We start from the raw sequence: 72089 nt of genomic DNA, 5'->3' as shown, positions 1-72089 counted from the left end.
AAATACCAGAAACCGGAGTACCTGGAGAAAACCCAGACACACACGGGGAGAACATTCAAACTCCACACAGAGATGCCCAAGCGGAGAATCGAACCCAAGTCTTCCCGATCTCCTGACTGTGTAGCCAACATGCTATCCACTCCCTCCGCTGTGCAGCCCATTTTAAGTAATATATTTTTTGAAAAGCCTTGTCTACATTTATACTATGTGGACATTTATTTTGATGGTAAATCATGCTGGGCCTGTCAGAATTTAAAAAGTTAACGTGCAAATTTTGTAGCAAAACCTACATGTACTTTATACATAACACACTTTCGTAGAACTGGCATCAGTGTGCAACAAACATCAAACTAAAAGACTGACTGAAGAGTAAAGATGAGTTTCAAAACATTATCCAATGCGGTTGCAAGTAATAAACATCCCTAATTAAGCCATGAGGGGGATAAAACAACTTTGAACATTAGCTGTTTTTACCATAAAAGTCTGTGCTGTCCACCATAAAGGCATTTGAGCAGTCAGCGAGACTGCTCACAAAGTCTGCCAGTAACTCCCTTTGGGTACCGACTATGTAGCTTCTCGCCAAATGATTGTGATTGGCCGATGCTGCTCAACAAAAGCAGTGCCCAGTATCTCACGAAAGTCAGTACATCCCTCACATTCAGGCAACTCTTTTTATTGCAGTGTATCGGTTTGATCTTCTAAGTAAATTGAACCTGAATGCAGAGACGGAAATGAAGTTTGTTCACGACTGGTTTCAGGCACATGAAAGATTTAAAAATACAGGAGGAGCAATAACAAAAAATACACCAGAGTGCAAAAAACTGAGTGTAAATAGGACAAGAATCTAACTAAAGTGAATCAGGAATGGCAAGAATCAACGTTAAAAAAAAAAGAAAATATTATTACCGTGTAATATACAGGAGGAAGCCTACATGGAAGCCACGGGACGCATGGAAGCAAAAGCACATCATGGGCAAGTCGGTGTGTCTAACCCGAGGGGGAGCAATAATCCTGTTACTTCCTACCTTTGCCGAGGACTTTCAGAACTGGTCTAATTGGTAGGTGGGAGGTGTGCTCGTCATTCTACCCTGTACCGAAAGTCAGGCAGCCTATAGGGGAAACAACATAAACCAGTAGAAGGGAAATAAATAAACAAAACTATGAAATTAGACATTATTATTATACTATAGCAGTTAAACATGGTGTAAAGCTTCTCTAGCAGTATATGCTATTCACTGGAAATGACTTGGTGGACAAGTGGTTAGTGCGCAGGCCTCACAGCTGGGACACCCGAGTTCAATTCCATCCTCGGCCATCTCTGTGTGGAGTTTGCATGTTCTCCCCGTGCATGCGTGGCTTTTCTCCGGGTTAATTGGCGGCACCAAATTGTCCATAGGTATGAATGTGAGTGTGAATGGTTGTTTGTCTATATGTGCCCTGTGATTGGCTGGCGACCAGTCCAGAGTGTGACTCTCACCCCAAGACAGCTGGGATAGGCTCCAGCATGCCCCCAACCCTAATGAGGATAAGCGGTATAGAAAATGAATGAATGGATGTTTTGTGAGGCAGCACATCCGTCAATATGATTTGAAAACGTTATTGATAGTTGAATCAAAAGTCGAATATTTGACTATTGATATTAATCAACCGCTACAGGTGCATCAAGGCAAAAACAAGCAGACTGAGAAACAGCTTCTTCCCAAGAGCCATCACCACCCTGAACTCAGACATACAACGTACCCGGTCATTAGCATAATGCAAATGTGCAATATTTCCATCACTGCCTCTGTTAACTACCTCAATCATATTTATTATTTAACAACCCAATACAATACACTCATATGTGACTTTACTCATCTGTATACACCAGTCATTATTTGCACTATGACCCATTTATCATTGCACTAAAATTAATATATCTGCAATATGTCTGCTCCTGCATATGCTCCTGTGAAATACTATGTGTATATTTTGGATATCTTGTATATATCTTGTATATATCTTGTTTAATTGTCTTTTTTTTTTACTTGACTACTGCACTGAAAGGAGAAGCTCTCCAATCTCGTTGTACATCTTGTATAATGACAATAAAGGCCATTCCAATACTGATATTAATTACCATTTATGCACTGTCTAGTAGATGCCACCTGATTGGTCTGCATGCCAGTTAGTTATTTTTCTTTTTCTAACTGTAAAGTACACATCATTTTTAAAAAGAAAAGATGTCTTCAAAGCAACCCGCACAACATCTTCAGTCAGCTTTCTCCGAATGGCAGCATGTTATGCAAGACTTCTGCCGAGTGTACGTTTGCTCATTCACAATTCATACACACCCTCACCCCAAACAACTTCTCAGTCCTTGAAAACAAGATAGTAGTTCACCACTTCTCACATAGCTGACGGTTATAATAATAAAGTAGCACTTCTGTATCTGAATGCAGATTTCTTTTGAAACGAAATTGTTAGAAAATAAAACTAAATGACGTCACTGAAAATGTGAGCATTGAAAGGATTAATTCCACAAGTGAGTGCTTTTTTTGAAGCAAATCCCAGTTGACATATGGACAATCGGAACTTCACTTCTTTGTCGTAGACGTGGGGATAAGCCCCACATGTATCGTACATACACTACTTGTATCTCACCTGTGAATGCAACTGGAAGCAATAGACCATGATCTAAGAGCTTTAAGCACAATTTGAATGTATAATACAGATGAAAATAATTGCCAACGACCTAAACGCGCTACCTAGGGGGTGTAATATCTTGCAGAACAGTTGGAAGAGAAATTCACGAGACAAATATTTGCACCGCGGATAACGCTAGAGTGCCAGGGATTTGAGATCAGCAGTTCGCTGAGCACTGCTGTTTTGGAATTCATTTCCCCGGTGGATAAAAGCAGAATTCCGTGGACACAAAGATTATTCGACTGTAACCTCCAGCACAACCACTTACAGCCCTGCATCTCCACAACAAAGCCAATTGTAAAAAATAATAATAATAATAATTCAAGATATTCATGAAGCAAACACAACATCCAAAAACATTTACTTTAAGCTGGAATTCCAGCCTAACTAGTGTTGACAAACAGGAGGGGGGGGGGGGGGGGGGCTTACAAGTCACACAGCATTGCCTCTCTCTTCAAACATGAGAAAGTTGGGATATATTTGAGGAAAAATATTGTTGACAGCACATCTGATCTTTCTTTCTGTTCTCCTTGTAGGGTAGAATTGGCCATAAAATGATGTTCTCTAAATTCCGTGTTTGATATGATCTTAAGTGAATGTGAGTGATGGACTTAGATGCATAACTGATGGCTGGGGAAAAAAATTAAAAATGAAATGCTCAGTTACCCCCACCATCCTTGTTTTTTTTTGCCCTCTATAATGCAAATGCAGCAAATAATTTGCAATGAGCTACCACAGAGATGATTACAGCAGTTGCTACTGAGGACAAAAAAAACAAAACAGCTTGGCTCCAAAGCTATGAGACAGTATAGCAGCATGGCAGATTCGCTGAGCAAAGGAAAAAAGATAAACAGACTTGAAGGGGAATAACATGTAGGTTCTCCAGGGCCACCAACATCAAAAACTTTAAATTACATTAAGAAAAGTTGTGTTTACTGCTGGTCTCTATGTCCTTACCTTATATCGATTTTCTACCAATTTTTGCCCAAATCTCGTTTATCGCCAATAAAAACTGCACACTGTATCCTGTGGTATTAATATTTTGTTTATTCAACCAACTTGGATCACTTGGATGTCACACTTTTTTAGTTTATATGAGTGCTTTTCATTAAAGGTTTCCAGTTCTGTGTCTCTAGTGTCTTTACATATGGTTGAACAATGCTAGTACCAACAACTTGTACAGAAAAAATACATATTACCAGGTTCTGTAGTATTGTCATGACAATGAGGACTTGATAAAACAACTGAGAACGACTGGTTTACATAATACTGCACATTGATTGGCAAACTATAATGAGAATGTTACACAAACTACAGTAAACCTCGGATATATCGGATTCAAAAACCCACTGGTTTTGTCCAATATAAGCAAAATCTGTTATATGCGTATACCGGAAAATGTCCGTTTTATGCATATATCGGATTTATATCTGGGTTCACATTGGGAGTGACCAGGATGGATGGGATCAGGAACAAGTACATCAGAGGGACATTACATGTTAGAGGCCTTGGAGATAAAGTCAGAGAGGCCAGACTGAGATGGTTGGGACATGTCCAGAGGAGAGATAGTGAATATATTGGTAGAAGGATGCAGCCTTTAGAGCTGCCAGGTAGGAGGCGTAGAGGAAGACCAAAGAGGAGGTTTATGGATGTTGTGAAGGAGGACATGAGGGTAGTTGGTTGGATGGAGGAGATTGGTTTGCTGTGCCGTTATTTATGCCATACCTGATAAGTATGAAGACTAGTTTGCGTATTGTTTGCTTTGCCTCAATTACACACTTGCCATGTAATTTGTGGTTGAAGATGGTGTGCATTGACACATAATGACCACGCTATCGCACAACTTATTTACACCTTTTCAAGTAGTATTTACGTTTAGTGCAAAACAATCGTATGCGCAATACATATTGTTCCCTCATTATGTATTGTGACCACCACATCCATAAAGCATTGGCATTATTTAGTCTTCTTGTTGTGTGACGTAACACAAAAGCAGGCATCACCCCAGGCTTCATTAATTCCTCTGTTTGCAAGGGAGCAACAAGATATTGAACTCCAGAGAAGAAAGTCATGCAATAAAGGCAAGTCTATATTTTCTCGCAGAACAAAGTACAATAGAAACAAATACAGACACAGACAAGGTGGAAAGGGAATTGCTGACTAGGAGACATCGTTTTGGGCATAATGATCACTTAACAGAAAATCAGAGAGGCAAAGAAATTACTTGAGAATTCCCAACCCCCTGAATTGCTCCAAGAGGTGGCATCTACTTGACAGTGCATAAATGGTAATGATAAATTACCAATTACCAAATGATAAATTAATATCAGTATTAATATCAATAGTCAAATATTTGACTTTTGATTCAACTATCAATGTCGCTGTCAAATCATATTGACGGATGTGCTGCCTCACAAAACATCCATTCATTCATTTTCTATGCCGCTTATCCTCATTAGGGTCAGGGACATGCTGGAGCCTATCCCAGCTGTCTTGGGTGATAGGTGGGGTACACCCTGGACTGGTCGCCAGCCAATCACAGGGCACATATAGACAAACAACCATTCACACTCACATTCATACCTATGGACAATTTGGAGTCACCAATTAACCTAGCATGTTTTTGGAATGTGGGAGCACATGGAAAAAACCCACACATGCACGGGGAGAACATACAAACTCCACACAGTGGGATTCCTGAGGGTGGAATCAAACTCTGGTCTCCTAGCAGCGCTAACCACTCCTGCAGCGTGCAGTCAGTTATCATACAATAAAAACCAAAGTACAACTGTCTTTTACATACAATGAAACAATATAGGGGATGCAAGTATTCTTGACTAAGCCTTTAACAAGGTCTGCTGCATTGGAACTAATCAGTAATCAATGGTTGAAGGCTAGTAGTTGTTCCCATGAGTGAACATGTGTAAACGTGTGGCGAATATTAAGCAGGCCAAAATCAAATAAAAAAGGATAAAGTGTTCTCATCTGCCTTTCCAAACATGAATAAAAGGGGAAAAAAACATGTCATCTCAGAACAACAAGCGTTGGGTTCAAAGGGTAAGACAGGAGAGGCACAACTTATGAGAAAAATATAAGATCATTCAAAAGCATCTAAACCAAGATTCTTATGGAAAAAAAAATAGAATCACCTTTTTCTGACATTTGACTCTACATATAAATGTCAAAGGAGGGTGTGTTTTGTTTGTGTGTGTTTGGGTGCATACATGCAGTATGACAGTTTCATCTGGTGCAGCATGTTAGTGAGCCAACTGATAGATGGCTTGGTGGTTTATAATTATATAGATGCCGTCTGCCTTGGTTAGGTATTGCATGGGAGGGGGTCGCTAATAGTAAATAAAGTAAATATCGCCCGCCCTCTTCTTGTTCCCCAGCATTGGAAGAAACGTATGCCTCATGTAACACACAATAGTTACGTTTGGTGTCAGCCAATGGTAATGATTTGGCAAAGTTTAGCTGCTTTTTTTTTACTGATTGTTGAATACCATAACCATCATAACCACACTTCTGAGATTGCTTTTGTAACTTTGTAACTTTAACTTTCGAGAAACTCTTTTCCAGCGCGTCTAAGTCACGGTTGCATCTCTCCAGGTCTTGTGTGTGTGAGGAAGAAAAGTTTTGTCCTGCCTGAAGGGAATAAGTCGTTTACTATTTCCAGTATTTTAATACATGGCAAATTAAGACAGATACGTATCTGCAGTATGTGTTATCATTTTTAAAAAGTATACACCCTTTAAGACCAAACTTCAAGCACTATTTAAACCAGGGGTCTCAAACTTGTGGCCCGTGGGCCAAATGCGGCCCACGAGACGCTAGTTTGAGGCCCCCACCTTGATACTAAAGTTTAATGTTGAAATGACAGCTTAAAGCTGTGTGCACACCGGACACAATTAACATGATTTTGCCCCGCCCATACTGTTACCCTACCCTGTTACCCCGCCCTGTTTTGCTTTGGATTAGCAATGAAGCTAAAGGCTTATGACACTGGGTACAAATAAATGCAGGAAATGATTTGGAATAAAACGGAAAATACACGTCAAGATAAAGCATCTCATCAAACATGTTGTTAAAGTTACGACGCTGCTCCCAGATGGAACTGAGTACGATGCTAACTTGCTAATTGGGTAAAATTATTAAGTTTCATTAATGTTCATGTTAAAGGTTAAATAACTGTTAATACTGTACATTTGAATCTGAAAAAAATAATTTCTCTACCAACTGTATGTGGTTTCTTACGTTTTTCTTATTTGCTGTTTTATTATTTTACTTATTTATTACTGATTGATTGATTTGTTGTCTTTATTCTTAATTTGTTTATTTTTTTATCTTATTTTGTGTATAGAAAAATAAAAATTAAGATATTTGAGAACAGTGGAATATTTTATCAGATATTTTGTAGGGTATAGCAAAAGCATTAAAGATGTTTTTTATTGATTTTTTTTCCAGTTTTTAATAAATGCGTTTTGGGTTTTTTTTTTTTTGAAAACCTGATGCGGCCCGGCTTCACCCAGAACCTAGCTCCGGTGGCCCCCAGGTAAATTGAGTTTGAGACCCCTGATTTAAACCCATTGAAGTAATTTACCTAAATTTCCAACATATTTTTTGGCCCAGAGGAGCACAGACAAAACAAAAATAACAATACAACCAAAATAATAACATAAAACCTTTCTTCTGGTTGTATATTCACATATCCGTGTTTTTGGACCAGGTCATGTTTTAGTCTACCTGGTGACTTTACAGCCAGTATTTACTCTCACTGTTTGGCACACTGTAGGCAGTGTACTGTTTTTTCCCCCTGAAAACATCTGCCATTCTTTGGCAGAAAACCACTGACGGTTAAATAGCTAAACAATGGACTGGATCTCACTGTTATCCTCTATATGGCTGAAGTTTAGCTTATTTTCTGGATAGTACGGAAACCGCAAGCGGCACTTTTATTGACAGTTGTAACTTATTTTCACATACAAAGTAACCGTGGCAGTGCAGAAGACATAGGTTCAATTGCCAGCCACTGGCGTTCTCCAGTGCCAATCCCAAGCCCCAATAAACATGAGTGGGTCATGTCAACTGAGAACAGCAGAGACTCCCAGTAGTGACACAAATGATACAAACGAAAGTGCCAGCGGCTGTGCTAGGGCAATGCAGTGTCAGCCAAAAATCAAGCGACTGACCCCTTGATGTGCGATGCCAGAAGACATCTTCATTCGCATAGACAAAATACAAAACTACAAAGAATTTCTTCACTCCACACTAAGAGTTTTGAAAGTGTTTCACAGTGAGTCTCTCCTCAGAGAATAGAAGACGGTATGCCTTGAAAAACTGATTTTCTGGAGTGGAACCAGTGGAACTTAAAAAAAAAAATCTCACCCCAGACTCCGTTTACTCACCATAGGAACTAAAATTCAATTGATTTTGCCTTTGACATAACAAATTAGCTTAGCGGGGTTGAAATAGATGTTTTTATTTTCCGAGGCGCAGCAGCTTGAAACAAATCTGCTCGACAGTCACTATGCTTTCACACACCGGACAAATCTGAATTATCGCATGGGACTGAAAACAGCTTTTTATAACAAATGTAAACATCAGATGTAATTATGTATTACACTGTCTACACATTGAGAGGCACTGGCCCAGATAAAATATTACAGATAATATTAATATTATTATTATTTATTATTGTAAAATAAAATAATATTAATACCAGATCAAATATTACATATTATTATTGTATATTGACAGTTTTTGTAAAAACAGTGTTTAAAACAACAAATTAACTTCTTGGTTTGTTAATTTCAAATTGGCAATCGCTTATTCAGAATACAATAATAATATAGTATGTAATATTTTATCTGGTATTGATATTATTGTATTTCGATTAAGCGATTGACAATTTGAAATTGACATAATATTATTATGTTATTACAATACTAATTCCCATTGATTATTAATTATTATTATTATTAATACAATATGTAATATTTTCTCTGGTATTAATATTATTGTATTTTGATAAAGCAATTGCCAATTTGAAATTGATAACAATAATATATTAAATTACAATTAATATAATTATAATTAATACATTGATATACAATAATATTAATACCAGATAAAATATTACATATTATATTATTACATATTTTTATTATTATTGTATTTTGATAAAGCGATTGACAATTTGAAATTAACAATATATTAAATTATAATTAATATAATTATAATAATACATTGATATACAATAATATTAATACCAGATAAAATATTACATATTATATTATTACATATTTTTTATTATTGTATTTTGATAAAGCGATTGCCAATTTGAAATTAATAAACCAAGAAGTTTATTTGCAGTTGTAAACACTAATGTTTTGACTCACTTTTTTGTCTCTATGAGGTAATGCTTTAGGTTTAGGTTAGGCTTAGACTCTCTGACACGAATTGAAAGACAATGTGGAAGTGAAACCAACACAGACAGCACCTTGGTGTTTTGCCATGAGTTATTGCTTCAATTCAGTAGTGCTTATCACCTTCTTTATCAAAGTGCTGGCACTTGCAACTTTCTGTGGCTCCATTTGGTTATTTGGACATGTGATGAAAAGAAAAACAAGATGATGAACTGAATTCAATTCTTGCAGCCACATTATGTCTTTGGCAACAACAATATATCTTCAACAAGGGTAAAAGTAACCTTAAATGTAAATGTACCCTTTTCCTTGTCATTTACAGTCTTCCTTTGCAATATTGCGGTTCAATTATTGCTTAGTTTTTACTGAAAATTTGTATTTCAGAAATAATAAATAGGCTGCACGGCGGATCGCCTGAAGACAGCTGGGATAGGCTCCATCACCCCCACAACCCTTGTGGGGCTAAGCGGTAGAAAATAATGAATGAATGAATAATAGATACGTAGATAACACTACAGCAGTAGTGTTAGAACGCCTTAAAGGTAATGGTTTCATTTTATTTGAACATACATCACATACAATTTCAAATCCACAAGTCCAAAAGCAGTAGGAAGAAACAGAGCCCCCCCATCTGTTTCAAATCTGTTGCAGTACATTAATTCACCCCATGTATTCCATTTGTGATACAGTGAGCGAGTGCATGTGAACGGGGACTTCACATAGACGTGGGGTAAATGGAGAGACCAAAGTATTTCAGGAATCCGACTGATGCACACATAACTATTATAAGCCCACACATGAGTAAAGTGAGTTTTAGAGACTAGTTATCCCTGAAGTATAGTTCACCAGGAAGCTGGTTGTATGAGTCTGTATGGGCTTTAACACCAGCCTAAGTGCCCCCATTTTGCAGCCTGTCCCACCTGTGACCTTTAAATCACTGGAGATACTCACTGAGCCTTTTCTCAGCATGTTGTTATTCCAAAGATGCTTCTATTCTGGATTTTGCACTTCCTCTCATTTTACCCTTAGAGCCCCCAAAGCATGCCAATACTGGTATTAAATGTGATAATGGGGGGGGGGGGGGGGGCTAAAATTGTGTTAAGTCTCGGAGCAGTGGAGCACTTGCGTAGACCTTATGGTTAATGGAGAAGCAATCTCGGTCAGCGTGGTATGAAGAAGCAGTGGGAGGACGACCATCAGAGAAAATAGAGAAAATACCACAGGAAGTCATTACTGGGCAAAATATTCTTCTGTGAAAATGTTATCCAGTCTTCATTTCATCAAAAACATAGGAAAGAATTAACTGAGGAATTTTCCAACTGGTTTCCTCCCACATTCTAAGGCAACTCCAAATTGTCCATAGGTATGAATGTGAGTGTGAATGGTTGTTTGTCTATATGTGCCCTGTGATTGGCTAGCCAGGGTGTACCCCGCCTCTCACCCGAAGACAGCTGGGATAGGCTCCAGCATACCCGCGACCCTAGTGAGTATAAGAGGCATAGAAAATAGAAGGATGGATTTTTGACTGTGACCAATAAGCCAATCAGAAGCTTGCAGTTACCAGAAGCCCTTTGGGTGGGATGGAAGTTACAATATCATCAGCAGGGTGCTGAAAAAGGCCCTTGGTGAAATGGGCAGTGGCTAAAAGGATCCACTACCAAAAAGAACCCAAAAAAAAAAATACTTGAAAGTTTTTTTTTTAACTTCCAAAAGCTCCCTTGTGAGCCAAGCTTTTTTTGTTTATCTCTTAAGTTGAAAAATTGATGTGCTGTATAATGTGCCTCATGTTTGACAGCATCTCTCCTCCTCAGGCATCGCCTGGGGCCACTAATTATGACACATAAAGTGATACATTTGTCCTCCAGCACTGCACAAACCGGCAGTAAATTGAAATTCAAACATTAAAGGTATCAGAGAAAATGCATTCATACATCAGCGCCTCTTATTGATTAACCGAAACACAAACATATTGTTCTGGTAGGTTGCATTACAGTCTTCCCGGTCAGATAAGTGAAATACACGCGAGTCGCTTAATTTCTTGTGTCCAACCTTCGTGGGTTAATCATTAAAATTGAATGAGTGTTTAACCCAAACAAAAATAGGAGAAAATGTTAATGCCTGTCTGAGAAAATTGTATAGTCAAGTGTTTTACAGCCTTAAAAGAAAACTGTGAGCTACTTTGCAGATTTCACTTCCATTGCAGGCTATTTGGGAACCTATTCCCCCCAATAAAGGAAACACTGTACATTAATAAAAGGTGATAATACAGCCATATGACAGAGTGTAATCATGTCGATTCCACTTTTTAGACATTGATATGTCATGTTTTTGTCATTTATTTTTCAACTGACAACCAAACTAAAGGGAATTTATATCACAAAATATAACCCTGCACATCAAAACTCATCTCACAGCGGGATTAAGACATGCTGCTGACAATCCCAAAGGGAGAAATCCTGATGAGGAAGTCTAGCAACAGCTGGCAATACGTGATAACCAGGCATGGGAGCTCAACATTGCAGGCTTTACCAACAAATTGTATATATACGCGTCTCTTTACAGGGACAGAGGAGGTGGGGGGGGAAAAAGCAGTCATCCTGTAGGATCAATATTGAAATAGGGGGATATAATCTTGGATTACGACTGCCTTATTTACAGGGCACAAAAAAAATAAGGCTTTAAGATTAAGGCACGACATACAGAAAAATAAATTGGATAAAGAATAATACAAGGAAAAATTGAATTCATAATAGATTTGTAAAATAACACAACATGTGTCACATGTGTGACATCCTGGAAGACATTGATCACCACCTTTTTTAATGTAATGCTACAGTATTTATGTGGTGAGTATACCTCACCAAATAATATCTAACTTGCTAATAAGATAACTTCAATTATGTATCAACGTAAAATATATTGATTTTTATATTCTACAGTGAGTCTGGGCTGAGCAGAAAAAATCAGCAGAAAGTTTTTTTCCAGTGAATAAGGGAGGCCTCAATGATATTATTCTTTCTGAGGGGAGGCTGACTGTGCCACATTTGGAAAAACCCTGTTATAATACATAATATAAAACAGTATAACCTATTTTTGTAGGGTACCTTTTACATAAATTGGCTGTGCTGTCTGCAATTAAGCAAATGTCCCTCCAGCTACCATACAAGAAATACAGTCTAAAAAAGTATATACAGTACTTTTTTTGTTTCATAAAATGGAACTAGAAACTGTATTTTTTTCATTAGAAGTTAAGATGGAAGGATTATGAATGCATTATGAATGTTTTGCCAGATCTCTAAATCAAAACTATTAGTAAAACATGTTAGTGATAATCAGTGGCTTTAAAAAGAATGCTGTATTTTGGCCACATAGTCAGGAAATCGAAAAGAACTGTTTTCAAATGTCTATTGGGCATCTCTGTGTGGAGTTTGCATGTTCTGCCTGTGCATGCGTGGGTTTTCCCCAGGGTGTACCCCACCTTTTTCCCTAAAGTCAGCTAGGAGAAGGATACCGGCATATCTCCACGACCCTAGTGAGAATAATCGGCATTGTAAATGGATGAATAGATGGATCTTTAAAAAGTCAAGCACAGTCTATGAAGATGTATACATGTGTTTTGAAATGCTGCTTTCAACCGATTTCATGCAATAGTTTTTAATAAATTTTATACATGTCAACGTACTGGCTGTGTCTGCATTTTGCTATGATCACACAAAGCAGAGATCAACCTTTCAGGAAGAAGAAAGCAATCCACAGCTGACTGAGAAAAAAAAAAAAAAAGCTTAGGTGCTCGACTCTGAGATGCCTATACATCGCCTTCTCTGTCCTCATTCTTGCCCTCAATTCCCAAAGCAATCTCAAGTCAGTGGTTCTATTAAAACAACATGGCCTCATGCAAATTGCTACTGTCAAGCCTCTTGGTTTTATTTCTCGTCCTGAGAACAGCTCGATGCTTAAATGGAGACTGCGCCAAGCAAGCAGGCTGTGCAGCATCAGGTGGGATCAATTCTATCAATAAAATCATCTGACAATAATCATTGGCCCCGATCCATGTAAAATGACTAGAAGGTGACACTGAATGGATGAGCACTTAATTGAGGGTGGGTGCAAACAAACCATGTAATTACAACCAAGGGCGACAAATCTACACTCACCTATGTGGCTTTCTTGACTGCAACGCTTCACTTGGGAAAAATAATTATCCTAATTGGCAGGTGGCAGTGTACGCCATTATTTGCTACTGCAGCAAGCAACTGTTAATGACCCGCTGTACACACGGCATGTTAAGTGCTACTCATCCATGGACATGCATCTTAATTGGGGGGGGCAGATTACCTGCAAACTTAACATGTATCTAGGCTGCTTAACGGAAAAACTTTGCAGGGCTAACTAACTCATTTACATTTGCTATGTTGTCATCTCAATACCATTCAAAAAAACTTGCCAGTCACCAGACTAGCATGGACAAGGTTTTTAGCATGCAAAGCAGCCCATCTTTCTCACTATTCTACTCTCAGTATCAATGTTTCCCATACTGTACATTCAATTATCTGCGGCGGCCCACCACTGATTAATTTTGACCTGCACAGATCAATCTGGGTCTACCTTTTAAGAATTCACCTTACCGCCTGTCTGAAATGTCAGAAATGCCGTTCTCTCTGCCACTTGCTTTCTATGATTTGTGATCTGTGCAGATGATATTGCAAACGGCCAAATGGATTAGCTATTCTGGCTAATTGAAAACAGTTTAATTGGCACATATTGTATGCAAGTATATTTGCAGCCATTGTTTATATTCATTATAAATGCATATAAGAAACACCCATAAAAATGACATGCCCTCATGCATCATGGATATTATGCAAATTAGATGCTGACATGATCGGCCCGCCACAAATACATTTGGAATGTCAGACTCTGTGCCATGGAGGACATCAGAACTCATTTCCCGACCTCTGCTCTATATGACAGGAGTGCTTTACTGTTTTTAAGGACATACCGCATAGAACACCTGGTGGAACAGCTCCTGCAGATGTTCCACTTGTCTGCTGTTGCCAATGTGATCTCCTACACTGCGGTCTGCTGGGGAGGCAGCACTTCCAAGGGGGACTGCTTCAGGCTGGAGGAGCTAATAAGCAAGGCTGGTTCTGTGATTGACATGGAGCTGGACTCTGTTTACAGTTGCACAGAAAAGACCTCTGGACAAACTGCTGTGTCCATCATAGATGATGCCAGCCACCCTCTGCAGGCTGTCATCAGCGTGCAGGGAAATTCTCACTGGGGAGGAAGGGAAGATGAAAGATGAGGAAGGGCACAGGGATAATGTGAAATAATCTACATACAGGTACTCCTTTACCTTTTTATGCTGTGATGTGCAATTTTCACTGTCTTGTATACGTAGGCTGTTGCTGTTAAAGGAACCTTAATCTGAAGACACAGCCAGGGGACCAATAAAGTACAATCTAATATGTCAAATCCAATATATGACAGAGGAGCTCTGCTGTTTTTTCAGAATTTACTGCAAAAATGTTAATTAAAAATCTTCCATATTACAGCAATTATGACAGATTAAGAGGTATACAAAATAGATAGTGTAAACACTCTGTATGTACTGTATACCCAGAAATGTGTCTTGTTTGACAGCTGCAGAGAGATGAAATACTGTCATGCAGGAGACCACCCAGTTTCAACCTTGACATGCAAAATACTATTTTAGCTCATTTGATGAGATTATGCATAAGCAAAATTATTACAAACCTGATCTTAACCTTGTTTTTCCCCTACTTGGTTGAACTTTACTTGGGGAAAGTAATTGGTGTGTTTATCCTATAAACTGCACTTTGTGTTTTAAAGGCATTTTCCATTTGGGTTTGATTGTTGGTGAAGTGGCAAAGCAGTTCCTTTTATACACTTTGGGCAGATGAGTTCTCCGTTAAAACATTTGATCAACCTGGTATCTAGTGTTGCCGATTATCATTCTCAGTGCTGGCTAGACAATTAACTTCTCACAAAAAAAATTGTAAATGCACCTAAGAAAAAAACTTACAATGGCTTAACATTCCCCTTTTTTTTTATATAAAGGTTAATGCCCTCTAAGCAGCTTGATGTTTAATGGGGAATAAAAGGGGAAAAGCTCCTCCTTCTGGAAGTTGATGCATCATTGTTTGTTTGTTTTTTTCCCTCTCAAGTCATACAGCCTTAGGAGATATTGATTCTAAGCAACACAACACACGCAGTAATATGCTAACTAATGTGTAAACACCTTGCATGTTCACCTTGAATGCACTTGGTGAAAGCTGTCACCATGTTACTTTCAACGGGCAGAAACTCATGTGGAGAACATAGAAAATATCATGTGGTTCACTGAATGTGCAGAAAAACAGAAAAGCAGCAGGCGACTGATGAGAAACATTTCTTATTCAGACATGAGTGATGGGATACATCTTACAAGAGGTGTGTATAAGTCTAACAGATACAACACCAACAGTTACCATGTCAAGCTTTCACTATCAAGTGAAGGGGGGAAAAGTTTTTACTTGGTGTGTAATGAGCTCTTTCGGATATACTGGCAAGACACATCTTTATTATTTCATAATGTGCAAGTTCATAACAGATTTACAATAAGGATTCTGAACATGTGCGCATGGTAGCTTTAGATAATCACGGTTAGACAAAGAATGGGAGCACATCCTCATTCAAAACCAGGCTGTTCATCTTGGGGTGTCTTCTCAAATGGCTTACAACATCTTCCTCTTCTCAAACTCCTAAAAGACAGAGAGGAAGGAGGATGATGGGAAAGTATGACAGACAGAAGGGAATTATTTATCCGTGTTGATTTCTCACAGCTCTTTTGAGGGAGGAGAAAACAGGCAGTGATAGCATGGGAGACTGTGTTTATTAAAAGAGCTGAACTCACGAGTCTATGGGTTCACAGCCGATTGACACTTAAAACCGCTCGCACTGTCTGATGGATTGGGACATTTTACATAGGTGATAGTGTGATAAATGTGAAGCTACAATTGTTTAGATTATCAGCAAAATCCAACAACGTGACTATAAAATGGGATTTCAAAAAAATGCAACCAAAATATCTATCTTCAATTTGGGACATGTCACACAAACGGCAGGATGATAGAATATGTCCTTCTCCACGAGAAGCTTTGCTTCTATTCCATGGGGAGAATGTAACTTAATGCAAATGCCATTTATCAGGTCTGCAGAACACAGAGGTATACTGGCTGCACATGTTGGCTCATTCCAATGAGGCTGGAAGATACCTAAATGTATACTGCCACCCTGAGGAGACCTGAGGTTCAAGTTTCCGTCAAAGCCATTTTAAATCCGCTTGCCGTTGTGGGAATTGGGAAATGAATTAAGAAAGCTTCTTGTGGGTTAAATGGGGAGTTGTGCTTGATTGCAAAAAGCTGCTTGAACAAGGAGTCAACAGGGTGCAGTCATTAGGGATAAAGCGTTTAAAGAAATAAGAGTAATGACATGGGGGGAAAAAAAAAGGAAGAGTTGGTTGTGTTCCACACAAATGCTGTGATAAGCAAGGAAACACTGCAAAGGTAAGAGCAATGTTTGTGAGATTGTAAAAAGCAGGACTTTGATAGATCGACATCTGACAAGTAACGGAGTCAAAATGAGGGAATGGAGGTTGCCACTCCAAAAGGGAAGCCAGACAATGTCTTTTTTTTATTGAAACAGCAGTGAGAGCAAGAAAACATGTCAGGAAGGAAAGAAATGCAAGACATTTGTTTAGAGAGAGCAAACTGCAGTCGAAGTGCTCACATCCTGTGCATCACTGTTGAGTTAAGACCCAATTCCGATGTGCATTCCAGTACCAGTAAACAAAGTTTAAAAAGGCCGTAATTATTTTTGCATAATAATTAAGTTGTCTGATGAATAGAACTTTTCCTGATTTTCCTACACCAAAAGCGTGACTCATTCCAGCAGCTATCACAGTGAGTGTTGCATATTTGTGTTACATTTGAAACTATGTCACCCACAAACAGCTTGGGAAATAGAAAGAGGAATCGCATAAATTAGCTAATGTGGAAAGGCTATGAAAAAAATAAAAATCTAAATTGCCGCTGCTGGCTGCAAAAATTAAAAATCGCATCTGGGACATGAACGACTTTCATCAGTTGTTGATTAAAGTCATGCACATATTACTCAATTAGAAATGAAATGTGGACACTATGAGGGGGATTTGTCCATTGCCCAAGTTAAACCACTTTAGATTTCGATGTGCACAAATGTAAACACAGGGTGTTCTACTTTTTCACATTACTATTTGTGCAAGTTTAACCCCTCTTTTAGATGTTACTCTTCCATGTTATCTCTGGAGCCAGTTAGAGCATTTTGACCAGGTGTGTCGAAATTTTTTCACCAAGGACTGCATACTGAAAAGTCAGTGTGTGGGGGTTCACTTTGATATTTGTATATGCAGTGATGAAAAACTGTTTGCCCACATACTGATTAGTTTTTGGGGTTTTTTTGCATGCTTGTCACATTTAAATGTTATATTTTTACCATGTGCTGGTAAAAAGAAAACAAGCTCCAGTCCAGCAATGGACCACTGACCGCACTTTGGACACCCCTGGTCAAAATAAAAAATGAAGTTCCACTAAAAACTGTTATTACACTGGTTTGTAATTGTTAAGCATCTATTATTACTTATTGACATATGAGTAGGGTTGGGCATCAATCTTCGATTGAAACCGGTTCAGACATTCCAATTCTCCCGAAACCGTGAATTTTTTAACTTGCAGTGCCCATGTTTGCTAGTTTGGCTGAAATTGTGCGAAAAATGAGGACTGCGGAAAAAAGGATGCACAACTCAAAGACCTCCAATTCACAGTTAACTGCCCCGTATATGATGCGCTACACTGGACTTTTTATGAACGCAGCTTGTCTTAGCGGTAAATACACATCCACACACACACACACACACACACACACACACACACACACACACACACACACACACACACACACACACACACCAAACACACCGGATGCATGAACTCACGCGCAACGGTATCAGTGTGATGCAAGACGATGGTAGCGTTGACCAACCAGTGGTTTCAGCACCACAAAAAGTATTGCACGTACATGGTACCAGTTCCATTCCAGCGGTTTTCCAAGAGACTAACACAGATGTATGAACACGACGGGCAATTAAATGAGCAACCGCATTGCGCGTTTTTCATCATTACACCTAATGATTATGAATTAAACGTAGGAGGAAAAAAGTGTGCGAGTGTATATCAATATTTGCGTGCAGTAGAGCCAGCAGCGATAATGAAAGTATAAGATGACGAATGAGTGTAATACACGCATTCCACATTTTATACATCTTTTTAACACTTCTCTTGAGATGTAGTGAAATAAAGACGCAGTGGCCTTAACTCATCCTGTCAACGTGAATGTATTAAATTCTCCCCATCTTTACGGTACATTAGAAGTTTAATCTCATACTTGCTACTACAACATTTTTTCTGAACTAAACAGCGCCATTTGCTTTCAAGCAAAAAGACTGAATTCCGAGAGAAGTCCTTGGAAAGATATTTGAGGTGCATCTCGTTGCACTTTCCGTGAAGATGATCGGTTGTTGCAGGTGCACTCACCTTGAACATAGTGCTGCCTAGCTGGGCAGGGGACATACTGACTACCACTCCGGCTGACTGCAGCGCTGCAATTTTCTCTTTGGCGCCTCCTTTTCCTCCAGCAATGATGGCACCAGCGTGACCCATTCTTCGCCCGGGAGGAGCAGTTAGCCCCGCGATGAAGGAAACCACAGGCTTGATGTTAGCACCCTGAGAAAAAAAATAGTAAAATCAATAAAAGGGAAAATAAAAAGGAGGTGAAAGAGTGACTATAAAAAGATAATCCTCTCATTTGCAAGTGTGAGGCAGTTAGCAAAGCAACCAAATGGCTAAGTGGTAGGCAGGACAGAAATATAGGCGAAAAGCAAGGAGGTGGGAGGGGGGGTGCATAAATCAGGTCAATTTGTTTTCTGCACCTGCATTTTATTCATTCATTAGAAATTAAACAACCCATGTCCTCCCACTACAGAGTCCTGATGATAAGGGGCTTATCTAAGCAGCCGTCTCTGTCTCAGCCCCGCATTATTAAAACAAAGGGTCAATCAAGCAGTTTAATTGCATGGGTTGGTGGCTGACCAGATAGGGCGCACAGGCGCCTGCCATCTCATATCATCTCATTTCTGAGATGGTAATTAGTCATGCAGCCGCTGATTAGCTCAGTGCCAGTCGACACTACTTGCTCGTTGATGGATGTGCTGTTCAGTTCCAAGGTGAAGAGTGCTAATGTTTCATCTATAGCAATAACATCTTAACTAGGAAAAAGGATTCTGAGGGGGCATGTATACTGTCGGGATTCAAATCATACTTGAGAATGACATACACACACAGCAAATTCAAATAAACAGGCCTTGAAAAGTTAAATGTCTTAAATGTCAACCAAAGCAGTCAGACTCCAGCTTGATCAGTCAAGTTACACAGCTACCACAGTTGAGGTCAAATGTGCTTAAATATATTTAATAATACATATATTTTTAAGTATATTTTATGATGACAAATGAAAATCATTACCGTAAATGCGGCTATTAATGCCTCCAGTCTCCTACCAAAAAAATGGCATTAAGGGCTATAGTATATGTAAGCCCACAGCAGGCGTGGGCAATCTACAGCCCAGGAGATGTTGAACGTCTGGGGAGAGCAACAAATATTACTTACAAATGCTCAAGTAGTATCTATTCTATGGAAGCGCTCAAGAATAAGTGACAAATAGATTTGGTACTAGCCACGAGCTGGTTATAGGTTTCAAGGTAAAAAAATCTGACATGCAGTCATGCGATATGAGACAAAGTGGAGGTCTAGTGTGCCACTATGTGGAAATACTTTGTCAGACCCTGTGCTATTCCTCGCAGTCTGAAATGGGCTTCGGTGTGTTCTCACATTGGCACGCGCTGTGCTGCCAAGTCAGGTATTCATAGCACTGTTGCTAGCTGCCTTGTTTGCACCGAGTTGCGCCGGTACGGCCGCCCTGTTGTCAGTTGACATGTTACTCACATCAAGGATCACCATATGTGGAGATGAGTTTTATAATGTGACAAGTGTGGAGGATAAGTGGTATTAACGGTTTACTCTCCACTGAACAACAGGCAAAACCTGCTTAACATCTCCGTTGCTAACAACACATGACCCAGAAACAGAACTTTGTGAAAAACATAACAGAGTTGGTGGGGGTACGTCACCGTTATTGGTACTACACTGCTGATGGGAATTTCATAATGTCATAAAAACAGGCTACTGTTCACCGCAACCATGCCAAAACATCATCAGCAATCTCAACTGTCCTGCCTGCACATTACCGTCCTTCTAAGTCCATCACATTCACGGTCTAATTGACAATCTTCTGGTAAATCTAGCCAACAAAATAAAAACAGCAACGGCATGTACTGCACAGCGCGTTGTAACGCTGCCTCAGTGTACGTCATTATGTATGTTGTTACCGTTTGTTGTCGCCTGTCACTAAGACTTGCATTACAAAATGAATAAATACAGAATAACTGTGTGTGCAGGCGTGCAGGTTAGAGGGAACATTGCTCATAGACAGTTGGCAATCAGGAAACTGACACTAAACATAACTGCCAGGTCACTACAGTATCCTTGATCATGTAAAAGGCTCTGCCCCTCTTAAAGAGACGGTAATAACTAGGCAGTGTTATTAATGCTCTTATTATGAGATGGGTAGGTTGCTAGTGCTTTGGCTTATTTCATGTACATGTGAAGTGTTAATTTGGTGCAAGTTACATACTCATACCTGAGTATGAGTGATTCTAAAATTAGACTCACTGTGTGGTGTAAGAATGGAACTCGGAACCACCTGTACATATAGAACAAAAGGGGAGTCTTTTGTATGCTGCAGTAGGCATTTCCGATTCTTTAATCATGAAACCTATAGGGTGATTCCCAGGGAGTGGTTATTCAATAAATAAGATTATTACAAAGTGAGGCTAAGAGCAGAAATATGACCTGATGAGGCTGACACGGTTGTATCCGCATTGGAGGCCTGGCATTTACAGTGAAGAAAATAAGTATTTGAACACCCTGCTATTTTGCTATTTCTCCCACTTAGAAATCATGGAGGGGTCTGAAATTTTCATCGTAGGTGCATGTCCACTGTGAGAGAGATAAACTAAAAAGAAAAATCCAGAAATCACAATGCATGATTTTTTAACAATTTATTTGTGTGATACAGCTGCAAATAAGTATTTGAACACCTGTGTATCATCTAGAATTCTGACCCTGAAAGACCTGTTAGTCTGCCCATTAGAAGTCCACCTGCACTCCATGTATCATCCTGAATCAGATGCACCTGTTTGAGGTCGTTAGCTGCATAAAGACACCTGTCCACCCCATACAATCAGTAAGACTTTAACTTGTAACATGGCGAAGACCAAAGAGCTGTCCAAAGACACCAGAGACAAAATTGTACACCTCCACAAGGCTGGAAAGGGCTACGGAGCAATTACCAAGCAGCTTGGTGAAAAAAGGTCCACTGTTGGAGCTATCATTAGAAAATGGAAGAAGCTAAACATGACGGTCAATCTCAATCGGAGTGGAGCCCCATGCAAGATATCACCTCGTGGGGTCTCAATGATTCTAAGAAAGGTGAGGAATCAGCCCAGAACTACACGACAGGACTTGGTCAATGACCTGAAAAGAGCTGGGACCACCGTTTCCAAGGTTACTGTAGGTAATACACTAAGACGTCATGATGTGAAATCATGCATGGCACGAAAGGTTCCCCTGCTTAAACCAGCACATGTCAAGGCCCGTCTTAAGTTTGCATATGACCATTTGGATGATACAGAGGAGTCATGGGAGAAAGTTTTATGGTCAGATGAGACCAAAATAGAACTTTTTGGTCATAATTCCAATAAGCGTGTTTGGAGGAAGAAGAATGAAGAGTACAATCCGAAGAACACCATCCCTACTGTGAAGCATGGGGGTGGTAGCATCATGCTTTGGGGGTGTTTTTCTGCACATGGGACAGGACGAGTGCACTGCATTAAAGAGAGGATGACTGGGGCCGTGTATTGTGAGATTTTGGGGAACAACCTCCTTCCCTCTGTCAGAGCATTGAAGATGGGTCGTGGCTGGGTCTTCCAACACGACAACGACCCGAAGCACACAGCCAGGAAAACCAAGGAGTGGCTCCGTAAGAAGCATATCAAGGTTCTAGCATGGCCCAGCCAGTCTCCAGACCTGAACCCAATCGAAAATCTTTGGAGGGAGCTCAAACTCCGTGTTTCTCAGCGACAGCCCAGAAACCTGACTGATCTAGAGAAGATCTGTGTGGAGGAGTGGGCCAAGATCCCTCCTGCAGTGTGTGCAAACCTGGTGAAAAACTACAGGAAACGTTTGACCTCTGTAATAGCAAACAAAGGCTACTGTACCAAATATTAACATTCATTTTCTCAGGTGTTCAAATACTTATTAGCAGCTGTATCACACAAATAAATTGTTAAAAAATCATGCATTGTGATTTCTGGATTTTTCTTTTTAGTTTATCTCTCTCACAGTGGACATGCACCTACGATGAAAATTTCAGACCCCTCCATGATTTCTAAGTGGGAGAAATAGCAAAATAGCAGGGTGTTCAAATACTTATTTTCTTCACTGTATCTAGCTCAGTCGCATTACTATGCAGTGTTGTTTCCACGGAATTACAAAAAGGTTTATGTAAGCTTGAGGGAGACAAGCTTGGGCTAAAAGTCATGAGGCTGAAATGGGTGGAAATGAAATATCACTAAACCTTCATGGAAGCTTAGGTGCAAGATACTCAAGCAAATTATCATACGCTTATCCCGTGTAAGACCTATTTCCGAATCCAGCAAAACCCCAGCAACGCTTGGCAGACCTTTGATACAAGTGACTTTTAATACCGTATTATGTTGGCAAGCACGGCACAGATTGACACCCAGTGAACCTTGAAATATGCCCTGCATCATAAAGTCTGACAGTGGAACCAAGAGGCAAAAGGTTGTTTTCATGGATTTCACACAATTAGGCATTGATAGATTAAACTGTCTAAGAATAATTTCAATTTCTCATCTTTGTTCACATATTTTGCACAATAGTGCTGAATATTTGTCACGCATTATTACAGACAATTTGATGCATGTGTAGAGCTACTGCAAAAAGAAACTTCAGAAAGATACAATAAGTGATGAGTTAAATTCTCCCCCATAATTAGGATGCTGTAAGTAGGTGTTTGAATTTTTAATACAACGTTGAAAGCGGTTTATTCATGAATGAGTGTGACAAATGTTTGCCAAAATGGTTGCCAACTAAGGGATGGAATTAGGAATGCTTTGAATGCGATCAACTCAACTCGTTTGCACTGTATGACATACATTTCAAGATAAATCACATCAAAACTGCTCCTGTATTTACTGCAAAAAATAAATTTAGCAACAAACCAAATATTGATAGCTGAAAAGGCCAAGTAATGGTAACAATTTTAAATTCGTCTCAGAGGTCCTACCATCGTCTATTGGCAGCGTGTTGGGCAAAATCTAGCCTTGATGTTGAAATGTAGACAGTTTTAAAAGTGCTTTTTGTAAGCACTACTTGGAAAATGCCGTTGTGTGTCCATAGCTTTAATGCTAACGAGTCGTGTTAGTCCACGCCCAGCTCTGTGCCCATAAACAGGCTCAAAGGCTTTCTATATTGCAGTTACAACATCATTAAAAAAAGACATTTTCATAATAGGGGACCTTTAACTTTGGAGCTTTGTGCTGTTCTTAATTATAAAGTACATGATTTCCTGTTCTACACAGTCAACTTTAAATGAAAGCTTATGTTACCTACTCCGCCGCTCTATTGGGCTTTTTCATGCACGTTTCATCTGAACTGTGCCTCCCTGTCAACACTTTGGGTTACTGTTTGTACTTTATTTGCCAAGAGAGCGCAAGAGAGAGGGAGTTATTCTCCTGAGACGCTTGCAGGAGATTTGCATGCATTAGAGCTGCTGCGGGTAAATTAAATTAATTTTTCAGCCTGAGAGCACCAGAAACACACATATACAAACGCAGAAAGAAAACAAAGAAGGAAAAACACAAGCACACAGCAAGGAGCAAACAGAGTGTGGGTCTTGCCTAGATTTTAAAATGTCAATTACGGCTTCTTCCTGCACAAGCTCATCACCTCGCTGCTCTTTTGTCGTCTCAAAAGATGTGCTTGCTCACCAACACTGCACATTTGCAAAACATGCCCCCTGTGTCGTACACACAAACACCCGTCTGTCACTCTCCATCTTGATCATGTTAATCACACACTTTGCAGGCAAAAGACAGCCTGGGGCTGTCACCAGGAAGTAACACATATCACACGGTTCTCTTGACTTTGGCTGTATGTTATTTTTGAAGATCATACCTTCTATCTAGACAATAAAAGTAATATTAAAAAAGTCAAGGAAGAAAAGCAATAGTTGTCAAGAGTGCTCCTTACAGTGTTGTGCTGTTTAAGGTATTCTGCTGCGTTCTCCTCTGCATTGCCTCCAATCTCCCCAATCAGGATGATGCCCTCTGTCTTGGGATCCTGCAGGAACACCTCCAGGCAATCTATGAAGTTTGTACCGTTGAACGGATCCCCGCCAATACCTTTGCAGGAGACAAAGTAAAAGCGTGTTGTGTACCCCATCACTCTCACAGGAGCATCCGCGTGAATATTTGAGGACCACATGGCGGCACAGCCTGAGAATGGAATACAAATCAGGCGAAACTAACTTTATGCATGATACGCTCTGATCATCACAGCAGCGTCAAGCTCTTTCATGCCTCTGCATTGGGGATTCGCAAAAACAATTCCACACAGCCGGAATTGCTTCTAGTGAGCAAACGAAATATTAATAGATGGATTTACTTTGAGCAGGATTTTTGTGTATTCTACATCTCAAGTGTATTCCCTTGCTCTGTCTCATCAGGCAGTGTGCTGATTCCTGCGTTAAATGACTTGACAATGTATTGAGACCTCCTTACCTTTTGGGCGCTTAACAAAAATATATATTCAATTTGGAAAAATGAAAATCATTGTTGAAGGTTGCAGACAGTGCCTCGACAAAGATATTCACTGACAGGTACCTGAGTGAAGCTTGATAAAGCATCATATAATAATACATTTACCAGGGTTTCTCCTGGTGTTCTGGCACAAAATGTATGCTCCAGTCCTTAGGTAAAAACTGCTGACAGCAAACGAGCATCTTGTTGCGTCTTTATAGCGAAATTGAGAGGTAAGTATCCACTCTTCCGTCTGTGAATGACGCTGTAGTGAGCGGTCAGCGAGGTGTCTAGTTCATATCAATGAGCCCAGCGAAGGAAGTTTCAGTTTTTAAATCATAACCAACAGGTAGCTTGTATGTTAGCAGTAGCTCACCAGTTGTCATTAATCACATTCATTTCAATGATTTTAGGTGATTAGCATGTTGGCCACACATGAGATCAGGAAGACCTGGGTTCAAATCTCCGTATGGGCATCTAAAAATATGAGTTACTTGAAATTGTCCATAGGTATGAAAGTGAGCGTGAATGGTTGTCAATATGTGTGCGGGTGTACCCTGCCTCTAGTCCAAAGAGAGCTGGGATAGGCTCCAGCATATCCGCAACACTAGTGAGGATAAGCGGCATAGAATTAGTATTTGTGGACTACTAACGCGAGAAGTATTGCAAATTCTATGCAATACTCTGCAATGCTTTCTCTCTTTGTTTCATGACGGTGTTGACTTTCTTTTGTATTTACTATTTTGCATCCTTATAAGCCTCTATGGGCATCTTCGCGACCAACACAACTTTGAAAAATCCTAAGGGAAACCCTGATTTACAATTTAGTCAACCAGTTGATGTTAAATTCAGCACAATATCAGTTTGCTAATTTCCTCAGTTTTAAGTTGTTTTGCCACTTCAAAACTGTAAGTATGTTGCATCGAGGCATCAGTTGGAATATGACCAACCAACAACAATGGACCAGAATTAAGACCCCCTCTATTTAATTGTCAACATAAAAGAACTACAAAAGTCTGTTGAATATGAAATGGGAAGGAAAAGCAAAAAGGTCTGTATTCTTTACAAGAGGCCACCAAGATTCAAACTTCTATAATTGCTCATGTCAAGTCTTCAAAACAGCAAGATCTGTAATATACATGAATGATCGTGCTATGGTTTGATTAAAACGTTTCCCACACACAGACTCTCTGGATGTAAATTAACTGACAGGAATGGACACATTTAGGAAATCTGATTAATACATGATTTATTTTTTCCATTAATTATGGTTGCGCCTCATTTGTCAATGCAATACACTTTGTCTCCTCTCAACTTCTAAGAAATCACAGACATGAGTTCCACTTCTAAAAGTATTACCACTGAAAGGGTATATGAGCTATAAAAACCTGCAGAAGACTAATATTCACAGGCAAATATCAACTAAATTTATATTCATAGCAATAAAAAAAAATATCTGGCGATTTGAGGGAGTGGGGAAGGGAGCCATGAATAATAATCAAACAGAACCACGTTAACAGCAAAACGGATGACAGTGATATTAAATATAGTACCGATGGTAATCTGCCTTGCAGGTCGGAGTCACACTTTAAGACTCAGCAGCAGCACCACTAATAAACCATGTTAATAAACTCGACAGTATTAAACTCCAGTGCAGTGGTGGCCTTTACGAAGTCAGGCCGGAGTACACCCCATAATTAAAATGTCAAAATGATAATGAACCCACTTTGTTTTTTCTGTTATTTCATTCATTTGATCGCAATTACAGATTTTTGACTTGATGGGGGGGTGATTAGGTCATAAGATTTTGTTTGTATAGGAGTAATAGTCTTGTACATAATATCTGCATTAAGAAGTAAACATTCTAGTCATAATAGTATGGCGTCATTTGAAAATATTAGCTCCACTGACTTAAGTCTGTGACGATAATCAGAGCAAATAGTAAGACACTTTCTGCAGTAGTGAAAGGGGTGAAATGATGGCCCTTGCAAAATTCACAACATCTTACCAACACAGAGGGACTGGCCAAGGCCAACTTGTGTAGTTTGGTGCACTGCCTCATATGTCAGGGTTCCCGATCTAGACACGATGCCTGAAAGAGGAAAGAAACTAATTTAGAGGGGTCACAAAACACCCAGCTCACTGGAAAAGAAAATATTTAATATTACTTTTATGAAAATTACTATAACAAAATATAGGACTGGGCAAACGAACTTTAACAAAAAAAACAATTAAGGTACATTTTGCAATGTTTTATAATTTTGCATGCATGATGCTTTTAACTTTTAACTGTTGGAACTTTTTTCCACAAATTGAATTAAAAACTAACAATTTAAAATAATGACAACAGTTGTAGCTGCTGCTACCACTAATTACTGTATTTACATTGTATTTACATTACATGTAAACTAGATTGTAGAAGATTCGTTTTATGTTTATGCTACTGTAACAGAACAATACTTCCCATGATGCAACCAGAAAGAAGCAAAATAGATGCAACTATCAAATGTTTTGGTAGAAATCTTATAATCTGACAAATTTTAAGTAAATTTGAACGAATGTAGAATTACTACACCTTCTGCTTGTACATCATCACGGCTGCAGCTGATCAATTCTGATGCCCAAAATAACCACATATCACAAGTGATGCTGGGAACACCAAGATAGGTGGGATTGCAAGGTTTATAGTGGGTGTAAACCACTTAATGTGCAGTTCCAATCCTGCCTTGTGCACTGCCACTTCCAGATTACTCCTATTAGCATTCACAGTAGCAACACCACGATTCATTTTACGATTGGCCTTTGGCTGCCCTGTTCTTGCAAAACAACTTTTATCTGAACCAGAAATGTCATCACGTTTTAATCTTGCAAGATCTCATGACACTCATTTTTGTGATTAAATGTAGTCCTCCTTTATTGGAGACAAAATAACAATTTCCAATTAAGAACAATTTATGATTGCCATTTCTGAACATGTCATGCCACACAAAAAACAATACAAAAACAAAACTTACCAATCCTTCCTTTCTTGTGAATGTGGCCAGGCATTATGCCAATCTTGCACTCTCCAGGCTGAAAAACAGTTCAAATCGTTACAGTTTGTACCTGCAACACAAAATGATGTACTGAAAAAAATATTAGGTGATAGTCTAGTAATTATTCCCTTATGCAAACCATTCCTTACAATATGAATGACAAAAAGGAATAAACCATGTTGTGCCTTTAAATATTAGTGTAACCAGGAAATTCATGTGTTTCATTTGATTTACCCACAGTCTTTAAGAGTGCATTTGTGCAGCAGCAAAAACAACAAAATGGGAAGGTGTATGTGTGTTTACGTTAATGACTCCCGGGCAGTTGGGGCCTATGAGGCGAGTGGCGCTCTGGCGCAGGAGCTTGTGCTTCACTTTCACCATGTCCTGCTGAGGGATGCCCTCGGTGATGCAGACCACCAGTGGGATCTCTGCGTCGATGGCCTCAATGATGGCAGCTGCCGCAAAGGGCGGGGGCACATAAATCACGGTGGCATCAGCTCCTGTGCCTTCCTTCGCCTGAGGTAAGGAATAGAATAAGTATCCGTGGTGGATTAAAAATGCCAATTATAAAGTGAGGAAACACTGCCATCTAATGGATCTAAATAATATTGCAAAGTACAATGCTTATCACATTACTTTACATATTGTAAGGACCTGAACAAAGTCCCACTGACCTCCTTGACCGAGTTGAAAACAGGCAGGCCCAGATGAGTCTTGCCCCCCTTGCCGGGGGAAACACCTCCAACTAACTGGGAACCATAGTCCAGAGACTGTTGACTGTGGAATGTCCCCTAGCAGCAGAGATAAGTCAGTATGTTAATGAGTGTAAAATAAAGTGGAAATGACTCAATTATACAGTGTGTGCCTCAAGAAATGTTTACCCTGAGAAACAGAAAATAGAAACACATTATCATCCAACAACTGACACCATAAGGTCATTTGGGGATGACATTACAAAGAAATGCAACCTTTCAATCCGGTTGAAAAGACAACATTTCAGGAAATGTTAGACAGACAGTACGAATTGTCAGGGAGAAGGCATGTGTCACAAACAGCAATGTCTTGTACAAATGCACCGGCCCTGACAGAATGTTTAGCACAGCGGGCAAAAATTGCTACTCTAGAGAGATCCTGCCTTAAACCACACAAGGTCAACATGTTGGTGTGCCTTGCTCGGAATCTGTCAAATTAGGTGGCAAACGATTTGCTTATGGCCTGTTGCTAGTCTGCACTTTTCTTTGCAGACATGTTCTTCTTACTTTGCCAGGAATATTAGTCAATATTCATTATCTATTGAAGTGCAATTTTGGTTACAGAGATGTGATACTCCATGTTATTTATTTGTATTGTTGTCTGTATTTTTTTCATTGGAGTGCCACAGGCACAGGTGTTTATACAGTATACAACAGGGGTTCTGAATTACATTTGTAAGTGAATGTTTCTCAGCAGACATTGTGGGGACCAAGTGAGTTTAGGGGGTGTGGGTATTTTGTAAAAACACTAAACAAAAATTGTTATACTCAACAAAAATAGAAACGCAACACTTTCGATTTTGCTCCCTTTTTTCATGAGGTGAACTTAAACACAAATGGCTCTCAAATATTATTCACCCATCTGTGTTTGTGACCATTCCAGCATGATTATTGCACAGGTGTGCCTTGGTTTGGCCACAATAAAAGGCCACGCAAAACAGTTTAACTGTATTAGCGGTGGTCCGGAGGCTCTAAAAAACAGTATCAGTCAGTAATAGGTGCGACCACCATTCACCTCAAATAGTGTATACACATCTAGAGCATCCCAAACACGCTTGCTATTGTCAAAATGCCATCAATAAAATGCACTTGTTTGCTGTCCATAACATACAGGCCTGCCATAACCATAACAACCACACTGCTATGGGCGACAACTCCTTCCACAACACAGGTGAATCTTACTGTCCTGATGGCATTTTGAATGCACAGAGATACCTTTGTTGTGGCATACATCCACAAGCATCACCATTGGCATGTTTGTGATGTTCTGGTATTTGAGGCAAATGGTAATCACAGCCGATACTGATATTGAGACCCCTCTGAGCGACCTCCTAGACTTCACATTTTGAAGTGGCCTTTTACTGTGACCAACCTAAGGCACACCAGCCATTTAATGCCATCTCAACATCTAGATATGACGCACCTGTGAGAATAGATTATGACTCATGCTCACCAACACCAATTTCGACAGATCAGTAAACATTAATGACAGCGATAGGCAATTTGTGTACATAGAAACAGTTTTGCATGCTTCCATCCCCTGAAAACTGCTCGGCCCACATAAAGTCTGCTAAGAAACATTCTGCTGCTTGGACAGATGTAATTAAGGACCCCTGTTGTATAGCATAAAAACAACAGTGTCTGGGAGGTCCAGTCTCTGGTTCATTAGTATTCCTGCTGTAATTGCAACATGAAGACCAGAGAACACTCCTAACAACTGGTAGCAAAGGTAATTAGATAGGGATGAGAACATTTAAAAAATGACCGAGGCAGTCATTGCACAGTTCAGTTAAAAATCTTAATTAAGAAATGAATATGGCACTTAAAAATATGAGAAGAGCTGCCAAACTGAGTAATTGTTAACTTTTATTTAATCAATTGTGGAATAAGGCGGCAACAAAAAATGAGGACAAAGTGAAGGGCTTTCTGGATGTACTGTATATGTATGGTGAATCCTGTATCTCGGCATTCAATATTCTTAAGAGTATAGGACATTTGATGTTAAAAATATGAGCTCATCAAAAGAAAAGTTGATTTTCAGCTCAACATATCCCAGTGGTCTGTTAATTATCACTGAAGATGCTGATACAATGTAGACAGAGTCCCAGAGGGTCACAGCAGAGAGTGGAAATGAACGACTTCCCAGAACAAATTACAACTAGCTTATTAAGAGGAATTAGACGCTATTAATCAGCAGTTTTAACCACTCATAACATGCCCCTTTTCCCTGCTAGCAGAGCTGGGGTTTTTTTTAATCTTTCCACAAGACATTATTATGGCAAACTTTGGGATAATAGGCTTGAAGAATGGCTTGCTTATTAAGCTAGAAGACATGGCAATGTGCTCTCAATATCAATCACTTCATTCCTCATCCTTTTCTAATTACCTGGAGTGTTCAATGGAATGGCATTTAACCATATTTTATTACATTGAGGGCAAAACAGAGGATGAAAATGTTATGTGGCAAAGACAATGGGGGATATAAATCTGTAAAGTCCATGTTTCTGGATTGACAAACCGAGTTTTTTTTTTTTAATTCTCCTTAACCACACATGGTTCAAAGTGTATCACCCACGTTTTATCCGGGTGCGTTTTATTGATTAAAACAAGGATTGGGGTTAAACAAGGAACAAAAGCTGCTTTTCTCTAAAAACGATTTTATTTTTTTAAATGTTATATATTAATTTTAATTTTAAGAACAAGTTATTAATTATTACTTAATTATTGAAATTGACATTTCAATTTGACTGGTAAGACTGGACTGGTAAGCATGTAGACCATACAGTCAGGAGATTAGGTTCGATCGTCTGGAGTTTGCATGTTCTATCCGTGTGTGGGGGTTTTCTCCGGGTACTCCGGTTTCCTCCCACATTCCAAAACATGCATGTTAGCATGCATGTGACTCCAGTTACCCCAACTCCTATCCCCGCCTGACAAATTTGTGTGTCAGTGTGTCATACCCTTTTGGGGTGGCATCACAGGAAACAAGACAAAAACCCAAAGAAAAGGCAAAACTCACATAGCTGATATTGGCTTGTTTGATTGTTGAGGAGTATTTTTGCTGAAAATGTTGGTTGAACTAAGATATGGAAGAATTTTGAGGGCCACCATGGTCCCACAATATGGAAACAGACAAAACACACTTGTGAAGTTACACTTCTTTACATTCCTTATGCACACATACAACAGTTTTGGTCGCGCATTCCATGTATCTGTGACTCTAGAAAACATCTTGTTTTATCACCTTTGCATCCTATAAGACCAAATGAAACCAACACCTGTGAACAACTTAATGTTCTGTTGCTAGGTTTAAAATCATGACATAACACAATCAAAAATACCAAAAAGCTTAGTTTTACCCGTCCGACACTCTGAGTCTGAGGTTTTGAAAATCTTCACTCTCGCCAATTATAAAAATTTTGCAGTCCTTTGGGAAATGTTGATTATTACGGTACGTGCATACATTCTGGTACATGATTCAAACAGCAAATATAATTTGATGGTTAGAAGATTTCATAACAAACCTGCTTTCCTGTGAAACCTTGACAGATGACCTTGGTGTTCTTGCTGATGTAAAGGTTTGGTCTTGTTCCGGTATAACAATGTCTGACACCACTTTGCTGCACTGAAACAACAGAAATGACAGACGGATGTTAACAGACAACACGTCATCTCATGCAATACAATACTGTGTGCATGTATGTCTGTTTTCCTCATATCTTAACTCTAAACAGGCAGGAAGAAAGTTTACTCTGTGGATTGTTTTCAGAGAAAAGTGGCATGTACGCAGGGTGCCCTTTTGTCATACAGTCTCTTAGACTCTGTGGGTGGAGGCGGGGCCACTACGATACACACAAGTGCAGAAGACTGCAGCCCTGTGAGGTAACTTTACAGAAATTAAATCAGTAGACTGCAATATATTGTCATGTAGTTTGTTTTCACTGTACTTTTCTTAAAAATTGTTAAAATCTCATCTCAGCCACCTTTTGACCCCCCTAGAAAATACCCATAAGCAAAATGGTCAATGGAATAGTATTGTGTATAAACATTACAGGGGATTGAATCAGTGCATTGGCCATGAACAATAGGATCTTAACTCAGGTGCATGTTGACCAGTCATGTATACAACTGAGTAGTTCAAAACTGAACTTTGGCCTCAAGACACTCAATTCATCACCGTGCAAAGTTCAGCTGCACACGCATAGTTGATATTAGTGCACACAAAACCGTAAACAAATTCTGCAAGCAGGCAGCTGATAGTTAGTGACTATAACAGCAATTTAATCGAGTGCAACTCGCTGAAATATGCTACAAATACAAACGACTGGACACGACACAAAGTTTTAAATGGTTGTGCAAGGTCAATAGGCCTGTAAACCATCTGTTAGAAGGTTAAATTGGGCCCTGGGTGAAAGATAGCATAAGACGCTACGCTAACTTGCCTGCTAGCATGCTACCTGTCAAGACGACAGTAGATGCCATTGCTCGCCGAAGCAAAAAAGCATAAACCTGAACTGTTCAGCTAAAACACACACATTGCAACACATCTTACCTGTCACACATTTGTCAATTATTTAAAACGGATGGGATACTTACAAAGCAGCCTGGCAAACAACCTGGTGTGGGACATGGTCGGTCATTCGCCAATGACACTGAAGAGCTAGGACCTCAAGCACGGATAGGAGCTGCCCTCGTAAACCCCCGTCTAAAATTAATATTCGATTGACAGAAACGAGTTATTGTATTTACGCTTTAATATATATTTTCTTTATTTGTTCACGAAAAGGCTGTACCGTGAAAGATACTGTATTTGTTTAAAATGTTTTTCAGGCATAGGGGATGCCTTTCTATAATGTTAAACGACTATGGGTAATGTAGTTTTTTAAAGAGGTAGACCATAATGAGATGAATCGCTAGGGGGTGCAAACACAAAGCGAAATTTGTAAAGCAGCGCTGAAAATTGTAAAGCACAAAAAACACCAGTGTGAAAGATATGTACAGCATTTACTTTTATTGACTTAGAGTAAATTTTCCCCGATTAAAATGAAACGTAACCATTACGCTATTGTTACACTATACTGATAACTGCAATGGATATAAAACGAGACAGTCGTAAAGGCTTTGTGATTAAGACTTATGATACAAAAGAAGCTGCACTCATTTCATGTTGTTTCTTCTAAAAAAACACGTAGAACATCAAGCATAAGATATATTTGTGTGGTTTTTGCTTTTGAGTTTCAAATTAACGAGGTTTCTGAAGCGTGCACAAAGCCCCGCCCTGAAACTGCTATCCAATCAAAAGCCACCAACTCCTTTGATGCTGATTGGTTGCTTGGCGGCGGTCACAGGTCGTCGTCCAGTCTATTCACGATGCCATTTACGCCCTTTCTTAGCTTCTTAGCATTATAGCGGTTCTGTGATTACGTACCGGTGAAGGACCGTGCTGAGAACAAAAAGCGTAGTGACAGATAAACGAAGCGCAGGAACTAGTATCCAAGTGAAAGCCTGCTGCACTTAACAGTGAACACTTCAAGATGGTTTTAGAAACGATTTCGAGGATAATAAAAGTGCAGCTTCCAGCGTACTTGAAGAAACTTCCTCTCCCGGAGACAATCGGTGGCTTTGCAAGCTTAACAGGTGATTTAACACCAACCATGTACTCTTGTGAATGTCTCTTAACTAATGGGGGCGACACTTTTCAACACAAAGCGCCAAACCTTCAGTTCACTTCGCATGCAAACACGTCGGTGACTGTGGCACAGTGGATGTCAGAAAATATGTAAAACGCTCAGAAATTAATATTATCACCTGTAGTCCTGTATTGGCAACTTGAATTAATTAAAAACTTAATGTGCTTCATGCAATTTAAGACCCTGTAGTCTATATAGTTATTTGCGTGTATTAAACAATGTTCAACCAAGCTATGCGGGATGTACAGTATGTGTTACAGCCACTTGTATTAATTTTTACAAATTGCTGTCCAAAAATACAACAAAAGCTGTTGTTTGTGGTTCTGATAAAAACTGGAAGCTCACTCTCAGAGGATTTTATTGGACAGCGACAAATGTGTTGCTAGGCAGAATAGTGTGCCCCAAAAACCCAACGTTCAAGCTAACATAGATTGGTAGTTTTTGGTGATTAAAAAATAAATGTGGTTCAGATAGCTCCAACAAATTGGGAGCCACTTGCTTGCTAGGCACAATTGTGCCCCAAAAGACCAACTCTTGCTAAAGTCACACAGCTGGGACTTTGGCTCTGTTCCAATGTAAATGCTTTCCAATTTGAATTACTACTCTGTAAAAGAATGAGGCCTTTTATGCAATGTCTCTGTACCTTCATGTACCCGCAGTGTCCGAGTGGCTGCGGTTGCTGCCTCTACTAGGCATCTTGGCTTTGCTGGGTTACCTGACCATTCGACCCTTCTTCCCCAAGAAGAAGAAGCAGAGAGACAGCCTGATCAACCTAAAGATTCAGAAGGAGAACCCCAAAGTGGTCAACGAGATAGACATTGAGGATCTGAACAGTGCAAACGTTTGCTACTGTCGCTGTTGGCGTTCCAAAACGGTACGTCTGTTTCTTGCATTCATTTAGTGAGCTTAGCATGTTGCCAGCCAGCCTAATAGGAATCTGTTTCCTCTTTTAGTTTCCTGTTTGTGACAAGTCTCACTTAAAGCACAACGAGCTGACGGGAGACAATGTGGGACCGCTCATACTCAAGAAGAAGATCCTATAATTGACCACTGACCGACCCCCCCCCCCCTCGTATTTGCATTTATTTACACATGCTGGTCAGAAATGTGTCATTGAGTTGTCATCTGAAGTAGTGTGTTGACAAAAGGAACGTTTTGCCGCTTTATGCCCTCACATTTCAGCAACCATTTTTATTATTTCTTTCCAACGGACAATGCTGCAGAAACAAAACTTGCATATACTTAAGAATAGTCAGTATACAGGCTGGCATCCATTTACCATCCACTGAAAATACTTTTGTCGAAATAGCTGGCAACACAAGTCCAAATGGTGCCCTAACATTTCCCTCCAGTGAACCATAGCTCACTCAGACCATGACACTACAACCACCATGAATTGCCTGTTGCAAGACACATGTTGATATGTATTTGTATTTAGACAATAATGGTGGTTTATTGACCCATTTACAGTGGATAAATATATACTGATGTAATATAAAGTGTATTCAACTTTACTTTCTATAATATTGTACTTTGTATGGTTGTCACAAGATTATTTAGGAAAAAATGTCTAGTGGGCACGAGGCCCGGGCCAATAATAATCACACAATAAATGAACTTGATCATCTTGCTAGCCTTAATATATTCCAATTTGCATGCATGGCTGTTTTCCGAGTTTCTCATCTCCACCAGGCAGGAAGATGGTTCACTTTATGCATTGGTTTCAGCACCTTTAACGGGTTTGTTTGACAAACGGCATGGACGGAGTGAGCTATTTTGAGATTATAATGAAAAATGGTTGCTGTGATGTCAGGAGTATACTGACTTCTATGAGATACTGTAAATTGGATTTTAGTCTACACATCATGGGGACCACTTTGAGGGGATAACAGAATTGCAGTGACCTTACATGTGAAGTAAAATATCTGTATAAGCCTATTTTACTATGTGCTACCATTCTATCCTTTCTGCCTTTCATTACTCCCAAATTCTAACTAATGTGAAGCCATCAAGCATTAAGTTATTATGAGAGACTCGCTGCAACATTTCTGATGCCCTCAAGCACCTGTTGATTTGAACTTGCACATTTGAGTTATATCGCCTATACCGTACAAGTCTACATGGCCTTCTACTGAGGTTTTTTAGGGATATCAGCAGGATCTATATTTGCATTTATTCTTATCTTGTATACCGTAAAAATGACTGTAAATACTGTAGTTCTCGCAGGAGTATGTCAGCAATATTTTTACATAAAAGCTTAATACAATCGAAAGTGAATGTTTATCATGTGTTCTAAATAATGGTTTGAATGATTCCCCCGCCCCCCTAAAGTATATCAGCTAAGACACAATCATGTTTCGAGCTAAATGCTAACAAGTGAATATGTCATGTTTGAGGTTAAAAGTGTCCACATGTACAATAAAGAAACAACTAAAAAACAAAACCAAAGTGATTTTTTGTTATTTTTTAATTTCAAGAATCTTTGGTAAAAAAAAACTAATTGTCACTGCACTCTAAATACTGCACACAGTTTGCATTAGCTCATTTAAACACATGACATCTCAAGTTACACTGTATACTTATTGTATGTAATAAATTACTTATAAGAAAACAACTGGGCTACTAAACAGAAAAGTGTGAGGAGTTGAGCAGCAATTTCTAAAAAAAACAAAATGTGGCTTATATACTTTTTCCTGAGTTATTGTATGTACATTTTGATTAAAAAAAATACAGTGTCAAACATATGCGCCTGAATATTTCTAACCAATGAAGTCCAAATTCATCTTTTTGCCTTATTTAAATATAACACAATAAATTAATAAAAACGTAAACCACAGCCATGACACTACAATGAACATATCTAGAACTTGAAACTACCTCTGGTGTGCCATTCGCACGCTCAGATGTGGGTCATTTGGTTGTTGGAGGCCTGGGGGTTACCCAGTGGCTATAAATACACACTCATTCACACATCACATACGTGGACAGGACAAAGCAGGCCACTCAGTGGCTAAAGGACAACTTGCATATAGTGTGTCAGACAGGTCTCCCTACAGCAGAGGGGTTCAAAGTTTTTCCACATACATAATTGAAGGATCCATGGGTCACTTTATGATATTACACCTTAATCCTTTTCTGTCATGCCCCCTTCTGAATTAAAATATAACTCAGAACCTGATATTTATATGTCTATCTATACAAACCACTGCTTTTCTGTTTTACTAGTATTAGTGTCATACCTTGTAATGTGGGGTTCATCTTTATGATATGCTGGGGGCCGCAAATGGACCGCCAGGTCAGACTTTGGATGTCTCTGCCTTACAGAGTCTAAGTAGATAAAAAAAGATGAACATTATGTTCACTTTACTTGGGGGAAAACTAAATCCATAAATAGATTGTTGTTTTGATGATATCAGTGGCGAAAACATATGTTCCAATGCAAAATGCATACAGACTGCTGATGTCAGAGTGTGCTTTCATAGGTGACCGGCGTTTCGTTGTCCTCATCGCTTCCAGCCGCAGTGCCTGGAGGAGATTCAGAGGGGACATAGACAAGTGATATTTTGTGCTGTGCTTTTTCCAGCTGTTGTGTCCCTCAAAGTGTGCTCCGCCGACCACTAAATACTGTACAGGTGTATGGGTACCACTTCCTTTTCCTGTCCTTTTTGAACAAGTGGTCCTCGGGTTACAGCGTTTTGGTGATTCGTGTTTTTGAACACACTCCCGTAAATCCATTAAAACTTTTTCATTTTACCATTTAATTTAAATATTATATTTAATCTATTTATTACTGTATTGTATGCCCATCAAGTGTTTTTGCACAGCATGAGTGACATCAGAGTTGATTTAGGTATCATTCAGGTACCATTCACTGACATCACAGTCCAGAAGCAGACCTCGGATGTAACCAAATGACCACTTGTGCCATTTACCGGTTTGGTTTATCATCACTGATATCCTTATGAAATGGTTTATGTACATGAAAAGAAGGAGGCCATATCGTTGTACTTTTCCTGGCCTGGCTTTTAGACTCTTGCTCTACTTTTGGGACATACATATGTGAGCATGATTGTTAGGCAAGTGAGTACTTTGACAATATGATTATGTTTATGCATACTTTCCAACTCAATTGTTAAATTGAGTTGTATTGGCAAACAATTCAACTCAACCCAGTTCCCACCCAATAGCCCGGGGTGTCCAAAGTACCGCCCAGGGCCATTTTCACAACTTTATTGGCGCTCACCATATTTAACATTAAATTAATTGAGCTGTATTATTTGATATTTCAAAAATGCGCTTTGTCACTGATAACACAAAGCTCAGATGTGCATGTTTTGTTCAGATAGCTTAGTATGTATTAATGTACACCTGATTGTTTTTAACATCTTGCCCTCACCCACCCCCAATCCTTCATTTTTTTGAAGAAGATCTGTAGAAAAATTTTGGACACCCCTGCCCTATTATAGTTTCATTGGAATAAATGTTGCCAAATCATTCAAAGAGTAGACCCTGTTAGATATTTGGATTCCTCGAGTTTTTATCCATTGTATGCACACACACCATACTGTAAACACATTGCTGTAGCAGTAGAGGGAGGGTGAAGGAGCTAGTAACTCACTACTCGGACACAGCAACGAGGCAAAGCTGGTTGAATCTGACCAGCGTTTAAATGGATAACACACGTCCACACTTTATACCTACCTAAAAAAAAAGCTGATAAATTCGGTTTGACTCGCTCACCACAGGCTGAGTTCTTTGGCTTTTGCAGTAGACAAGGCCCGCACAGACCTATGATAAGGGCTCCTACTGGCGCCGTGAGGAGGATGGAAAGCACGGCCACAGTCAGCACATCCATGCCGTACTTCTGCAGCTGTCCGTCCTCCTTTGTCCTGGCTGTGTCGAGAGCTGTCGAGCCAATGGCTGCCTGGTGATGGGGAAAGTATACCTTTAACGTTCCGGAATGCAACAACCATACCAATATTTTTACCTTTTTTTTTAAGAGTAAGAATACCTGCACTGTGGCTTTGGGCATCCAGGCCAGAGCAATGAAAACCTTCTCTCTTACGTTAAAGCCGGCAAACAACACACACACGTAGGTGAAAAGGAGTCGAACCAGCAGAGCAATAAGGAGAGAGGCTATACCCAGACCTGCGCAATACAAACACAACATATACTGTATGCACAACATTGTAACGCTCATATTTTTCTCACTCTGAGTTACAATCTGTTACAGGACCATTGAGCATCGGTTTGTATCTCTCCATTAGCAGTTTTGAAGATAGAAATTCTTATTAGAAATTTTGTGCTTTTTCAAGATAAAATTCAAGACCTTTTACAATCAGTTTTCCAATTTAAACACCTATACGTACATATGCAAAATGGGAATTGTACTAGAGTAAATGAACTGACTACAGAAAATAACAAAAAGGCTGCAATCCTTAAATGGCATTTCGTGGGAAACCCTTTAAATTTAAATATAAAAATAGACACTTCAATCATATCTTCGAGTTATTTGAAAATAAGAGAGAACCACTATTAAAGCTTTTTCAACACCAGTGAGAAAACTGTGAAGTGTCCCAGTGTGTTCTCACCAACTACGTGTCCTTCCAACTCAGACACTCGTATCTCTGCTCCAATGAGGCCAAAGAGAAGCGGCTGGAACACATCCCACGCCCAGCCCACCACTTCCTCCACACGTGACTTTTGACACACATATCCACAAACTGATGTTAATTCCAGTTGTCTTTGGTTAGAAAAAAGATATTTACAGTACCTTTTCTGCACCCCATCCCAGACCAGCCAGGAATGCCAATACTAGAGTACAGAGGCCTCCAGAGCCAGGAAAACCGGCAACACCGCTGCCAAACACAGCAAAGACGGACAGGCCGAGCACCAAGAAGGATCGCTTCATCACCAAGTGTTTCTGCATGGACAAAACACAGGCAATGAGGACACATTTAGTGCATTCTACATGCCATCATGGCAGACCTCACACAGATGTAAGGCATCTCACAATTCTCACATTTATTACATTTTATTTGTCACAAACATTTTCATGTCACAAAATTACTATGTGCAAATGAGATGAAATTGATATCAAATTGTGTTTCATGCAAAACAGGAATGAAGAAATTATTCAACACTGTTCCCCATTTATTCAATAGTGTGTTGTATATTTTCACATGGCCATGACTTCAAATCACTGTAGTCTGTGCGTCATCACCTTCAAACTAACTACCCCGTCGTTGGTACCCCTTTCAGGAGAATCACCCATTTGCTTTATTTTGCTTGTTACTCCTCACAACGTTCACTTGCAGCAATATGTGTGTGCATTTGCTAATGCAGCGATAGAACCAACGCGCCCAAGTGTTAACACAAATGCACAGAGTGAACCCTTCATGTTTACCTGATCAAGACTGGGAAAGTATTGAATGAGAAAACCAAGGAGGATACCAGCGAAGAGTCCACCGGCCACCTCCAGCACACCTCTCAAGATGTTGTACCAAGTGGACCCTACAAAGAAGAGAAAGGAAACTGATGCACTGTAGAATAAAATGTAAGCTTTGTGTGTTTATCGGGCATGCTATTTTGACAATAATATGCTTTAAATTGTGGCAGAAATGACAGCGCTTGCTTATTGTAAAAAGAAGACCGTAAAACACAACATATTGTCCATAAAACCAAATGTTCCTTTGTGGCGGAATAACAAAAACATACTGGAATACAACAAACAGCTTTATTTGACGTATTAGAGCACTTAAAGGAAAACAACTCCAACAGGTTTTTATGATTTTATATCCAGCATGCCCGCGACCCTTGTGAGGATAAGCGGTACAGAAAATGAATGAATGTATAGTACATGCTGTGACTATGTAGTAACAGGTGCATTATTGATAACATGTACTACACACTTACCAGTACAGGTATTTTGGGCCTTTTAAACATTACCAAAACTTCCTTCTTGGGTGCATCAATTTCACATAACAACGCAGAAGGGAAGGCTTACACCTAACATTAAATTTTCCAAACTCAAAAATTAAAACACAGTATGTAGCTTTAACCGTCGATAGTCGCCTCTAGGTGTTATGAGCATGTTGTGACACGCTGCGGGCGAGTGTGTAGTAAAGTTAGCCGCCAGCCAGCTTCTGTGGTGTGGCAAGGTGTCAATACGCCAATAACTTACTTTGATCGGAGTAACAATGAGAATGATCGCTGTGGCTAAGTTAATATGCACGTCACATTTTACAGTATGCAAATAGAGCGCTATTGGTGCTTTTTAGAGTTCCTTACAGAAGGCTTTATATGCGGAATACATTTCTCCCATTATGTGCCTTCTTAGTGCCATCTTATCATATCTTAAGAAAAGTGAAGTTTTACTTCAAGTGGGAATTCCAACATACTGTATTTCAGACCTTGGGAACATAATGACAAATAATCTTTTTTTTTTTTTTTTTAAAGAAATGCACATTTGCTTCATTTGTCTCTGTGTTGTCCTAAGATGCAAGATATGTGCAAGATGTGCTTTTATTCCACACTAAGAACATACATACACACACACACAACTTGGGAGTGATTTAGTTTTCTCCTTCACCATTACCTGTAGCAAAGGCCATGCCCAAGCATGTGGTGAACCCAGTGATGGCTAGAATATCGTCAAAGCTGCCTGCTGCCATTAGCAGAGTGGGGATACCCTGCTCTACTCCGTAGCCATCCTTTTGCAGCAGCAGCATGGAGGGGACCACCACTGCTGGCGACACGGCCCCGAGCACGAAACTGTAAAGTGGAAGTGATGATTGATGTCTGGACAGGAAGATAAACAGAGAGATAAAGACAGAAATTTACCCGAGGATGAAGCCCCACACCCAGGGCAAACCCATAAGGAAGTGAGAGACCAGAGCTATGGTGCAGGCCTCGATGATGCAGGGACCCATTGCCACACGCAGACACACTGACTTTAGTTTCTTTAAAGCCTGGCAAAACAACATTGTTAAGGTTATTTAACAGTAAGGAACTAGATTTACAACATATATAGTAAATAAAATAATGAAAACATATTGTATTCTAAAATTAATGAACATAAAATATATTCACATGATAATGTATATGAAGCTCATATTATTTAAAATGCAGATTTTGCTCGTGTTTTAGTATTTTACATCAATCAATCCGGGGATGCTCCGATCAGGGTTTTATACTGCCAATTCCGATACCACATACCAATTGGCCCATACAGATATGCCAATCACATGTTTTTTGTTCACATAAATCGTCCAATATTGATTTGAGACCAATCTATCGGCGCATCCCTAATTGAAACTGATCTGATGTAATTGGAAATGTTAAAATATTTACAGTAAGGGAATATATCCACATGTATTGCACCAAACAAAAATACACGGCTAAACAAAAAAAATCATCCACATTACGGCATGCCATGTTTGTTGAGTGTACAGTGCATCCGGAAAGTATTCACAGCGCTTCACTTTTTCTACATTTTGTCATGTTACAGCCTCATTCCAAACTGTATTAAATTAATCTCTTACCTCAAAATTCTACACAAAATACTCCATTATGACAATGTGAAAAAAGGTTTTTTTTGACATGTTTTGAATTTATTAAAAATAGAAAACAAAAAAATCACATTTACATAAGTATTCACAGCCTTTGCCATGAAGCTCAAAATTGAGCTCAGGTGCATCTTTTTTCCACTGATCATCCTTGAGATCTTTCTACAGCTTAATTGGAGTCCACCTGCAGTAAATTCAGTTGATTGGACATGATTTGGAAATATAATAACTGTTTATATAAGGTCCCACAGTTGACTGTGTATGTCAGAGCACAAACACCAAGCATGAAGTCAAAAGAACTGTCTGTAGACCTGCGAGACAGGATTGTCTTGAGGCACAAATCTGGGGAAGGATACAGAAACATTTCTGCTGCTTTGAAGGTCCCAATGAGCACAGTGGCCTCCATTATTCGTAAATGGAAGACCTTTGGAACCACCAGGACTCTTCCTAGAGCTGGCCGGCCTTCTAAACTGAGCGATCGGGGAAGAAGGGCCTTAGTCAGGGAGGTGACCAAGGCCCCGATGGTCACTCTGTCAGAGCTCCAGCGTTCCTCTGTGGAGAGAGGAGAGCCTTCCAGAAGGACAACCATCTCTGCAGCAATCCACCAATCAGGCCTGTATGGTAGAGTGGCCAGACGAAAGCCATCAGACCAGAGAATTTTGTTTCTCATGGTCACTCTTGGTTACTCTTCTCATGGAGAGTCATTCAGGTGCTTTTTGGCAAATTCCAGACGGGCTGCCATGTTCCTTTTACTAAGGAGTGGCTTTCGTCTGGCCACTCTACCATACAGGCCTGATTGGTGGATTGCTGCAGAGATGGTTGTCCTTCTGGAAGGCTCTCCTCTCTCCACAGAGGAACGCTGGAGCTCTGACAGAGTGACCATCGGGGCCTTGGTCACCTCCCTGACTAAGGCCCTTCTTCCCCGATCGCTCAGTTTAGAAGGCCGGCCAGCTCTAGGAAGAGTCCTGGTGGTTCCCAACGTCTTCCATTTACGAATAATGGAGGCCACTGTGCTCATTGGGACCTTCTAAGCAGCAGAAATTTTTCTGTATCCTTCCCCAGATTTGTGCCTCAGACAATCCTGTCTCGCAGGTCTACAGACAGTTCTTTTGACTTCATGCTTGGTGTTTGTGCTCTGACATGCACAGTCAACTGTGGGACCTTATATAGACAGTTATTATATTTCCAAATCATGTCCAATCAACTGAATTTACTGCAGGTGGACTCCAATTAAGCTGTAGAAAGATCTCAAGGATGATCAGAGGAAAAAAGATGCACCTGAGCTCAATTTTGAGCTTCATGGCAAAGGCTGTGAATACTTATGTAAATGTGATTTTTTTGTTTTCTATTTTTAATAAATTCGAAACATGTCAAAAAAAACCTTTTTTCACATTGTCATAATGGAGTATTTTGTGTAGAATTTTGAGGTAAGAGATTAATTTAATACAGTTTGGAATGAGGCTGTAACATGACAAAATGTAGAAAAAGTGAAGCGCTGTGAATACTTTCCGGATGCACTGTATGTCAAAGCAACAGGTGGCACTATGACCCACATCTTATCAGATGGAAGTCAGACAAAGGTTCACAACGCCCAGTCAGGTTAAAATACTGTATAACCCAGTCATATATCAACAATATTTTCTAAATAGGTGCTATGAAACTAAACTAATACAATGGAGTGAGCAGCAAACCGAGGGATCCAAACCCAGACCAGCTCTGGCCAGGATGACCGCCAGGGCAATGTTCCTGAGGGATGCCGACCACCTGTAGTTAATATACACTCCGTCTGTTATTACTGGGATATTTCTCAGCATGAACCCCATCAGCAGCATACCTGCAAACAGAAATGAGATCCCGTTTGTTTTTTTTAAAGACTCCCACATGCAGAACACGATATGTCAGATACACATGGGTTGTCCTAATAATTTCACATAAAAGGTAAATTACATTTGTAGCACACCCCTCATTGGGTTGCGGACAAAAAGTTTTGGAAGATTTGCTCGCATACATGTAATACTGATATTAACATGCACAAATGTTGCATGTCGCTTGGTCGTTGGACGGAGACTCAATAATTGCGATAACTGCCCTGTCGCACAGGTTCCATTGAAAATGAATGGACTAGCGGGGATTAGAGGGGACAGTGTGTGGAGGCCACGGGCCCCTCCAAACAACAAACAGATGGGCAAACAATCATGAATCTAATATATACCACAGAATAAATTTATAGTTGTATAATTCCCTACCAAGAAGTGGAGGGAAGGGTGGAAGTCTGGGCAACCGGATGAGCTCCACTAGTTTGCCACCAATGACTGCACAGATGAAAAGCACCGTAATGCCAAACAGGTTACCCCCTGGAAGGCATTCGTCCTCTGTGACAGACCACACCACTCCAAAGAGCACCGCAGCCAAAAGGACTGGGGATGACATGAGACAATAGTTAGTTTCAGGAATAGTCACGCTTTGTGCTGTTATTCGAGATTATTTGGAATGTGATACTGTATACATTATGATGATGGCAGAAGTGGGATGATATCCTGTAAATGTCATGTGTAATGTAATCGTCCATGCTTTTATTAAGGAAGTATACATTAAACACTTACCTTTTGTTATGACAGAGGCCACCAGGCCTCTCGGAGGACAGGGGCAAAATCTATGAAGCAAGGGGCAGCAAACAAGTGGTGGTTCTGTGTTTGTGCCAGCATCGACCACAGGGTTACGAGGAATAAAATAGGTTGTTTCCTCTGTGACATTTGGACTGGAACAGCGCCGCACCACCACCTGGATCTGGTTCACATTCAGATGCTGTAGAGGGAGCAGCAGCAAAAAAGCAACTTAAAACTTGAATGTCTAGTTTGTGAAAATAACATATAAAATATAATATAATATGACTATAAAACTTGCAAACAACCTTTAAGAGGCTGTGTGCAGCTGCATCTTGTCAAATCACTGGTTTGTGTGATTGACAGGAAGAAAAGCTCTGACACTTTGTGAGAAGTCGCGTGTCACCACCTATTGATGTAAACTGCAAAAAACATGTTGTATCCAGCACAGTAATAAATACTACAGTACGTCTACTGTTAGCCATGGTAACGGAGCACATTTCTTTCAAGATGACGATAGCAAGAAAATGGGCCGCTGCAGCCAATAGGAGACTGTGGAGTGCAACACTGCAGAGTCCATGGCATCCATTTTTGTCATTTCTAGACAATTGTTCTCAAATGTTACAATGACATGATAAATCTGCTCAACCAATGGCACGGAAAGGAGCCACATTTTATTCAAACAGAGACTGAGGGCAGGAGGAAAATGGATCGAAGTAGCAGAGTATCATACTCTTTTGTCATTTATAGTCCGTTATGTGTTGACAAATATCCTCCACCAATGACCATGAGAAAAAAAGACATTTTATTCAAGATGAGACTGAAGGCAGCAAGAAAATGAATCTAAACAGCAGAGTATAGTACTCTATTTAGTACTCAATTATTCTCAAACGTGCCAATGACATGAACCAATGGCCCCAGAGAGGAGACACATTCCATTCAAGAGGAGACTGAGGGCAGTAAGAAAATGGACCTCAGCAGCAAAGTGGAAACTGCGTCTCGCGTACGCCCGACAGTTTAGCCCCCCGCCTGCCCACTATTTGAGAAGCACTGTGTTACAGAAACATCCTTCCATCAAGTTATTGAAACAAACAAAAACAAACCAAAAACGAGAAGGACCAGCATCTACAGCACAGTATATTTAATGCAACTCCATGGCTTATCAAATAAAACTTCTTCTCACCTCCACGTGGTTTCCTGCTGGGAAAGGTATCCTGTCCAGCAGCGGGCTGGGTGTAGGACTGCGCGCAGGACTTCGTGCAGGACTTCGTGCAGGACTGGGTGCTGGACTGGGTTCGGGGGTGGCGGGTTTGGAATGGGTGTCCTCCATGGCAGTTGTCATCTCCAGTGTCTATGGTCCGCTTCAGCATTCAAGTGAGGGGTAGATAGTCCATAGGCTGTTCCTACACTTCTATGTCCACCTTTGGGAGGATTTGTCAGAAGCTGTGGAAATCACGGTTACAGTACTTCATATTGTACTTTTTTTTAGCGCTATACGACTCAAGTGTAGCTAGATCAAAAGTTAGCGCTAAAATCCCGTACTACAATGTTTTGACAGGCACTAACTGGTTGCAACAGACGCTGGTTAATCCAATATTGACAACAGAGCACACTAATCGATGCTTACATGCTAGCCATATGGCGCTGCTAGCACACGTTTAAATCCATTCCATTAGCGAGCCAATGCGAACAAGAGGAGGGTCTGTCTTCGTAGTGGATGGGTTAATAATGTGATAACGTCACGCACAAGGGCGGAGGGGTGGGGGTTTGCTAACAGATTAGCCTTTACACTAGGTCACATTTTGGGTGTTTTTTCCACGCCTCCTGATTAACAACGTGTTTGGATCAGTCTGTGGGTACGAGGGTGTCCTCTATCAAGTGTCCCGATGTCTTCGGCGTATATAGTTGCTATTAGAAACCAGAATTAACAATTAGCCTACTAGCTTCTCAAGCTATGCTACAGTAGAACGCGAACGCTACTTTAGCGTTATACTACTCAATAAAGGAGTCTTTAAGCACTACGAGTACAGGTAAAGTGTACTAAACCCTATATTCTACATATACAACTCACTGTTGAGTATTGTTTATTTTTTTTGTACGTTTCGAAGTTACGTTCACACCTGTCGGGTGCACAGTAGCAAACCCACTACAAAGCATCAGTAGTTAGCTTTCCAACTACTGTCGTCAGTTTATCTATCAAATTAGTTAGCTATATAAAAATAAAAATAAATTGTGACATACCTCACTGCAAGAACATTGTCAAAGCTCGTAAAACTGGCATTGGCAGGCTTTCTGGCAGGTTGGCTGGGAGGGTAATGGGAATAAAGGGGGATTAGTGATGGCATGGATGTACGTTTGGGAGGGACAGAGGACTCCGGGTCAGGTACACATACACAAGATGATTTAATCGATTTGTATTGTATATTCATCACGAAATGTATGATTATAGTGTTATTGTGCTATTAAGATGGCTGTGACCATATCTCAAATTTGATACATAAATGGCATATAAAAACTGTGGAAATAATATCAAATATTTCCATGCATCAGTCTTAACACAGCATCTACAGCTAAATAGGAAAATCTCCGCTGCACATTCTTCAAAGCCTCCAGCCTCCATCGATGATGTGTTCAGTGCCAGTCACATATGCAGACTGTGGAGGAATATTTACACTCATCAGATACATCATTAGATTAATCTGCACAATAAAGACGATCTTCTGTAGCAAGATATTAACACAATAGACTAAATGAGCATTAGAAACAATCATCCTTGTAAAGCATATTTTCTGATACAGCTAAGCTTGTGTATGTCATACAGTACTTACCTCATCAGAGGCCAGGTACACACACAGGTAGGCCACCTCTTCCGCTGTGCACATTCGTCCTGTTTTCTGCCTGGCCATAAAATCCTCATAAGCCTGTTAAAGTGGCACATAATAGCAACATTATAGGAGAACTATAAAAAGGTAATAATTAATAAGCCAACTGTACCTTTTCTGGGTCGGGTTGGGCCTGGATCCGACCCCTTAGTGATGGTGTATCAACAGTGCCTAAAGCATAGTTTGGATCTTTAATTTGTCGCTATATGGAATTGTTCATGAAACATGTTGAAGAAAGTGCTCATTCACTTTAATGAGAGGCACTGTTGAAACAGTTAACGACTAAATGCTGAGCTATAGCCGGGATATTTATTGGCAAAGAGGACTGAGGCATTTCATGGAAGCAGAAGGAGGGGATACTTCAAGAGGAGCTGTTATTTCTAAATGATAAATGCACGGAACCTATTGTTGATGCAGACCTTTAGGAGTGTTTCTCACCGTTTTTATCGAACCGCTGGCACTGAAAACTTTATTTGGCCCCATGGTAACTTATTTAGCAGTTGCACTTTATAAAAAAATGGAAGGAACAGTCATTCGACAATGGGTGCTTCAGTGAGAACTTGATTTTGCAGAATGATTTGGGATGCATGAGAAAGTGGAAAGGAAAATGTAGCTCTCTTACATATAAGTACAGTATATTGCATAACACAGCAGCAACAGAACCTAACATCATCTAACATCAGTAAGGCACAAACTGTTCAGCAAACTAAACACTAAATAAGTCAGGAAACAGTTGGCAAGTGGAACACGCATTAGTTTCACACCAACAGCGGGAGTTGTAGTACTATTAAAAGCTTTTGGATGCTGGCCACTCATCAGCTACCGCCATCTTGTGAAGGTAATGAAATACATCAGGAGGTTGGTTACACACTGAGTTGTAATGCTAATGTATTTGTTCCATCGCTAACTAAGAGACGCCGGCGGTTATTCGCCTTTGTAAACTCAGAACCCGGCAAATAGAGGTGACTCTGGTTGATATAGAGTTAAAAAAAGAAAATTAGAAATACAAAACAATACAATATCCTCAGATACCAAAACCCACTGATTTGGCAATATTATGTACTGGAACAGGAAACAGTGGTGTTATTTTTTTATCTTGACTTACCAGGGCAAACGCAATTACAGCGGATGCCTCGTTCGATAAAATCGGCCGCTATAGATTTGGTGAGGCCAATCACGGCTGCCTTAGAGGTGCTGTACACACACCTGTTCACCACACCTGTGTCAAGGAAACATATGTCACACACACACAAAGCCGTTATCTGGAGTAAGAGGATTAACATGGTCATACTACAGTGCCTTAATGTCCCTTCAAATAAATACAAGTGGATCTATTAGTTGGGAATGCTTCACCTTTTATGCTTGATGCGACCGATGCCATGTTAATGATGTTTCCTGACTTCCTTGCCAGCATCTGTGATGATGAAATTAATTAGGGCGAGATGTGGAGTTAATTATATATAACTACGGTATAATGTCGAAGTTGGGAAGACACTTAGCTGAAAGACCTAGACTAGTGACTGGGCAGTTGATGCCCATCAAAGCTTATCTCAGTAAAACAGCTTATCTCTGGAGTACAAAGGATGACAACTAAACAAACATATGAGCATATGTCACTCCCGTTACAGCTGCATTCCCCTCGGAAGAGGATCAAGCAGCATTTAGTGGCAAAGGTTACCTTGGGCAGGAAAGCCTTGCACATAAGGTACATGCTCCGGACGTTGACATCCATGGTGAAATCCCAGTCGGCCTCTTCACAGTCCAAGATGGAGCCATGGTGCACGAACCTGTAGAAAGATGGAGCTAATTAATTCATTGAACATTACATATTGGATTGATTGCATATCTAGTGTCTACAATGCAAAGTTATACAGCCATACTTTGTTTATCGCGCTTAATTGGTTTCCATCAAGTAAGATTCCTTCTTTATACATTGAATATTTATGGCATAGAAAATCTGTGAACATTGTGAACAGGTTTTTTTTTTAATACATTAGAGCCTTGTATACATGAAATAGCACCCCTACTGTACACTCATATTACCCAGTATACCACAGAGAATCAGCGAAAATAAGCCATTTAAGACATTAAAAAAAACTTGTGCTAGTGTGTGTCACACTAAATGTGCTCTGATGGTAGTAGGGGAGCAGAGAGGAAGTGATGTCAGGGGTTCATTAGTTATGGCTACAACAGTAGCCTGTGTTACTATGACTGTTTTTTTGAGGTGTTTAAACAACACTTTTCTGGTTCCAGAGGTCGACAAATCCCATCACACATTCATCAGGGGTCCCGGCAGGACCGAAAGAAGGCGAGAAATCCCACTTTTCTGATGCTTCATTTTTTTATGCCTGTTTTTCAGGTCTGCGGCTGTTGCTTTTTCTAATTTCTTTGAGCTGTTAAAATGACACCGTTCTGGTCCCAGAGGTGGACAAAACCCACCACACATTCATCGTAGGTCCCGGCAGGACCTAAACAAGGCAAGAAATCCCACTTTTCTGATGCTTTGTTTTTTTGCCTGTTTTTCAGGTCCGCGGCTGTCACAAATTATCCTTTTTTGTGGTGTTTAAACAACACTTTTATGGTCCGGGAGGTGGACAAAACCCACCACACATTCATCAGGGGTCCCGGCAAATGTAGCCATTCGACCGTTGTTAAGGAGCTTTAGCAAAAGGTCAAGTGGAGATTCAACCTCTAAGTGTAGAGATTTTGGAACTGTATTAAAGGAGGAGGAGATGGGAACACAGTACATGACAGAGGGCTATTGGTTTGTCTATTGACATGTGAATGAGCTCTACCTACCTCAGTGTAAAACAATCCTGAATACAAGACGACCTTTCATTTTACAGACACATTTTTTGAAAAAAAAAAAATTCTTGCTGCTACTGCTACATAGTTGTTTGATGACTTTGCTTCACCACTATTATCTTAAAATCAACATCAGCTAACCGATAATGTTAGCTGATACTGGCATAAAAAATAGGTGGGGTGGTTTGTTAATATGCAATTTGCGATGAAAGCACTGCTTAATATAATATGTTTTATTCTGTGGTGTCGTGACATGCTGAATTTTATAATTGCACTGAATATACATATTAGTCCAGAATTTCATAATTTGTTCTTATACCCATGATTGTGCCATAATAAAATTTTGTGCTTGCCAATTGTATCATTACTTATTTAATTAGATTCTGAATTTTGAATTTATTAACATTTATTTTTATTTTTTTAATTATTAAAAGTTATTTTAATTGTTTTTGTTTTCCTGATTTTTTAAAATTACTGTTTTGTTGAGACAAAGTGTTGGCATGTTTTGTATAACTTACATTACATATTGTGTAGTATTTGTCTTATTTTGCACAAATGGTGTTGGAAAGCATCACAGTTAAAACAAAAACCAACGTGTTCATTACAGAAGATTAGTTTGAGGCAGGAGCTGTTGCCTATGTCATACATGACATATATACTTAATACGATGCCGTGCAGTTCTCAATCAAACCTCAGCGTTCATCTCGCTCTTATCCTGGAAGTCATATAACATTGTGTAAGTGTACCTAATGAAGTGTCCAAGTGCGAATGCTCCATGGGATACCACAAAAACAGTGTTAATCATTATGAATGGAAAGGTGTAAAAGTACAGTACCCAGCCACATTGAACAGGACATCTACGTGGTCATGTTCCTTGACCAGGGCCTCCACTTGGTCTTTCTTGGTCACATCCACCACTTTGGTCCTAATTCCTGTTCAAGAAGATATTTGGTCATACCAGTAAACTCTAAAATCATTACGTTGAAATATATTGAAACAATTTGTGCAAGGTTCAGTATTTGTTTTACGGGGAATTTTGAAAAAGTAACCCTGCTTATTGCAACAATATATACTGTATCTATAATATATACACAACTACATTTAAGAGTATCTAAAAATTATTCTTATTCTTTTCTTTCCTATACAAAAATTGTAACATGCAAAATTAAACACAGGGAGTGAACGGCTTTGCAAGTATAAACTGAAACAACAACACTTATTTTGTAGATATACACATACGTATATACTGTACATATATCCAGTTTATACATAGGTCAAAGGTCACATACTTTAAGTCCCCTTTTTTCATAGCTGCTTCGGGCAATGTCTTTAACAATAATCTGATATTTTGAAAATAAAGTTGTAATAAAGTCATAATATTATGATAATTAGGTCATGAATTTATGAGAAAAAAAAACTCGGGACCTTTGGCATGTGCAAAGGCGTGGATAAGGAAGGCGAAAGTGAGAAGGGCAAGACATGCTCTGGTTTGCTGCAATGTTATAGATTAGATTAGATATACCTTTATTCGTCCCTCAGTGGGGAAAATTACAGTTATAAATAAAAGCTTGCCTGAAGCAAAAGTTGCCTTCCTTCCTGAAGAGCTATGCTCTATTTTACCTGTAATATTAAGTCTATCATCCTTGTAAATTTACAACTTTATTCCAGTATTATGACTTTTTTCTCATAAATTTACAACTCTACGATTTTATTCTCATAATCTGTATGTGGCCCCACTATTCTGTCATAGCACAGTTTGAGCCACTGTCATGACTAAAAAGTCGAGGCGTGAAAAGCTACTAGAAATGCAAAGATTATACAATATTACACTATTAACTACTATTAGTTGAATTCAATAAATGGACCAACACCCCATTAATAAGGTCCTACTGACTGCAGTACAATATGTTACCAGCAGATGGAATCATTCCACCGTCCTCTACCTTGAATGGCATCCAGTTCTTTGAGCTTTTCTCCATTAATATCAGTTGCAGTGACTTGTGCTCCCTCCCTTGCAAAGGCCTGCCAATCAAAGTTAAAAAAAAGATACACAATAACGTCACTCAAGGATACAAATTTCTTGCTGCATAAAAGGTTACAATTCCCAAAATTCTACATGAAGGTCTCTCAGCTGGCCTTCAGGAAAAGCATCTGTGGTGACATAAAAATCAAACTTGCAGGTTTCTATATAGTCACCACAGGTCAATCTCTAAGCCTTATATGTGTTTCCACCCTCAATTGAATTCCATTCTAGCTGCAGTCAGGCGCTGCTGAATGGATTGAGTGCTTCATTAACCACATATAGGGGCTTCCACCAAAGCACTTTCGCTAGTCTAAATTGAAATGTTCAACTTTTTAATCATTAATATGTGACCTAGACCAAATGGTGTGTGATTGTGTGGATGCATCTCTCTCTAGTTTAATTTGTTCAGGGTGCACATTGCAATACCGCAAAGCAACAACTACTCCACACACACTTACACACAGATAAGCTTCAGTGGAAGAGGATTTGACCAATCTCGACAAGGACGTTGTTAAACCGTCCTTGTGAGATAGTAAACATTCTGAATGTTTCTTATATGTCCTCCAGAAGCCACAAGATCTCTTTTATGATACTTCTCTCCTGCTGTGTCCATGCAAGCAATATTTTTTGCTTCAATAGCAATCGTATGATGATGATTGCAAAATATGTAAAAACTAACTAAAAAAAAATGGAGCAGCAGCACAAGGATATATGGAAATATGCATAATGCCACACAATGGGAGATCATCATTTGCTATTTGTACACACTTGCAAATTTCAATATAGCCTGGACTGGCATACAGCTGCCTATGAAATAAACATTTTGTACTGATAATGTGGAACATATCGGTGTGGAAATTCTGATTAAATCTCATTACAACTGCAGCAGCACGTCCAATCCCCTGCGCAGCGGCTGACAACACAATCACTTTCCCATCCAGGCGTCCCATCGTCACTGCTCCCAGCAGCTGTGTGGAAACAGGAAATTTGAACAATAAGAACATCAGGTTTGTGTGTTTGTAAACACACACACACACACATGCCCTCTGGCTCTAAAAATACATAACTTCATCCTTGGCAGCAGAGGTTATGATGCAAATTTCAAGACATTTGTTGATATTAGTGAAATTATAAACACAATAAGAAATTGTCTTGTCTGCAGTTTCTGAATTTGCATTAATTATTTATAACATAATTTTCACAAGAATATCTTCCCAGCAAATCCTCTTTGAAATGTGTACATTTAGCTATATTTGAGTATGCACGAGTGGTTAGCACACAGGCCTCACAGCTTGGAGACCCGAGTTCAATTCCACCCTCGGACATCTCTGTGTGGAGTTTGCATGTTCTCCGGGACTCCGGTTTCCTCCCACATTCCAAAAACATGCTCGCTTAATTGGTGACTCCAAATTGTCCATAGGTATGAATGTGAGTGTGAATGGTTGTTTGTCTATATGTGCCCTGTGATTGGCTGGCGACCAGTCCAGGGTGTCGCAGTCCCCGCCTCTCGCCCAAAGACAGCTGGGATAGGCTCCAGCACCCCCGTGACTCTTGTGAGGATAAGCGGTAGAAAATGAATGAATAAATGATTTAGAGCATGGGGGACGAGTGGTTAGCGCGCAGGCCTCACAGCTAGGAGATCCGAGTTCAATTCCACCCTCGGCCATCTCTGTGTGGAGTTTGCATGTTCTCCTCGTGCATGCGTGGGTTTTCTCCGGGTACTCCGGTTTCCTCCCACATTCCAAAAACATGCTAGGTTAATTGGCGACTCCAAATTGTCCATAGGTATGAATGTGAGTGTGAATGGTTGTTTGTCTATATGTGCCCTGTGATTGGCTGGTGACCAGTCCAGGGTGTACCCCGCCTCTCGCCTGAAGACAGCTGGGATAGGCTCCAGCACCCCCGCGACCCTTGTGCGGATAAGCGGTAGAAAATAAATGAATGAATGATTTTCAGCACCGCAAAACAATTTCATAGGTAACCACAGCAAAGTCTGTCTAATGTTCACCAAGAGCTAAGGTACTGTATGCTTCAATAAATGTCATTTGGTGTGTCAGAATCCCTACAAAATATACAGATATTTAAAAGGATTTAGTTTTTAGACTATTCTTATGCATGTATTGGTAGCAACTGAGCAATGCTGTGTGTTTAGCATGCTTTTAAATATGTCAAATTCAAACGCATGTCCACTGTACAGTACAATAAATCAAAGTGCAAAGTACAAACAGTGTCAGTCAGTGGTAGGTGCCAATATTATTTCTACATTGACTGCTTTTTAGTGCTAATGTGAGTAGTTTAGCTCTCCTTTATTTTTTGGAACTATAATCTATCAAGAAATAAATCACACACTATGGAGAAGCATGACATACAAAAGAGAATCATTTTGCTGAATTGTCTATAACTTAAAAACAACACTTGTGCACGTTGTAGTGCGTTAACTTCAAGAACAAGTTACCAAGACAATTCACTTTAATAGTTTGGTCTTGAAAACTCACCTTGTGTTTGGAGAAGCGACACACGTTTAGCACGACACACTGCACATGTGACCTTATTGGGGTTATCTCCTATTGGCTAGCAACCCGGAAGTATCAGTCGCACAGGTGACACGTGACAACATCCTGACTATTGCTATTGGCTGTAAAACTGGAACGGCGTTGCCAGATGTACGATGATGATTTCCCTTCTGTACGATGTACGACCCCCGCGACCCTCGTGAGGAAAAAGCGGTAGAAAATGAATGAATGAATGAATGAATGAATGAACGATGTACGACCAATAATTCCAAATATTTAAGAATGTACAACAAAATAATTTATATTCGCAGACACAAACAGGTTACATCTTGCGGTAGCTTGATATTGAGCAGTGTCTCACGTGCCTTTTACAGCCACGTGAGGGTGCTGTTCTGCCTGTGGCAGTTGTTATCCAACAGCAAGTTTAGTTTATTTGAACATGAAACTTCATTATAAGCTATGATATACACGGTCTATGGTAATATTTTTTGTAGCAGATGGCCCTAAGCAACTTCAAATCGGGTGTGTTCAATGCTTCTCAAAATGTGATTGGTTTTGCCTTTGGTATGATAAGTTGCTACTTCACATCGGCCAAAAACAGCTCAAACTATTGACTAAACAATGTTTTTCTAACCTTTAAAAAACAAAAAAACTGACTATTATGTATGAGATACTTCTCTGGTGCCCATAGAGCATGCTGGTCATTATTGCAGCCATTTCGGGAAGACAGATGTTCAGACTCACATAACACTTGAAAGGCCAAAATGTCCTCTTCAGAGCACAACAGCTTTCAGTCTTGTAGAGTGTTTTCCATTTCAAATAAGGCTGTGAAACATCTCTCCCATACAGAGAACAAAAATGCATTGTGCAGAATGTGTATAATCCTGATTACAAACCAAAACAACAATTATGTATCCTAAAATGAACAGTAATGTTATATGTCATGGTACATTAATACAGGACAATAAGTGTAAATTTCTGATGATAAGGAACAGAAACATTGTGGATGTACAGCTCACTGTGCATCTAGTTAGCAGTGTCAAATCTGTCCTGCTAGGGTCAATGCAATCAAATATGCATGAGCTATTTGCCTTTTGCTGCGGCCAGCAGCTCCCATTTGAATGAAACAGACAGAAAGAGGGAGTCAAGACACCTCATTATCGTCACCATCACAGATGAGTCGCCTTGGGAGCCGATGTGCTTGCACCTCTTTGGGGGAAAATATTTCAATCAGGCAGACAATAGCGCAGTGCAATGGCCAAGATGCTGCACTAACAACATTGTTGTAATGGACAATGGCATGTGTTGTTTGTAATTTATAGTTCAAACAAAATAATTTGTACCTCCAGTGTTAATATAGTCTCCTGCCTGATTGATATTCTGCATATGAACGCACTAAAGCATTTGCCATCATTGACTGACCAAGCAAACAATAAGGATCTGCCATGAAGACTTTGTTTTTTTTTGTCTTCAGGGAACACAAGCTGTCAACCTCTTTTACCATTCCAAATGTTTTACAAAACCTTTTAACTCCCACGCCGTCAACATTCTTTCAAAATCCCCATTCTCTGTAGGACGTATTTATGATCCTCGCTTGAACGTAAACGTTCATGAGATGATGCATTCACAACCTTTACATCTACCAGTCTGCATGGATGTCATGGGAAACTAAATAACTGCTTTTTTATTGTTTGTATTCTTTTTATGAAGGCATAGAGGAAACTCTGATGTTGAAAAAAATACATCTAACAACTCGAGAAAAATGTAAATGCAACACTTTTGTTTTTACTCTCAATTTTTATGAGCAGAAATCAACGATGTAAAAGTTTTTGTATGTAAGCAAATCTACAAATCTGAATCTGTATTAGTCAGCATTCATAAATCATGAATATAGGGATGTGGCATATAGAGGCTGATTGAATTTTGCCCAAGTTGACCCCAATAAAAGGACACTTCAAAATGTTCAGTTTTACTATATGGTGAGAAAAATGCTGCCGATTCTGATACCGATCCTCCATGAGTGAGGTTGGCCATTACCGATCACATAGATTACTGTAACTGTAACATTGAAAGATATGTAAGAAAGATATGTAATCATTCAGAGTGAGCCTACATGACAGTTTGTTTACATCCCTTTTTATTATTTATTATTATTTATTATATATTTATATTTATTATATATATATATATTTATTATATATTTCTATGTATTATATATTTCTATGTATTATATATTTATATTTATTATATATTTATATTTATTATATATTTATATTTATAATTTTATTTAGATTCCTGTTTTGATGCTCTTATTTTATATTCACTTTTTTTGTATTTCCTGCTTTGTGTTTATTTCTCGCACATGTTGCTAATTTCAGTTACACTTCTATTTAGTTCAGGTGCACGCTTTGTCCTTTGCTGGAGCGCCATCATTGAACCGTTGGTATGATGCTTATTCAATATACATTTTGAGTCTCGTCTCTCACATCCTGCGGTCGCCGCCACGACACCGCAATACCGACAGACATGACATCAGCCTCTGAAATTTCTTAAAGCACTCCTATAATGATTTTTGACTGAAGTGGTGCATGGAATAGGAAGCAGATGTATTCATTCAAGGCGACTTGTCAGGACTGATATGTCAAGAGCAGAAACAAGATTTCAGCTTGAGCAAGTCAATACAGAAAACATAAAAAACATGAAAAATGTTTGTCCCCTGCCAGATAGTAAAAAAGGGTAAAGTTGCTACGAAGCATCGATTCTCATGTAAACAGACCTTTACTTTTAAAGTGCAGGGTGTCAGCAGTGTAAATGATTACACAATACCTCCAAGCAGAGTGACTGGGTGACAATAAATCAAAGAAAAACAGGACCCGTGGGCACAGTAAATGAATGAGATCAAGCTATCAAACTCTGTGTTGTTTCGCCATTCCTTTACATATCAAAACATTTCAAAATGTTATTAACATGTCAGCAGGCACCTGCATTTCACTACCGAAACAAAATTATAATATATTTGACATTTGCTGCACTGCTGATGCAATCCCTGCATTTCAAAATGTTAATACATGGTTTGTTTTCTGTATCTTCTTTCCTCCCGCGGCTTTAATTTTACACCTTATTATTAGCCTTACTATTATTATTTGTATTATTATAGCCTGTATGTTTTATGTTTATTGCTCTCCTTGTACATCGTCAGGTTCTCCAATCAGGTTCTACAACCAGATATATAGTGCAGCTATTCCTGCACTAGATGGCTATCTAGATGAATGAGCACTGCACAAACAGGTGGTGAAGTCGACACTAGCACTGCCTATGGGCGTATCTCGCTCTCCTGTCCTCAGGCTCCCCAGTCAGATCCCATGCAAGAGCAGATCCCTGACACTCTGGCACCCAATGTTTACCTGGCCCATCCAGCACTACAAAAGTAGGGGGTGAAGTGGACATTATCTTCTGCATTTAATTCCCCAGTCTCTTCTTTCCAGCCCCACCCATCCAGATTTGAATCCCAAAAACAAACAACAAATGTGTGGATTACATAATTCCTGAATGCGATATCAACATTGTTTTTCTGTGACTTTAAATCTGGTCACAACAATTCCCAATGCATTCATTGTATTTAATAATAATAAATTGCTATATTCCTCGGCCATCTCTGTGTGGAGTTTGCATGTTCTCCCCGTGCATGCGTGGGTTTTCTCCGGGTACTCCGGTTTCCTCCCACATTCCAAAAACACGCTAGATTAATTAGCGACACCAAACTGTCCATAGGTATGAATGTGAGTGTGAATGGTTGTTTGTCTATATGTGCCCTGTGATTGGCTGGCGACCAGTCCAGGGTTTACCCCGCCTCTCGCCCAAAGACAGCTGGGATAGGCTCCAGCACCCCCGCGACCCTTGTGAGGAATAAGCGGTAGAAAATGAATGAATGAATGCTATATTGTTAAAATTAAAATTTTATTTGGCAAACACTAAACAGTGCTAATGGCTCATACGGATTAACCCATAACTTCCGATTTGACTTGACCTTTTTTTGTGACACTTGACTTGTAATCAAAACACTGACTTGTGCCGACATCTGCCCACTGAAATTACTCGTTTCTTTGGTTCCAAGGCACATTTGTGACTTGAAAACTTTTTCTTTTTTGCATAATAAACAGGTAAAACGGCAATCAAGAGACAAGTAGAGGCTAGACTTCTACCTAAAAAATAAAACACAAAAAAACTGAGTTAGTTCTCTAATCAAAAAGCAAAGTATTTTTTTTCTGAAAGACAATTGCTGACAGGTAGGAGGAGTGTTGTAAACTTGCAGAAAATGAAATGAAAATGATCTGCTGTGGTGAGTGAAAAGATCTTCCGAGATAACAGTCTCTAATAGAGATACAATGATGTGTGATGTGATCATTTTTTAAAAACAGAATAGAACAGATTATACAGGTTCTTATCTGCCTTGGCTGTGCTGCCACCACAGATATGTGGTGGCAGAATACTTCCCATTGGGTCACGACCCCTAACTTTGATTGCCATCTTTGTGCCTCACTTAGTGTAGGTCCATCCATCTATCCATTTTCTATGCCGCTTATCCTCACGAGGGTCACAGGGTATGCTGGAGCCTATCCCAGCTGTCTTTGGGCGAGAGGCGGGGTACATCTGCTGTTTACAGCACCACATGCAGGTTACATCGTTTTCACCCAGTCATTTATTCCTATCTGGAAGCGAGTATTTACTAATCCAACACTGTGTGGATGCAGTTTTTTCAATGCACTGAAAAATTCGCCCAGGAGTCTTCCGGCGTGGACAGGGTTTCACTGGTCACGCAATAAAGTATTGGTATTGTTTTTCAAAATGTAGTCCTATTGCTGGAATTCAAAATGATCCCACTCTGATACCCATTTTTAGGCTCTAAAATCATATTGTCTAAGAGTCTGGTTGCTTTGGGTTTTAGTGTTTCTCTAGTCTGTAAATAATTTCTGTAAAAACTGAGCAGTCTTTGGATACATTGCCCACCACACAGACACAGCAGACGTAACTAAATTCCCACACCAGATATATTGGAACACTAGATCACAATTTGGTTATCTAGTGTTGCAGACCTACACTTCCCAGCAGTCAGATACTGTGAAAGTTGTTTTCACACAAAAAAAGCATTCTATCACTGGCAGACAGTGTGTCTCTGCACCATTGATAACAGGAACTGACATGCCATTGAGCTGCTTTGATATACAGTACAAGGGCTGACGAGATGAAGAGATTATCATTATATATATCAGTTTTTTCATAGTTGACTCACAAGCTTTAGTTTGCTTTTTCCGTGAACTCCAAAATATAAAACTGTTTCTAAATATAGAAAATGTCAGACATTGTTCACAAATCTGTCTAAGTCTGTGTTAGTGAGCATTAATATCCATGTCACAGGTGTGACACATCAAGGTGCAAGATGTTAGGGTCTCAGGTTGGCCACAATAAAAGGCCACACCAAAACTGTACTGTATTGGGGAAAGGTGACCACATTTTCCTCAATTTATGTATATTTTTTGCCAAGTAAAAAGATGTATTGTCTTGTATTCGAGGTCTATTTATTCGGGATCATACTGCATTGACCAGAATATAAGACATTTTTTCCAGTACTTTATTTCAGGACAAGATATTTAAACATGCAAACCACATAGGGCTTCTCCCCAAACACCATAGTTGCTCAAACACACACACCAGTGACCCCAATTAATTATTTTGGCAATGAAATGACTGCTCTGTATTATATAATAAATACAAAAGCTAGAAAAACAGCTCAAAAGATGTACACCCTCTTACTACGGAATCTGAAGGCCGGCTGGCCGTAGCTTGATGAACTTCTTGTCTGTGCTTACATTACATTAGGATGAGTGCACTGTGTTGATAACTATGTGAGGGGAATGCTTTAATCTACTTCAAAGAGGCACTCACTTCATTGAACCAGGCAAAGTTGCATGCGGATAAATGTGTGGATGCATGGTGGGCACATGGTCTTTGCAAAGATAGGCAAGTTTTGCCTGTTTTGTCCCTGGATTACTGCATTACTGTTACTTTGACTGGGTATAAATCAGGGGTCTCAAACATGCGGCCCACGGGCCAAATGTGGCCCGCAGGACACTAGTTTGAGGCCCCCGCCTTGATATGAAAGTTTAATGTTAGTGCGGCCCCCGCAAGTTTGATATGGATGCTGTATGGTATCATGTACCCAGAAAAAATTATTACGTTTGATTAATGTTCATGTTAAAGGTTAAATAACTGTTAATAGTTATCCTCCCTATCCGTGTGGAAGTGGTAAGTTTTTGGCTATTTAAGTTTAAAGGAAATAACTTGAAGGCTACCGTTTACCGTCGCTAGCTCTCTAGTTTGCGAGTTACCATGTGTCTCAAGACCCTGCAGTTGCACAATATGTTGTAAATAAATAGTCGTGTTTTGTCATGTCTACAGGGCTCTAATAATGCTTTGTTCATTTTAATATGAAAAAAATAATTTGTCTACCCACCAACTATATGTGGTTTCTTAAGTTTTTATTATTTGCTGTTTTATTATTATTATTTATATTTATTTATTACTGATTGACTGATTTTTATTCTTGATTGGTTTATTTATTTTTCATCTTATTTTGTGCAGAAAAATAAAAATTAAGATATTTGAGGACAGCGGAATGTTTTATCAGAGCTTTTAATGTAGAAAATTGGAACCAAAGCACTGAAAAAGTTTGTATATTTTTCTGTTTTTAAAAAATGCGTTGGTTTTTTTTTGGAAAACCTGTTGCGGCCCAGCCTTGCCTAAACCCTAGCTCCAGTGGCCCCCAGGTAAATTGAGTTTGAGACCCCTGGTATAAATACATACATACAATGTCATTAGAATGTACACTTATAGCATACAGGGGCTGCACAGTGACCCGTTGGAACGTGGGACCTCCAAATTGTCCATACATATGTATGAATGCGAGTGTGAATGGTTGTTTGTCTATATGTGCCCTGTGATTGGCTGCCGACCAGTCCAGGGTGTACCCCTCCTCTCATCCAAAGTCAGCTGGGATATATGCAGCATATCCGCAACCCTAGTGAAAATAGATAGATGGGCATACTGCATATATAAGACAATAAGTCCACGGCTGCCCACTTTGTTACAGCATTGTTGTATTTTAAAGCGGGTGTGTGTGTGTGCCATATCTCTTCAGGTCGCTGGTGTGTGAGGTGAGACTGATAGGAGAAAAAGAAAAAGTCATTTTTTGTATTGGACAATGTAATTTTATTTTTCACTGCAATAAATTCACACAAACGTTGGTATGCCTTGTTCTTTATTTAGACATTTTGCCACTGCTGTGATGCAGAATGTACATAAAATTAAAAGCAAAAAATACTGGAGCTAGTTGTTATTGTAAACACACAATGATATTTTCTCTTGAAATTAAGTGAGCAAAAATATTGTATTTAAGTATTTAATGGGTTTCACATTTGCTCATTTTAATTAACCAGCAATAAAACTAAATTATGATTATGACAGTTTTAACCATCATTTTAACATTAACATTTCCATGATTGCTGCCAAGACACCCAAATTAGCATCTTCCTTAAAATGACTGCAATACAAAAAAACATCCTGGCATCTTTCCGAAATACAGCAAAAAGAACATTAGCACAGACACAAAAAACACACAATACATTTTACTTCACATTCTAGAGTGCTGTACTTTCAAGAAGTCTCCAAACATTCAGAACTAATGTTATACTGACTCACCACAACAAGAACAATTGTTAACAATTACATTAACAATAACTGTGACCGATTTCTGGATTTTGTTCATTAGAAAAATATGATTGTTTTAATTTAGTTATATTATTTATGCTCATTTACAGCAGGAAAAAACACTAACACATACAGCACAAAGAGGCTTTTCTTTTTATTGTTTGAAATGACATGGTACAGTAATCCCTCGTTTATTTTGGTTAATTGGTTCCAGACCCAACCCTGATAACTGAATTTACACCAAGCAGGGTCCCTTATTTATAAATTGAATATTTTTGTAGTTAGAGCATAGGAAACCTGTTTAAGACATTTTCTAAAAAAAAATTAAATTCTGTAAAAATTAAATTAAATACAATTACATTTAAAATGTCATTTTAAAAGCCATCAAAAGATGAAATAACACTCCCATAGTCACCTTTATACTTGACAAGGGTTGGTCATTGTTTAAAATTGAGCGATTCCGGGTCCGATTCAGAAACCTCATTTTGAGTCCAGTAATGATTCTCCATTGCGTTGCTTTGGAGAGGCAAGGTCATAAAAGTTTGTATGGTTTAAATGAGGGTGCCGACCAGATTGTTGACTATTTGGATGAAATGTCTGAACTTCCCAGTGAGTTGTTTGGTGATACTATAAACCATTTATCAACCTCACTATGAATTTCTTAAAGGGCTATTTTAAAAACTAATCGAAATCATTAGTCCTGGCTCCCAAGAAGACTTGATGCACTATGCGACTTCAGACATAAATGCAACATACCACACGTTAGCATTGAGACAGATCCTTGTTGTTTTTTTCTGGACAGGGTACTTCCTGCAATGGCTAATGTAATAGCAGCTGAATGACACCACGTCAGAAAGGTCGTAAATTAGTCTGCCTTTTTATTTGAAAGACACAGGGCCTTACAAGCATGAACAGTTAAACACTTCCTAAAACTCTCTTACTTCCTAGCAGCTCAGAACTACACAATATTCATGTCAGTACAGTAGCATTACTGACACCTAATGACGGTATAAAATACTACATATAACATCTTTTGGGTGCCCTATATTTGCATTTTGCTTTATTTAGTCATTCTAATGCTGGAAACGGCTTAATTTAGGCCAATAATGTGTAACATTTGCATAAATATGCAAAGGTTTAGCTAGCAATTGGCCATTTTCAGCCATAAAACCAAGCAAAGCTGCAAAATTTGTATGGTGAAATGGCGAGGGATGACTGTACATGTTTTTTATTTGAAAACCCATGCATCACAGCTTTCAAACTTCACAGCAGAATGCAACAATTCAGGTCATATTTCCTTATTCCATTGATTTTTTTTTAAGGATAAAGATGTCACACCCTTTGTAGGGTTCCACTTGACAGCTTGTCTATGTTCCCTCTCTGGGCTTTAGTTTCCATTTTTGATGCTCTTGTTGTGCATTTGACTTCCTGTTTTGCCTTGTCTGCCTTGGTTGTGCATATCACCCACACCTGTCCCTAATTTGTCCTGTCTATTTAGTTCAGGTGTGTGCTTCTCCCGATGTGGGATCATTATTATTTTTCCTGCTGCTGCAATTATTGCAAGAAATAAATATTTATTTCTTGCAATAATGAATGTATGTTATTGTACGTTTGTACGTTATTTATTTCTTGCAATAATTGCAGAAGAAAATATGTATTTCTTGCAATAAAAATATTTATTTCTTGAAATAATTGCAGAAATTTTTTTTTAGTTCTTGCAATAATTGCAGCAGCAGGAAAAAGCAACTCAGGAAGCAGAAATATTTATTTTTTGCAATAAAAATATTTATTTCTTGCAATAAAAATATTTATTTTTTGCAATAATTGCAGAAAAAAATATTTAGTTCTTGCAATAATTGCAGCAGCAGGAAAAAGCAACTCAGGAAGCAGAAATATTTATTTCTTGCAATAAAAATGTGTATTTCTTGCAATAAAAATATTTATTTCTTGCAATAAAAATATTTATTTTTTTGCAATAATTGTAGAAAAAAATACTTATTTCTTGCAATAATTGCAGAAAAAATATTTAGTTCTTGCAATAATTGCAGCAGCAGGAAAACGCAACTCAGGAAGCAGACGGACAAATGATCCAGTCGGGAGAAGCACACACCTGAACTAAATAGACAGGACAGGTGTGGGTGATAAGCACAACCAAGGCAGACAAGGCAAAACAGGAAGTCAAATACAAAACAAGAGCATCAAAAATGGAAACGAAAGCCCAGAGAGGGAACATAGAAAAACGGGGCGTGACAAAAGAAAGGCGGACGCCCCAGAGGTTCCAACTATAGGTTTGAAACTTGATTGTCCAGGCTTATTTACATGTAAAAAGTAACTCTACATTCATTTATTCAGTGGAGGGGAAATAAATGGTAGCTTCACATATAAACATAATGAGGGAGAATTATGATTGTATGATCCTCTTAAATCACTTTTAAATCTCATAGAAAATCTGTGGAAGGAGCTGGAACTTTGAGTTGCCAGGCGACAGCCTAGAAACCTTCATTATTTAGACAGTAAATTGGAGTGTACCAAAATCTGTCCTGGTGAACAACTACAAGAAACGTCTGATCTTTGTGCTTGTTAACAAGGGTCTTTCCACCAAGTACCAAGTACAATTATTGTTTACTGTTATTTCACTGATATTCCGGGGGTAAACAGTCAACTTACAAAAAAAAAAACACAGAAAAGTTCAAATACTCACTATCTTTTCTGATGTTTTTCCTTCCGGCTGCATAATGCCATTCCAGCATGCAGTGTTAAACTCAAGCAAAACAAACAAATCTTATACTTTTAACATCCATAATTGGAACCACAGGGCCGAGACACCCTGAAAAGGGTGCAATTAACATTTAGATGTTAATTAGTGATGGTGCTTTGAGGCTGAGCAGGAATGCACTCTTGCAGGAGACATTCCATATGATTAGAGTCAAACCTTCTGACATGCAGCATCACTTGAGACTTGTTTGCGTGAAGGTAATTTCTCATTCCATAAATGAAATGTTTGTATATACAGTGCATCACGCATTGTGTACAAGAATTCCATGCATGCTTCTCACCTCACTCAAGAGAATTCCTCAGCTTGAGAATTCGTCATGCTTCCATTTTGTATTGTTATGCTTCCGCTGCTGCTACCGGCGGGCGTGTGGCGAGATGTGGTGTAGCTCTTCTTCCTCGAGGACATGGACCACTTCCGTCCAGAGCCGCTTCTGCCGCCCCCGCTTTCGCCCTCAGCAGGGTTGTAAACCACAACCATCGTAGTGTCCATTCGGGAGAGCGTGTACATGCTGCTCTGCCGGGTCGGGTGCTGGCGTGTGGAGCGGAGTTCCAACTCATCGTAGCTGGACACCTTGATGAAAGGGCACCAGCGAAAAGCTCGCTTGAAGCCAGCCCGGAACCTGACATGGCAGCAGAGAGCACACAGAAGGGCCCTTGATTGATCAAAGAGTGTGGGGGATAATAAGTAGGAGAAAAATAGAACGCCATGTGTGGCTCTTTCATATGATAATAAATTCAGGACTGCTGTAGCCAGGTCCACATTCCTGACTGAAGAGCTTTTCAGAAATTCCTTGGATCCAACCGCTGCATTGCAAGGAGTCACACAGCAAAGCAGTTTAACTTAATGTCGGCTGCAGAAGCTTGTCGGCACTGTACATTGTTACTCCCGCTGGCTTTTATAATAACCACATTAGATTGAATGTTGGCTAACATGCACACACATCATGGAAACACTGATTTGTCCATTTAAAAGATTATCAAAGTTCCATTAACCATCCATTTTCTATGCCGCTTATCCTCACGAGAGTCGCGGGTATGCTGGAGCCTATCCCAGCTGTCTTCGGGCAAGAGGTGGGGTACACCCTGGACTGGTCAATCACAGGGCACACATAGACAAACAACCATTCACACTCACATTCATACCTATGGACAATTTGGAGTCGCCACTTAACCAGCAGTGTGTGTAATATGCTGACTTAAACTAAAAACCAGAACAGTCATACATCGATGTCCTCATCCTCTTCCTGGGAACTAAAACCACAAAAGTCGTTCTCTATTTCTCAGTTGAAAAGCCTAACAATTCCTTTGTCACACTCTTTCAGGCTTGAACAACAAATGCATGAATTAACTATAAATACATTTCTACTGATCTGTCAACAGGGCATACAGGTGTTTCCAATCCACAAGTTTTTCAAAATAAAGCATAGTGACATTTTTTATGATATTCGATATTGATATTTGATATTTTATTTCAAACTGATTGTGGTCAGTATGTAAATAATAGGCATAACATTTATCTATGTAGAATGAGGTGCCTTTTCATCCAGTGGGCTGCTTTAATTATAATCATGTCCCAAAGATATATCTATATCTCCTTCTATAAACATAGAGAATTTACATATTTTTATATATATAAAACATGTATCATACTGAAAATAAAATGTAACCACTAAATGTTGCAAATACTATATACATATACTGAGTTGTATGTTAGCCATACTTCATGTATTGCATACAGTTAGCATTTGCTATAAATCATTGCAGTTACTGTATACGGATAATGAAAAGGATTATGCAAAAGACAATGCAGCTGAAGTCTAGGCAACACATTAAAAAGCTTTCAGCAATAGCCATATTTTCCATTTTAACAAAGGGCTGCACAGTGGGAGAGTGGTTAGCACGCAGACCTCACAGCTAGGAGACCAGGGTTCAATTCCACCCTCAGCCATCTCTGTGTGGAGTTTGCATTTTCTCCCCGTGCATGCGTGGGTTTTCTCCGGGTACTCCGGTTTCCTCCCACATTCCAAAAACATGCTAGGTTAATTGGCGACTCCAAATTGTCCATAGGTATGAATGTGAGTGTGAATGGTTGTTTGTCTATATGTGCCCTGTGATTGGCTGGCGACCAGTCCAGGGTGTACCCCGCCTCTCGCCCGAAGACAGCTGGGATAGGCTCCAGCACCCCTGCGGCCCTTGTGAGGATAAGCAGTAGAAAATGAATGAATTAATGATATTCTAACAAAAACATATTGAACTGAACCAAACTGTAAAATCTGTGTATCGTTGCATCCCTAAATTCCACATATATCCAAACTGTACTGCAAAGCAGTTTATCTCCTTTGATGCCCTCGTCATTATTTATAGATAAAGACCAAATCCCAGCACATCTGCAATTATATGCAGGGCGATTTTGTCAGACATGGCTCAGTAATAAAACCAAAATCTTCGATGAGTGACAATTAATATTTAAACTTAATGAGATGTTTAAGCCCCTATTGTACTGATGAAGAATAAATTACATGAAGCCTCATGAGGAAAATCTGACATGTTTCTGGTACTTATGATAATATAGTCTCACGTACAATAAATGACAGTCTGCATAAAAGGGAGAAGGGCAATTTATTGTCTTTGGCAGTGGTCTACGCTCTGCTGCATGCCCTTCTACTTTCTGAGTCAATGCACCCAAACCATACAAGCAGATATAATACACAGCCATTTCTTTGTTCATTAGACTGCAATCATTAAAACCACAATTGTTGGTTTTATTTTTTTATTTATTATTTATTTTATTTTAATTTTTACAATTATTAGAGCCCTGTAGAGCTAAACTAACACCCCTATAATTTCAATTATACTCCTATTATGCTCTGCTTACATCACATTACACAACACTAATGCACTAATGGGATCCCTACAGGGACATAAGAGACAGCTGCCACTCATAGCATATGACAAGCTAACTAGTAGCCTCCAATTTATTTGTTCTAATCTTAAGAAAGTGTTTCAAACGGAGTAGGAATGAAGGGTAATGTAATAGGCTAAAAACGTACCACTTCCACACAATGAGGGGTAATTCACTCTATATCATACTGTTAAGGTAATGTAATCTAAGGTAATGTCTCATCAACGTCACACCTTCTGTCCAGAATACTACATATGGCTTAAGAGGACGGACTATATGTGTATTTTGAACTGTTTCTTGCATGTAAACCTTTAAAAAAACATTTTCGGATGTGTGGAACGGATTAATTGGATTTACATTATATCTTATGGGAAAACTTGACTCAGTTCGAGTACACCTTAGGTTCCATTAGACCGTCTGGAACGGACGAACAAGGCTAACCGAGGTTCTACTGTGCAATTATTTATAAATATTCTGTTAATATATTTTGGTGTCTGGAACAAATTCATTGGATTTACTTTATTTCTAATGGGACAAAAAATGCTTCAGTTTTCAAACAGTTCAATTTTCAACCTTTTGGAACCATTCATTCATTCATTCATTCATTCATTCATTCATTCATTCATTCATTCATTCATTCATTCATTTTCTACCGTTAGTCCTCACGAGGGTCGCAGGCGTGCTGGAGCCTATCCCAGCTGTCTTCGGGCGAGAGGTGTGGTACACCTTGGGCTGGTGGCCAGCCAATCACAGGGCACATATAGACAAACAACCATTCACACTCACATTCATACCTATGGACAATTTGGAGTGGCCAATTAACCTAGCATGTTTTTGGAATGTGGGAGGAAACCGGAATACCCGGAGAAAACCAACGCATGCACGGGGAGAACATGCAAACTCCACACAGAGATGGCCGAGGGTGGAATTGAACTTGGGTCTCCTAGCTGTGAGGCCTATGCGCTAACCACTCGCCGTGCAGCTCTTTTGGAACCAGTTAATAACAAAAACCGAAGTACCACTGTGCATATTTTATCCCATGGTTAGAAGGTAAGTTTTACCCACTCCCGTTCCACGTACCTGCTGTTCAGGCAGCAGTAGATGATGGGATTGTACATGGTGGAGCTCATGGCCAGCCACAGCACTGACAGGTAAACCTGCTGGATGGACTTCCACTTGTTCAGGTGCTTGTTGAGGCCCGTCACAATGAAGTAGATGTGATAGGGCAGCCAGCAGAGGGCAAAGGTCACCAAAACAATGATCATCATCTTTACAACCTGAAAATAGAAACAAAGCTGGGTTAGCATCTTTGAGGTTCTCTTGGATGCAATAAATCCTACATCACGTCTGTTTGGAAACATCACTGTTGCCGGTTGGTTCCACGTCTGTTCCCATACCATATTAGTATGCTCACAAGGGGAGTAATGTTTTTTGCCTGCTTCAACACTCAATCATCAGGACCGGCCCTCTGGCACTTGCTTTCAACATGTCATTGCTGTGGATAGCCACTGTTTGATCCCTGGCAAAAACACTCCCGGCAGATACCACGGGTCTCCTCAGAGCAGGCTACCGGAGACAAAACAGACGTCAGTGTGTCCCTCTTGAAATGCAAACAGAAACTCTTGCGCCCCCCCCGTTTTGAGACATGTTAATGGCATAAAACAAACCGAGGCTGTAAACTATTCATTGTAGTGGTTAAACAGCTTTAAAGCAGTCAGTCAGGATCTTTGTGATGATCAGTGTTGGGCAAATTGCTTTAAAAAAGTCACTAGGAAATAAGATTAGACTTTGTGCTAATCACCACTTTATCCAAAGCCTTGGTTAAACAGAGACATGGGCAGATACTCAATTGTATTTAAAATTCCACAACAAACAGCCTCAGATGTTGTAAGGATAATACACAATGAGACAATCATTTGGAATTAGAATATTGGTTACCCAACCACCTTAAAGACCGGTTTCATCTTGTTTCATGATTATTCATTCATTCATTTTCTACCGCTTTTTCCTCATGAGGGTCGCGGAGGGTGCTGGAGCCTATCCCAGCTGTCTTTGGGTGAGAGGCGGGGTACACCCTGGACTGGTGGCCAGCCAATCACAGGGCACATATAGACAAACAACCATTCATACTCACATTCATACCTATGGACAATTTGGAGTCGCCAATTAACGACTCCAAATGCACATGCAAACTCCACACAGAGATGGCCAAGGGTGGAATTGAACCCTGGTCTCCTCGCTGTGAGGTCTGCGCGCTAACCACTCGACCGCCGTACCGCCTGTTTCATGATTATATTTCCTAAAACCAGTCGCATAAAATATGAAAAAAGGAAAATAAGACTAACTAGTAATTGTACAATGTTATTAAAACGCTATGTAAGGCACTACATAGCGGGAAAAGACAAAAGACACATGAACATGAGTGTTTGGAGAGGCATGCAGAGGCTGGTGGTCACTGTTGTGGAAATTTATATTTATTCAGATGTGAAATAAAGTACCTTACTCAAATATCTCTCTGTTATAGTCTATTATCCTGCAGCAAACACCCTGAGCATCAGTGCAGAGGGGTCTG

At 39.5% G+C, this 72089-nt stretch overlaps 5 protein-coding genes across 9 annotated transcripts in view; 1 reads left to right on the top strand and 4 right to left on the bottom strand.

Moving 5' to 3' along the window:
* Positions 1-15509: 15509 nt before the first annotated feature.
* suclg1 (succinate-CoA ligase GDP/ADP-forming subunit alph) lies at positions 15510-33754 on the bottom strand. Its single transcript, XM_058070114.2, has 9 exons — positions 33590-33754; positions 32518-32618; positions 28916-29032; positions 28545-28757; positions 28221-28278; positions 27215-27298; positions 24659-24810; positions 18743-18931; positions 15510-15874 (listed from the first exon to the last, which is right to left on the bottom strand). Exons 1-9 carry the CDS (start codon positions 33621-33623, stop codon positions 15848-15850), a joined length of 975 nt encoding a protein of 324 aa, XP_057926097.1. The 5' UTR covers positions 33624-33754; the 3' UTR covers positions 15510-15847.
* Positions 33755-34358: 604 nt separating this feature from the next.
* Positions 34359-38210, top strand: cisd2 (CDGSH iron sulfur domain 2). The gene is made up of 3 exons (XM_058070139.2): positions 34359-34630; positions 35343-35557; positions 35637-38210. Exons 1-3 carry the CDS (start codon positions 34528-34530, stop codon positions 35724-35726), a joined length of 408 nt encoding a protein of 135 aa, XP_057926122.1. The 5' UTR covers positions 34359-34527; the 3' UTR covers positions 35727-38210.
* Positions 37133-48240, bottom strand: LOC131127800 (sodium/hydrogen exchanger 9B2). Of its 5 annotated transcripts, none has more exons than XM_058070056.2 (14): positions 48095-48240; positions 47037-47296; positions 45854-46055; positions 45497-45667; positions 44942-45084; positions 42526-42653; positions 42281-42456; positions 41090-41196; positions 40457-40606; positions 40275-40383; positions 39695-39831; positions 39385-39607; positions 38135-38208; positions 37133-38010 (listed from the first exon to the last, which is right to left on the bottom strand). In XM_058070056.2, the coding sequence occupies exons 2-13, from the start codon at positions 47193-47195 to the stop codon at positions 38147-38149; spliced, it is 1767 nt and encodes a 588-aa protein (XP_057926039.2). In that variant the 5' UTR covers positions 47196-47296; positions 48095-48240; the 3' UTR covers positions 37133-38010; positions 38135-38146. The 5 variants fall into 5 exon arrangements, with proteins under 5 accessions (XP_057926039.2, XP_057926084.2, XP_057926027.2 ...); XM_058070101.2 differs by having other exon boundaries at positions 39424-39607; XM_058070044.2 differs by having other exon boundaries at positions 37133-38208.
* On the bottom strand, positions 48240-56195 carry bdh2 (3-hydroxybutyrate dehydrogenase, type 2). The gene is made up of 10 exons (XM_058070125.2): positions 56059-56195; positions 54442-54531; positions 53484-53562; positions 52376-52472; positions 50414-50522; positions 50089-50149; positions 49841-49954; positions 48848-48906; positions 48682-48774; positions 48240-48507 (listed from the first exon to the last, which is right to left on the bottom strand). Exons 2-10 carry the CDS (start codon positions 54511-54513, stop codon positions 48454-48456), a joined length of 738 nt encoding a protein of 245 aa, XP_057926108.2. The 5' UTR covers positions 54514-54531; positions 56059-56195; the 3' UTR covers positions 48240-48453.
* A 9658-nt stretch (positions 56196-65853) lies between these two features.
* Positions 65854-72089, bottom strand: part of tacr3a (tachykinin receptor 3a) — a 23789-nt gene continuing 17553 nt past the window's right edge. Inside the window, exons 4-5 of the mRNA XM_058076662.2 lie at positions 70598-70794; positions 65854-67235 (exon numbers count right to left, since the gene is read on the bottom strand). Of these exons, the coding sequence (XP_057932645.2) occupies positions 66902-67235; positions 70598-70794 (531 nt within the window). The 3' untranslated portion in view covers positions 65854-66901. The remainder of the gene's footprint in view (positions 67236-70597; positions 70795-72089) is intronic.

Source organism: Doryrhamphus excisus, linkage group LG9 (assembly GCF_037039965.1).
Source record: "Doryrhamphus excisus strain RoL-2023G ecotype Guam linkage group LG9, RoL_Dexc_Guam_v1.1, whole genome shotgun sequence".
Lineage (NCBI taxonomy): Eukaryota > Metazoa > Chordata > Actinopteri > Syngnathiformes > Syngnathidae > Doryrhamphus > Doryrhamphus excisus.
This window is presented reverse-complemented; position numbering and strand designations above follow the sequence as displayed.

Excerpts from the sequence above, each read along its gene's own strand:
- suclg1 (XM_058070114.2), bottom strand. The coding sequence starts at position 33,623 with ATGTCCCACACCAGGTTGTTTGCCAGGCTGCTTT. Across the intron at positions 32,619-33,589 it reads GTTGTTTGCCAGGCTGCTTT|TGCAGCAAAGTGGTGTCAGA; the intron begins GTAAGTATCCCA and ends CTGTTGTTTCAG. Across the intron at positions 18,932-24,658 it reads ACCTTAAACAGCACAACACT|GGTGCTAACATCAAGCCTGT; the intron begins GTAAGGAGCACT and ends TTTTTTTCTCAG.
- cisd2 (XM_058070139.2), top strand. The coding sequence starts at position 34,528 with ATGGTTTTAGAAACGATTTCGAGGATAATAAAAGTGCAGCTTCCAGCG. Across the intron at positions 34,631-35,342 it reads TGGCTTTGCAAGCTTAACAG|TGTCCGAGTGGCTGCGGTTG; the intron begins GTGATTTAACAC and ends ATGTACCCGCAG. Across the intron at positions 35,558-35,636 it reads GCTGTTGGCGTTCCAAAACG|TTTCCTGTTTGTGACAAGTC; the intron begins GTACGTCTGTTT and ends TTCCTCTTTTAG.
- LOC131127800 (XM_058070044.2), bottom strand. The coding sequence starts at position 47,195 with ATGACAACTGCCATGGAGGACACCCATTCCAAACCCGCCACCCCCGAA. Across the intron at positions 45,085-45,496 it reads ACCCTTCCCTCCACTTCTTG|GTATGCTGCTGATGGGGTTC; the intron begins GTAGGGAATTAT and ends TTCTGTTTGCAG. Across the intron at positions 41,197-42,280 it reads GGGCATGGCCTTTGCTACAG|GGTCCACTTGGTACAACATC; the intron begins GTAATGGTGAAG and ends TCTTCTTTGTAG.
- bdh2 (XM_058070125.2), bottom strand. The coding sequence starts at position 54,513 with ATGGGACGCCTGGATGGGAAAGTGATTGTGTTGTCAGCCGCTGCGCAG. Across the intron at positions 50,150-50,413 it reads GCAAGGCTTTCCTGCCCAAG|ATGCTGGCAAGGAAGTCAGG; the intron begins GTAACCTTTGCC and ends TCATCATCACAG. Across the intron at positions 48,775-48,847 it reads CCCAACCCGACCCAGAAAAG|GCTTATGAGGATTTTATGGC; the intron begins GTACAGTTGGCT and ends CCACTTTAACAG.